The sequence below is a fragment of the Gadus chalcogrammus genome, chromosome 22, assembly GCF_026213295.1.
Source record: "Gadus chalcogrammus isolate NIFS_2021 chromosome 22, NIFS_Gcha_1.0, whole genome shotgun sequence".
Lineage (NCBI taxonomy): Eukaryota > Metazoa > Chordata > Actinopteri > Gadiformes > Gadidae > Gadus > Gadus chalcogrammus.
The window spans coordinates 12,592,753-12,664,841 of NC_079433.1; the positions used below are offsets into that span (position 1 = coordinate 12,592,753).

General features: G+C 43.4%; 2 protein-coding genes across 2 annotated transcripts in view; both read right to left on the reverse strand.

The window, feature by feature from the left end:
• Positions 1–31,215: 31,215 nt before the first annotated feature.
• On the reverse strand, positions 31,216–60,347 carry ptp4a2b (protein tyrosine phosphatase 4A2b). Its single transcript, XM_056582127.1, has 7 exons — positions 60,177–60,347; positions 37,218–37,514; positions 36,788–36,896; positions 36,589–36,681; positions 36,023–36,153; positions 34,171–34,245; positions 31,216–34,000 (listed from the first exon to the last, which is right to left on the reverse strand). Exons 2-7 carry the CDS (start codon positions 37,220–37,222, stop codon positions 33,889–33,891), a joined length of 525 nt encoding a protein of 174 aa, XP_056438102.1. The 5' UTR covers positions 37,223–37,514; positions 60,177–60,347; the 3' UTR covers positions 31,216–33,888.
• Positions 60,348–63,454: 3,107 nt separating this feature from the next.
• col8a2 (collagen, type VIII, alpha 2) overlaps positions 63,455–72,089 on the reverse strand; it is a 41,549-nt gene continuing 32,914 nt past the window's right edge. The window contains exons 2-3 of the mRNA XM_056582982.1: positions 70,400–70,591; positions 63,455–67,198 (exon numbers count right to left, since the gene is read on the reverse strand). Of these exons, the coding sequence (XP_056438957.1) occupies positions 65,295–67,198; positions 70,400–70,550 (2,055 nt within the window). The 5' untranslated portion in view covers positions 70,551–70,591 and the 3' untranslated portion in view covers positions 63,455–65,294. The remainder of the gene's footprint in view (positions 67,199–70,399; positions 70,592–72,089) is intronic.

Here is a 72,089-nt window from a genome sequence, read left to right on the forward strand (position 1 = left end):
GGAGGCAGCAGAGTTGGTGAGCATGTCCAGGTGTTCGTTTAGGGTCCAACACGGTGAGTCTGTAAGCAAACGAGCCCATCAGCACTGAGAAGGTCGTCATCAGAATTGCAAACGAAGCAGGTTGAGAAATGTCCCCCCTGGATTGGAGAGAGATCAAATAGGTGGATGGAGGTCCTGGAGATGTTATTAAGGCCTTGGCCAATGAGCCCCTTCTGTCGTTCTAAGGAAGACAACAGCTCACCAACCCCAGAGCACAATGCAAATCACCAGGCCAAAAAAAAGGATGATTTCCTCAGCAGTTCCTCATCTGACCGAATTCACATGACACCACACGTTCATTTCATGGCCTATTCTTGTCGGGAAAACGCATGTGCGGCAGTCTTCATCGGGTTTGCCTTGCCTTGATATAATTCTGTATTTGCTTACATTTCTCTTTGGTGTGTGTGTATTTGGTAACCTTTGTATAGTATATCATAATTTGAATAATTCGGACGGCAATTTGTCAATCATCCATACACTGACAAAAATAAAAACCCAATTACCATGAGATTGTGGATTGATGGCTCTGGTTTATACTGGTTGCGATATGCAGCGTTTCAAATAAATGGGAAAGGATGAAAACAGCAGTATCAATCAATTTCTCTTTGTTTTTCCACCGGCAATTACTCTAAATAACTTCACCTGCCTGCGCAGATCTGCTGCACTTAGCAAATCAATGTTTTCTATCGACTCTAATCAGCCACAATATAAACCTGCTATTACAAGGGGCCTAGTAATTGTCAATGCCAAGTGTTTACAGGAACACACGTATATTATGTACGCAGAGGCCAACTCATGTATGTCGGTGTGTATACTTGCTGTGTCTGTGCCATAGTATAGTCTGTTGTTGTTGGTATAAGAGCAATTGGCCTACTCCCCTTTCCAGCCAGGTTGATCAGAATTTCCCTCACGTCCCAATCCGTGGCGGGGCTTCGCCTGGCCTTATGCCCAAATAACACGGCGAATTTGCAAAAATACATTATTAATTTCCCGTCAGGGATGGCAGCTGCCGTCTGTGACAAGTACCTCCTCTAGTTCCATTTTTACCCCCCTTATTCATTTCAGTTTTTCATTTCCTGGAGTGCACCTGAGACACAGATACCTCTCCCTCTCTCTCTTCCTCTCTCTCCCCCTCTCTCCCTCTTCTCTCCCCCCCCCCCCCCCTCGCTCTCACCCTCTCCATGCGCTCCCCCGCACTTTCATTCCACACTGTATTCCGCACACACACACGTGTTCGCCACAAACACACATACCGGAGCCCGACTGTATCTGGGAAGCAAGGAGCACCAAAAGGTGAATAAACACACATGCACACACCTAATAAATCAAGAGTTTCCAATGCATTGTATTGTGTGTGACACAAAGTACAATGCATTTATTATTTTGATTTATTAGGCCAAGGCATGCAATAAATAGAAAACTTTGATATTTGTCATTTATTTATCCGTGCCCAGCAGTATTCTTGAAGTGGACACACCGAAGGGGGCATGAAGACACACACAGAAAAACTCACTGATACACACACACACACACACACACACACACACACACACACATCCCCACCCACCCCCACCCACCCACACACCCACACACACACACAAATAAAGCATAGTGCATTCTGAACTTATTAGTCCAGCTGGGCATACGATAAATAAAGAAAACCCTATTATTTGTATTATTATTATTTGTTTCATCATTCGCTGGAGTCGGTAGATAACAGCGAGAGCAAGATACCACGACAGAGTAAGCCAGGGCTTTTCGTGTTCAGGTAGAACACCTATACCCACACCCCGTACAGTAGCTCAGCCCTCCTATACGCCGCTCCGCATCGCAGCCTCTTGGTTATTCATGAGCACGTGTTCAGAGCGCTCTCCTGCTCCATTTAGCTGACTTACGCAAACAGCCGGGGCTCATGAAAAACATCAACATGGATTACATTTCCGACGCATTAATGGGCCACCGACACATGTTGACACGCAATGTTATGATTTTTAAATATTGCGATATTGTCGTCGCCGTCACCGGCGTATGGAATTGGATTTGCACTAGAGAATTAATTGTTTTGTACTGTCAGGCTTTTGTAGTCACCCTAGTTAAACCGTAAGACTTTATCAAAATGCACTATTTTCTCTCCTCCTCCTGATTTTTAGCATCTATTTGAAATGGAGCCCCTTTTAAGATCCAAGAACATAAAATACTTCTATCAGAGATTCAACGTATGGTTGGACTTCTGATGATCTTGCTATAGCCTGCAGAGAGAGAGAGAGAGAGAGAGAGAGAGAGAGAGAGAGAGAGAGAGAGAGAGAGAGAGAGAGAGAGAGAGAACGTAAGACTTTGTATTTTATTTTATGAATTATTGAGGGACTATGCAACAACCTCCCGATGAGTTAAGAGGTCGTCTGCCATGAAAGATTCTTCACAATCTTGGCCTCGATCTGTGGTAGTTCTTTAAATGGTGTGCATAGACAATGATGCTCGCTATGTGCAACATCCAAGGCCAATATCTAAAGCTCAGACTGTATTCAATTTGCCCAAATTACACTTTATATAGGTACTTTTGGTTTTTTACTATTTTGTGCCTGACTAAGTTGCACTCTGGAGGATAGAGAACGTAAATGGGGGTCATTTTGTTGGCGAAAAATTTAAAAAGGTGGCACTGCAGTCTTGGCTCCACAATGAGGTCTGTTTTAAAGAGGTTTCCCCGCTAATACCGCCTAATACCTCACAAAGTGGTGCAGTTGTCGATGCAGCATGAGCCACAGAGCAGCACAACAGGGCTTCTGCTGGTCGGCATTAGAAGGACCTGGAGGGCATACACTGAGCTCTCCCAGGGGGGGGGGGAAACCCCCATGGTGCAGGGGGTCCCGGGCTGGATGGAGGTTTCAAATGCTGGAGATGGAGGGGATATGGTCGCACAATCTGAGAAAAGGAGGAACAGTTTGGCAGTGAAACGATTCAACTTTGTCTCCAATTGCTATCTTTGAATCACATACAAATCCAGCCAGTCCTCTTTCCTAGTCTACAAAGGTATGCACCAATAGTTAATAAGTCGTACAATAGAAACTGTATGATCGTAAGAAACATAAGGGACCACTGTCCATACATCTTCAGAGCTGATTGGATTTTCCTGGAAGTGGCGAGATGAAAGAAAAAGCCGTCAGCTATTTATGCATTATTATTATCTATGCATTATCAGTCAGCCTGACCATGTCTTCAGTAAGGAATTTACACTAATGCCCTCAGGGCGGCGCTATTGTTCAATCAGGACAAGAACAATGAGGTACTCCCACTCTTTATCCCTGCAACCATCAGGTTACTAAATGATGACAAAAGTCAGGAGTAGGTGAGACCACACCAGTGTTGCTGGGTGTTTCCGGGGGCAGGGTGGTGGTTACTGACAGGCTGAAATGAATTGTGAGTTAAATGTGTATAGATATATTAAATGCCTTTGAAATATGTTTTTGTATGCCTTCTTTAGCTATTTATTAAGTAATTTATTATGCGAGACTGGAAACTTTGAACGAAATTGCCCATTTTGGGATAAATAAAGTTTTTCTAAACTAATCTAATCTACATGCGTTTAATGCCAACGTATTAGAGCGGTTATAGGGTCCAACACGACCAAACCAAACCCGTAAGCGTCGAGTCACCTCCTGCCTGTATATCACGCAAAGGAACAATCACCAACACAAGGAACAATCAATAGTTGTCTCGTTAATGACGTGTCTGTGTGAACCATGGGTGTGCGAAACACAGAAACGAAAACACATAAAACAGCATATGGATGATTAGAGGCCGATTCATTCTCCACCTAGTATGGCTAATTAGGCTACGACGACGAGGCAGGCTATTATGGATCCTTTTCTCTCTCGATGTACACGCGCCGAAAAGCAACAAGAGGGGAGGCCGAGCAAGGAATGAGCCTTTTTTCGAGAGGGAGCTGGACGTGGATGTTGTCAGTGAGTTGTGGTCCTCGGAAGAGTGGTTAGTTGGCAGCTGAGAATTTCCACAAGAAAGTTCATATTGATTATATCCACTTAGTTTCCCTCAGATGTGTTTTTTTTTTGCCTTTTTAATAAAGCCGTTCCAAATGAACACATAAATAAACAGTGTATTTTCAGAGTGATCTTTAATGCATTTATATTCATTCGTTATTTCCATCTTGTTCAATTATGATTAAATCTTGCCCCACTGGGCTCGATTGGGGCAAATTACAGAAAGTTTGCGACAAACACACACACACACACACACACACACACACACACACACACACACACACACACACACGCGCGCGCGCACGCACGCACACACACACACACACACACACACACACACACACACACACACACACACACACACACACACACACACACACACACACACACACACACACACACACACACACACACACACACACACACACACACACACACACACACACACAGATTGTCGTTTTGCCTATTAGCATTTTTGTTGGTGTGCTGTGATTATTCTGCAAGTGTAATGCAGCGTGTGGCAGAGTGGGTGTGTGTGTGACGGAGCGAGGAGAGGTGGCGAAGAGGCTCCCAGTGTGCCTGAACACAGAGTTAGAGCAGAACAGAAGAAGCTTGCTTGCGGAGGAGGGTTCAGCCAGGAGCAGAGGAAGACTGGATGATTGGGCATTCAACTTTGGAGCAAAAGCCATTACAAAACCGATGGTAACACTGCTCCATATTGACCCTCCTTTGAGATGCTGGGGATAGAGTTGTTTGTGTTTTAAACTCAGTCAATTCTGCAAATGGTTTGCTCAAACATATGTGATTGGGAGGCAAAGGGGTAGGGGGGGGGGGGGGGGGGGTCGTAGTCTTCCACTTAGAGCTGTTAATTATTGGAGTTTACCGTTATTTTCTTATATTGCTAATTCCATTAACAATCTAATTAAAATAGGTAGAAGATGGCCACATCTTAGACACAACTCTGAGTCAACATCTGGGGTCTCATTTATAACTGCTGCGTACGCACAAAAAGGGGCTGAAAGTGGCGTACGTGACTTTGAACGCCAAGGTTGTGATCTATAAAAAACTAACTTGACGGGAGAATGTGCGCAGCCCTAAGCAAACTCTGACCCATGCGTACGCATGGTTTGGAGGGAAAGGAGAATTGGCGACACAGACGGTGTGGTGGTGAACTGCAGTCAGACTGAAGAAAAGTAGAGTGAGAAGAACGATTATGTTTTATCATCGCCCTTCATAAGTTTAATTTCAACCCGTATACTGCGGTTGAATCTATGTAATCAGAATAATTTAAGTCAACTGCGTTATTACTCAGTTATAACTCCAGAAACATCTCCTTAGAATCAAAATGAAAATTTAAAATGAAAATTCTCTATATCTAATCCCGTCACAGTATGCATACTGTCCATTGACGGCGCGACTGCATGGAATAAAGCATCTGTCCAACATGTGTCAATAACATATATTTTTATGTGACACTGTAAACACATAATCATATTTCAATTGAATCCCAAGTGTGGAAAACCAAGCCACATACTCATCACAATCGTTATATTATTGTCCGTTCCTCTTGATGCTTTTCATGACAAATCAAGCATTAAGAAGGGGTTATTTTCAAGAACATTTTACGTGGGTGATTACAAACTGATTAACCAAGGCGTTCTCGGTAGTCTTATTACCGTAACCCTATAAATACAGCGGTGAGCTCTGTGCGTAATGCTGCACCATGGCACTGCTGGCACTGCTGGAGGAACATGCAAATGGCAAGATTCGGAGGGAGATGGTCTCCAGGGACCATAACGATTTATTGGTACATAAAAATATGTACCTTTATGTCAGACCAATTCTATTTAATTCTGGGACTGTGCGCTCCGTGCCACTGACAGAGTTCACTGCTGCAGCAACATGTTGCCACTCACTCTGCTTTTTGTTCTCAGTGATCCCAAACCCGTGACCGCCGAACAAAACTACTTTTCGGGCCTCCACCTCACCCACAAGTGTCTCCAAATCAACCTCCGCGAAATTTCACTTTTTTGCTTTTCTCAGTCCTTCTGCCATTGTTTCCGACAAGAAATAATACTTGCATCTGAGTCTGTTTTATATGCAGATCGCATTCATGAGGTCGTTTGCATTGCCCATTTATGGTTAAAAAGGGGCGTGCACAGGGCGGAATATGAAGCTGATTCAGCTGCGCACACTTGTAGGCACTCTGTGATTCATAAAGCAAAGATTGCTTAGAGGTGTGCGTACGCAGGGTTTTATAAGTCTGAATATTTTTTGGTGCACGCAAAACTTGGCTATTGGGCGTACGTACACTTTTAGTAACGATCCCACGCACAGTTTTATAAATGAGACCCCTGGGCTTTAGGCCCAATCCCATTTCTACCCCTTACCCCCACAACAAGGGGGAGGGGTAAGGGGAAGGGGTAAGGGCTAGAAATGAGATTGGGCCTTACTGTGCCAGCTTTGATTGAGGTGAAGTCAGGCCTTACCATAAGGTCACCGAAGGATCTTTGTTGGAGAGACGATACAGGACCATAAACTACTCCACTAAACTCTCTAAACTACTGCAATAACCTTGATAGGATGTGTTCTTTAAAAGGTCAAGACATTGAGTTCATCAATATAGTGTTCATAATAAACAACCACTTCCCTGGCCTTGTGAAAACATGTAGCCATTATCAATCACACGTTGAGAATGACATTGTTAATAGCTGTAAAAAAGGGGCAGATTGTATACTTCAGACACAGACTGATTCATAATTCTGGACAAATTAATTCAGCCAAAATCAACCAATTTAACTACTACTGAAGTTCCAAAGAAATGAAAAAAAATTTATCTAACTTTTTAAGCAGAGAGGTTTTGATGCGTGTGAATGCCCAAAATCAAATTAATGACTTTGTGACAACAGTGACTGTGCGCACATCAAGAGATGACAGTTGCCAGTGAAAAAAAATAACTGCTTCTACTTTCTCCAGTTTCTACATTGTTAGTGATCATCACGCTCCCAAAACAACAGAACATAGAGCCGCCATCTATTTAGAAAGTTCTTTACAACTATTTCTTTAAACTCTGATATAGTTTTGTGTGTGCTGCACTTCAGTTGGACATTCCCCAAAATAATAACTACAACTGTTGATGAAATCAAAGAACACCACAACTTCTAAAACACAGAAAACAAAGCAACAAGGGCAGCTGGATTAGTTTAGAAGTGATACGACCTCTAGGTAAACAACAAACAGTTTATTTTGCTCTGCAAAGATTGTGTTCAGGGCTTGCATCTGGATGGGGGAGGGAGTTAATGTTATGAAAATTCACCGTTAAATATTAATGTTTTTTGCGGGCATGGCTTTAAATTTAGCCCGTCCTGGGGACTGGGGACACTGGTGACTCACGCACCCCTCACATTAATGTCCCCGTGTCGGTATCTGCAGTGAACCAGACAATGCCCTCTTGGATGCTTTTTAAGAGGACAAACACACAGAGAGACAGAGATGCAGAGAGGCTCTACACCAGTGGAAATAAAGGACAAAAGAAACATAAATAAACAGCAGCTATGAAAAGAAATTAAACACACAGACACATACGCTCAAGCCAAGCCTTTAGCCAACAACTTTGGTCAGGTGAATTCCGGAAAATCTCTATCCAACATCTGTATTCTGACATATGCGTCTGTATGCAGGTCTGCATAATAAACTTCTGATGACATCAGAATACCTCCGCAGAAAGTGCTGTTATGCCGGAGTTTGTTCGGCAAACTTTCTGCTGATATTTCCGGATATACCGCTTTTCACACGGTATCGCAAGGAGCGTTTGATCCCAAATGTCTACTGCCTACTTGTAGGCCTCCTGCAGTGCCTTATCCCAGACCAACTCTCCCCTGACCTGTATCTGTGCGCACAGGCAATTTAGATAAGACTATCTGAAGAGTGACTGAATAGTTAGCGTTTAGTATAGATGTAGTGTACTGCAGACAGACACAAGGGAAAAAAGAAGAACATGGAGATGAACAGAGCCAAAGCACCCGCTGAACAAAGACCCCAGTGTGAGAGGGAAGGCCGGGCTTACCGTTTGGCAGGGTGCACTCTGCTTGGCTGTTTAAAGATGGGTATCCCGTTTATAAACATGGTTAGTTGAGCTCAAACACAGGGTGCAGAAAAAACACGATTTGATACCATTAACTGTTTGGGCACCATTAGCGACTATCGCATCGACATCAATCTGTAAACAGCTACATTTGCCTTAGTCGAGTTGTTTTTTATGAGCAATGTCCATGTAAGTTCTTGACAATATCAATGTTAATTGTAATGTTGTCTATTGATGAAGACAGCATTTACTAACTCAATGCATTTTATATAGGGCATACAGGAGACATTCAAAATGTATTTCCTATAACTTTTATACAAAGGTAACCACAGTCACATTAAATATTTAGTAAATTCCCCCCTATTTTTGTCACATCCCACCCCTCCTTATTGTATTTATAGATTTTCTGATAACGTTCGGGAATAACAGACATTGACTTCAAACCTTCTCTCGTTGGAGTCAGTAAGATCCATTAATGCACTGTAATAATACTACCAGGAAGAGTTGGCTACGAGGCAACATTTGGCAGGTGAGGTCATTTACCGTACATTTACAGATACAAGATTTCACTAACGGGAAAACATGGCCGGATCCTTATGTTATTACTGCAGATAATGGATACTCATAGCCGTGTCCCAATGGCCAACTTTTGTATGGCCCGTTATAGGACATTACAGCCTCCACCTATCTGAAAGAAAAGCCTGGTGTCCCTACAAATGAAAATCTACCTGCATACAAATCCTTAGAATATGACTCCAACACACCCTTTTAAAGTCTTCAATCCCGTCTGTCTGCTGTTTTCATTAAAGGGAGTCAAACCAATCTTGGTATGGTAATCATTTTCTGTCCCTGGATTTTGCGATTAGCGCTGTTAACGGCACCACAAATCTCTGCCATCGTGTCGGTTGTCTATCCAATGTCAATTCTTTCTGCCTCCTAGTTGTGCGCTCCTACCTGCTGTGTTGTAACCCAGATACATGTCAATACGAGCACTCAGAGTATATCTTTAGTTTCGACAGTTATCGTGGGTTAGAACAGGGACGGGAGGGCCCAGGAATTGGCCAGAACAGAAGCACTTATCTGTTGCGCAGCAGTACTGCAACATCAAGGACAGTCTAGTAGCTCCATGCCGCTAATTACTACTGGCTATTTGTAGGCTGTTTCAATACATATATTAATTTAAACACATACGCACATTGCTGTAATTAATGTATACATTTTTTAAGGTCAAATAATTAAATATAAGATAATACACACAAAGTGTTGAGAGATTATAGTGCAAAACAGACAGTGTGTGTGTGTGTGTGTGTGTGTGTGTGTGTGTGTGTGTGTGTGTGTGTGTGTGTGTGAGTGTGTGTGTGTGTGTTTCAGTGCATAGTTTTGTGTCTTTGTGTGGTTATGTTTGCGTTCGTGTGTGTGTCTTCGCTTTAATGGGTTGTTATGTGTATTAGTGCGTGTGTGTTTGTGTGTGCGTGCGACGGCGTGCGTGTGTGCATGCGTGGGTGGGTGGGTTTGTGCCACGCCATCTCAATCTTAACTGATGCAGATCCTGGCTACTGAGTGCAGATATTTAGGCTTGCTGCGTGGTTGAAGTGCATCCCTCACCAAGCCGCTACTGCACCAGTCCCCATGAATTAATGATGAATGTGAAGGGAGAGAGTGGGAGAGAGGAAGGGGCACCGAACTGCAATATGAGAGAGAGAGATAAAGAGAGACTGTACGACTGAGAAGTAGAGCGAGGCTACAGAGGCATGCAAGCAACACTGAGCAAATCTGCAAAGTTTCACTTATTGTAGAAGTGAAGGGGTTTTTGTTTTGCTTGAAATGAAAGAGGAGTGGCAACATGTGTAACAGTAAATTAGTGACAAGAGTTTATCTTTTATTGATGTGATCCAGCTGCATAATCACAGGAGGGGTTTGATTACCAAGTGGGTTCGGCAAAACCAGAACAGAGATGATTTGCACGTGCGTAGCCAAACACTTCAATCATTATTGTTTTTGGCATCGGGGAGCGATGGCAAAGCATGGTGCATGTGCAAATTCGCGAATGAAGGTGCAAACATACATAATGTGTACACACACACACACACACACACACACACACACACACACACACACACACACACACACACACACACACACACACACACACACACACACACACACACACACACACACACACACACACACACAAAAGTGTTGGGTGGTGGGCATAAGTTTGTGCATGTGCTGGTGTGAAATTGCCAAGAGACCTTGATTTATCTGCTCATCATCAATGGAAGGGTATAATTTCAGACCGTGTAATACAGCAAAGGAAAAAAAAGCACACACACACACACACCACACACACAGAGACAGCTTTTGGGCTGTAAATCAATTCGAAGAGTAATCATAATGAAACAGGGCTCAGCATCTATCTCACAAGGTCTAATTATCCTGCCCACAATTTATTTTCTTGTGAGGTAGAGGGAAAGTTAGGTTACCAAGGAAACACTACAGCTGCTACTGTCAAACTAATGTGTCTACTTATTGTGCTACCTACATTGAAATGGCTTTTGATGCAGTGATAAAGGAAAAGATGAAAGACTGAGCGCACGCACGCACGCGCACACACACACACAAACACACACACAGAAATACAAACAAAGATGCGCGCGCACGCGTGCGTGTGTGTGTGTGCGTGTGCGTTGCAAGCCTTATGTTGCGAGGGAGCCTGTTTGCTTTGCGCTGTTCATCCCACGGGGAATGCTTACAGGGGAAGCTGCTTAGTTTCAAGATAAAGTATTTAATGGCTTCACTGTGCACACACACACTGGAAGGTTCTCCACACGCTGAAGAGTCTCTGAGGCACCTCGGCAGCATCCTAGCACTGTTTCAAAGAGAGAAGCACAACCCATAAACTTGTAAGATGCAAAGGCAAAGACGTCTCTCCTTCGCTTTTTCTTTCGCTTTGGTTGTGTGTATAAATGCACCGCATCCCGTACCGCAGCAGCTAGTCGCAGACTAAAGCAAAAATGGGGGGGAAAGCAAACAATTAAAAAAACATTGGGAGACGCATAGATCATCCAGCGTTGGGGAAAACACAGGAGGTATTTTACTTTGGTGGTGGAGGAAGTGTTCTGAAGCTAGAAACACCTGATGTGGGTTTAGAGAGGGATGGGGGTCTCGATTGACCTGGTTTCTTGTGCTTAATGTAAACATGTGTGGCTAGCACACACACACACACACACACACACACACACACACACACACACACACACACACACACACACACACACACACACACACACACACACACACACACACACACACACACACACACACACACACACACACACACAGTGCGTGCGTTGGCGCAACAGAATCCCTCCCGGGTCTATCGGACCATTCTGGTCTCAGCAGAAGAAATATTTTCCCTTGTCAGTGAATTGGTCATCCTCTCGGTGTGATAACATTATAATACCGGCACCATTGGTAATTCATAGGAGATGCTAAAACAGAACAAATTGGCGGTCTAGCTGTCTAGTGTCTAGAAAAGCAATCAATTGAAGGCAGTGTGCCAGTTGCAATATAGAGTTAATGTAGCGAGGACGATTGAACAAACGTCTGTGTGATCCCCTTGAGTGTACGTCTCTGAACGTGATTATACATCGCCCCCCTCATCCTCTGTTGGCCTAACATGGTTTGTTCAGCTCATTAGTATTCTTGGGCTTCGGTTGTTGGTTTTGACAATTTTTTGCCTTTCTACCATTTTTGTTTTGCCGTCATTATGCTTAATCTCTTTCTGCCCGCCTCTCCCCTGTTATTCTCTCCCACTAAGGCGAAAGAGCGAGACCGAGAGAGAACGAGAGACCTAGACCCAGAGAGACCGAGAGAGAGAGCGAGACCCAGAGAGACCCAGGAAGACCCAGAGAAACCCAGAGAGGCCGAGACCCGAGACCCAGAGAGAAAGAGACTCAGAGTGACCCAGAGAGACCCAGAGAGACCCAGAGAGACCCAGAGAGAACCAGAGAGACCCAGAGAGAACCAGAGAGAACCAGAGCGAACCGTGACCAAGAGAACCAGAGAAACCCAGAGAGGCCGAGACCCGAGACCCAGAGAGAACCAGAGAGACCCAGAGAGAACCAGAGAGACCCAGAGAGAACCAGAGAGACCCAGAGAGAACCAGAGAGACCCAGAGAGACCCAGAGGGACACAGAGGGACACAGAGGGACACAGAGAGAACGAGACAGACCGAGACTCCGAGATAGCAAGATAGCGAGAAAAGAGAAGTGGAGAATTTAACACGCACCATGTGGCATCCATCGTGAAGCTCTCAGCATCTGCGATTGTAATGATGGCAAAGGCGGAGGCTCTTCAGTGAGGAGCTGGGGAGAATGCTTGGGGATGGGGTCAGGGGGGTTGGCAGGTTGACGGTGGGTGGGGAGGGGATGCACACAGCTTCAAGCCGTGGTAAGGGGCTGTCAGAGGAAACAGACGTGACAGCTCCACACTGATTTCACAGTGACCAGCGTAACAAGGTCAACAAGGGGACCCCCACTGTGTGTGTATGTGTGTTGGCATGGACACCAAAAGAAGATATGGCAAGGCATACCATATAAAGCGCGCTCTCTCTCTCTCTCGGTCTCTCTCGGTCTCTTGCTCGTGCTCGGTCTCTCTCGGTCTCTTGCTCGTGCTCTCTCTCTCTCTCTCTCTCTCTCTCTCTCTCTCTCTCTCTCTCTCTCTCCATCATGATTAAAAAAAAAGAGGTGGGGGGAAAAAACATCCCAGGAACATGTTGAAACATCCAGATTTTACAGTGTCAGCAAACACCCCCCCCCCCCCCCCCCCCCCGGATCTGTTCAAAACAGGACTACATTTCCTCCTCACATCCTCTACCACGTAGCCCCGTCAGAATATCCACATGGCAACAAGGGACTGTTTCCTTTAAATGTGCCGTAACTCCTTCAACATCAACATGTTTACTCAGCTATATATACCGCCAGGCGTCGGGAACTTTTGCTTGTTGGAGTTGTGGTCTTGCATCACTTTTTCATGGTTTGATTCATGTGGCATTTTTAAGAAATACTCGCAAGACATCAGGCTAAGGATTAATTTCTCTACAAACGTTAGATTCCTTCCTCGTGTCCCAACCTCCCACACAGCTCCCTGAGACACAAGCCTCTGTCTCTCCTTCTAAATCACGTCGACTTCTTAAATGGATCATTCGTTTTAACCCCCTTCTGCTCCCTCTCTCTCTGAACCCACCTCTCCTTCAGGTCTGAAGGAGGGAATAATAGAGAGATATAGATGAAATCCAATATGTGACAAGAGGTGTTGTTTTGACAGAGACACTGGCGGGGAGATGAAAGACGCGGGCGGGGGCTGATGAATGTATGGCAGGGCAGGAAGATGTCTTCCCTCCATCCCCCGGTTCCACGTTCCACTTCATCTAGGAGCCATGGTAACGTAATCATTGGCAACGTCCCTCAACAAGTGTGTAGGTCCTGTGACACACACCCTTACTCATACACACGCACACGGATGTAGACATCTTTCTCTCTCTCACACACACTCTTTCTCTCGAAAAAATAATACACATATTCAGAGTACATGTGCAGACTCACACACACACACACACACACACACACACACACACACACACACACACACACACACACACACACACACACACACACACACACACACACACACACACACTCTCTCTCTCTCTCTTTCCCACACACACTATCTCTCCCCCCCCCCCCCAAAAACACACACAAAGTGCCTCTTATCTGCAGAAGCCCATGTGCAACATTTGGCATTTTCAGACCGCCAAACACAGAGCACACAGAGAACAGTTAGCACCTCCGCCATGCAGGTCAGAGTGTCTACATTATTCTCACTATAACAGTGGGAAAGAAACATGACCGGGAATCAATTAGGGATTAAGAATACATCCCTAGATTACAGTACATAAATTAAGAAATACATGACAATGGTATAAATACACACGCTTACATCTAAAGGCATAATCATTACAGGTTATCCAACAACTCCCCCCGTCTCCCCCACCATCTTTTTTTGCCTACGCACCCACACACACACAAAAACACATGCTTACACACACGCACGCACGCACGCGCACGCACTCACACACACATTTACTTACACACATGCACTCACACACTCAAAGACATACTCATACACACACATCAAGGCTCACTCACACAATATACACATACTCACACACACACGCACGGGTACACACACACACACACACACACACACACACACACACACACACACACACACACACACACACACACACACACACACACACACACACACACACACACACACACACACACACACACACACACACACACACACGGCTGGTGAAGCAGCCAGGATACAGAGCCCCTGGCTGACCCCCACTCTGCCGCCCTCCCAGCCTTTCATCATCCCCACCAACAGCAACTCCTCCTCATCTTCCTCCTCCTCCCACCACCTCCTCCACCTCCTCCGCCCCGATCGTCTCTCTACCCTCAAGCAGCTGGCTCTCTAGTCCGTCCATCCGTCCGTCCGTACGTCCATGCGGACCCCCAGGGTCACCATACAGCACCCACATCAATTATTCAGCACACAAAAATATATAAATAAACTAAACGAAATAAGGAAAAAAATATATAAATCTTAGATAATGGGCACGATGAATGGAGATGATGAAGAGAGAAACACAGGGGAGAAAAGTGGAAGGGAAGGCAGAGGGGGGGATCCCCAACCAGCAGGTGTAGATCAAGGCTGTAATCTCTTCCGAGTGTAGGTTTGAGAGAGGGAGGGAGGGAGGGAGGGAGGGAGGGAGGGGGGGGGGGAGAGAGAGAAGGAGTATCTGAAGCGGAGTGGCAGGGGATGAAAAAGAAAACAGAGATAGCGAGGAACGGTGGAACACAATCCTTCCCCTACAACCCTCCCAGCAAAGCCTTTTCCTGGCTCTATATCCCACCACGCCCAGATCGAAGAGATGTCCCAGGGAGGATAAAGAAAAGTAATGGCCACCGGAGCCCATCAACAATGGAACCATGGAAACGCCGCGGATTGGAGGAGTGGAGGGCAAAACAAAAAAAGAAAAGTTTGCAGAAGTTCGCTAACGAGCCCCCCCCCCTCCCCCCTCTGCGGCCAGGGAAGGAGGCGTGGCCTTCAATTACCAAACCCCCAAGCCTGCTTTTTTTTATCTTTTCGCAGAACATTTAGCGATGACCTTGACTGTCTCAGGCTTAACTTTAAATGAATAACACGAGGTTAGGGTGAGCAGGAGCGAGCTGCTTTTACTGAGAGTGAAACCGTATTGCACATGACAGGCAATTACTCATGGTGATGTCAGCCTGTCGTGTGTGTGTGTGTGTGTGTGTGTGTGTGTGTGTGTGTGTGTGTGTGTGTGTGTGTGTGTGTGTGTGTGTGTGTGTGTGTGTGTGTGAGAGAGTGTTGGGGGAGACGGGGGGGCGGTTACTCTTGCCGCTATTGTTGTTTGGTTGCGTTCCTCCCGCCCGCCCGCGCGTTTCTTCTTTGATGGACACTTCTTTAGAGCTTCGGAGGGCGACGTTGCTGGCAGTCTGCGGCAGCCGTTCGGACAGAAACTCGATTGGCCCAATGTGGCAACTGAGGATGGAGTAGACAGTGGAGAGAAAGAGAGAACGAGAGAGAACGAGAGAGAACGAGAGAGAGAGAGAGAGAGAGTGGAGAGAGAGAGGGTGGGAGAGAGAGAGGGAAGAGAGAGAGGGTGGGAGACAGGGAGGGTGGGTGAGAGGGAGGGTGGGAGAGCAAGAGAGAGCGAGAGAAAGAGCGAGTGGGACAGAGAGAAGGTGGGAGAGAGACAGAGGATTGTATAGAGAAAAAATGGAGGGAAAAGGCAAAATCAGAAAATCGGGGACACATTGCTGCTTCTCTCAGGCGATCTCATTGAAAACTTTCTGTCTTTATTCTGGTCGTCTGACTGTTTTGGAAGCCATGTTTTATTCATGCCTATGTCTTTTAATTTCTATTTGCATGCAGTGCGCTTTACTCCACGGATAGCACCACCCATCCACCGCTCCATCCCCCTCCTCCTCCTCAGAGACCCTCGGAGACTGTATGATGAAATCTTGAGTGACGGTGAAACACCATCGACTGTCCCCCGGAGCCGTTGGAACGTTTAGAAAGGGGGGAGAGGGACATAGAGATAGAGACTTGGAAATAGAGAGCGAGCTCCAGAGAGAGAAACAGGGGCCACTCGATTTTATAAATATGAATGATAGCTGTTAATGTTCTGACGCAAGAGGGGAAGAAACCATGCGCTCCCTTTGAATACTTCGTCAACATAACAACATCCCGTTTATCCGCTGAACGCCATCGGCTTTTCTTCTTTTAAACGATTTTGGTTTTGTAGTGTTTTTTTGGGTGCAACTTCGTCAAAACTGTGCACTGCCAACGACGGGAAGTGAGTTCTTCTCTTCTGTCTTTCCCCAAAGGCCCCAATTAAAACCTCTTGCGGCAAAGCAGCAGCAATTCATCCCTCGCGTTCCCAATGTTTTTTTCCCAGTGCCACGGCAACAAAATGTCGGGAAAGTGGCCTATTAGAAAATAAGAGACCAATAAGCTGCAAGGAACGGAAGGGGTAGGGGCAGAGGCAGAGGCAGAGGCAGAGGCAGAGAGAGAGAGAGAGAGAGAGAGAGAGAGGCAGAAAGGCAGAGAGAGAGAGCAAGCGAGAGAGAGAGAAAGCCATTAGTCACGCATTAGCGGGAAAATTATGGAATAATTTCAAATGTTACAGAAGTCTGTATCGGGCATTCTGACTCATTGTTGTGCTGATGAACTCCAGGCATTGAGTGCCCTTAGTTACTTCTCTGAAGTCGACTGTTAAAGGGTGTGCAGTCGGCCATGGCGCGGGTGGAAAGTCGATACTGAATGCCACAAGAAAGAGCCTTCGTGAGTCGAGGACTAATCAATTGAATGATAATAGAGAGCCATGGATACCCTGGTGGCCGTTGTTAAAGGTGAACCTGATAGTGAGCTGGCCTGACAATTTTCGCAAATGTGCATGAGTCTGGAACCTCACACTTTGTGTTAGATTTCCAAGTGGAGTTATCAACTGGCGCAGACAAAATGCCTCTGTACACAATTGGATAGACCAACAATCAATCAAAGCGTGACACATCAGCGGCAGCCATCTTTATTGTTTCTGAAAAAGCCTCAACAGCGCTCCCACAGGGCACTCCTCTGTACTGACATTGTATTAAACCCGCCCCATATTAGATACATGGTTGTGATTGGACTGACCCGGGGCGTACCTGCGTGGAACCTGTCTTAACGGAAGGGGGGGACCCAAAGCATATACTTAAGCAAATAAAACATGAGCTCGCCGATTGGTCTGGCTGTGACAGAGAAATCTACAGTGAGAAAATATAATAATAATAATAATAATAAATTTTATTTATAATGCACTTTATATTCAAGAATCTCAAAGTGCTTCAGAGAAAAAAATACCAAAAAAACGATTAAAAAGGGGGAACCTCAAAGAAAGTTTAGCTAAATGCTCTTTTAAAGAGATGGGTTTTGAGGTTCCGTTTAAAAAGAGCTGTAGTCTGTGGAGCCCTCAGGTGGTCAGGGAGGGCGTTCCATAGTCTAGGGGCAGCAGCAGAAAAGGCCCGATCACCCATGGTGCACAGCTTCGTATGTCGGGTTTGGAGGGTGTGAGTGGATCCTGAACGGAGTGTACGTGAGTTTGTCGGGGGGGTGAGGAGTTCCTGAAGGTAGAGGGGGGCAAGTCCGTGAAGGCACTGGTGGGTGAGGAGGGAGACCTTGTACTCAATTCTGAGTGAGACAGGGAGCCAGTGCAGTGATTTCAGGATGGGGGTGATGTGGTCATGCTTGCGCACCCTCATCAGGACCCTGGCAGCACTGTTTTGAATGTATTGGAGCCTCTGGATGCTCTTGCCAGGGATCCCAATGAGGAGTGCATTGCAGTAGTCCAACCTGGAGGAGACAAAGGCATGGACGAGCTTCTCTGCATCAGCCAGGGTGAGTGATTGGCGGAGTTTGGCGATGTTCCTGAGGTGGTATAAAGCTGTCTTACAGAGGTGTTTGATGTGGGTGTCAAAATGAAGTTGTGGGTCCATTTTAACACCGAGGTTGGTGACGGATGTGGAAAGGGGGATGTTTTTGCCAGAGAAGGTGATATTGGTGATGGTGGGGGAGCGGAGCTGATATAGCATCTTTCTGTCCTATGGCCTCTCAAAGCACATCCATAGGCCGACCACGCAAGGCAACAGCCAGCTCGCTCGCGATAAACGCCTCCTTTGTGTCGTTCAGGGGATGATTTCAGCATCATGCACATTGTTTCAGGTAGGATTTCCCTGCCTGTGTTGCCGTATTCTCTCTAAATCACCCTTGTATTCCTTGAGGATAAGACAGACATAATTATCAGACATAATTGGACATTGTTTCCTCTTGACACCGTGCCGTCGGTCACAACGACATGTCATGACCTTCCAATCAGTGCTCAGCCCTCGCCGGGCACAGTCACAAGATAAGAAAAGGATATTAATGGGCCTCACTCCCCGCTCAACTTCAAAGTAAGAGAAAGACACACAAAAGCTTTGACCTGTAAGCATAATGAAGTCTGAACACACAAGGGCCAGTTGTCCAAAACAGCCTCTTCTATAAAACCATTAAAACTAACCGCTACTAGTCTGTTGTGCGCTTTATGCATTGTTTTTAACTGATTTAAAACATTTCTACAAGCACTGCTGACTCAGGAGTGCGGCGAGTCAGGAGTCCAGCCAAACCCACCCCCACACACACTGCTCACAGTGCCTTTCCCCCCGGCAAATGGCGGGTTCTGATTGGACTCATCACCACAACTTCACACATCATCAAGCCCCCGCGCAATCAAAAGGCCGCCGCCAGCGTGTGCGTCAGGTCGGCGGACAATGGAAGCGTACGATTGAGGGAAAGTATTTCGGGTTGGTAGATGGCAAGGACCGTGGCCACTGATTAGTCCTCTTCATCAAGGGTACACGTACACCCTCTCCGATTGATAGATGAAACAGAATTCAGGATTGAAAAACACTGAAGAAAAAAAGTGTAAGATTAAAGAATCTGAAGTTGCATGTTGTATAAATGGAGATAAATATTTATTTAAAATAAATGAATTGCCAATTAATAATGTTTATGCATTATGTATATGCATCTTTTGACCTGGCACGTTTACTGAAGAGTTTTAAAATTCTGTTGGTGTGCACAAGTTGCACACTCACTTAATCACTCACTCCTGCTTATGGAAGGGCAAAGGGGTCACAACTACGCCTCATTGAAGATGCGTATTGATTTAAATCATCGAAAATTAAGTTTAAGAAATGTACTTTCACAATGAGGTGTAGTTGTACCCTTTGGCCTTCCGTTCCTGTTCCATCTCGGTGCTTACTTAAGGAACTGGATATTTTAAGAAAAGTTAAAATAAATAATTAAATTAAATACTTGAGCCAGATTGTAATACCACCAACACATTCAGACTTGAGGACTTAAGTCCTAATCAGATGCATCTTCATGTAATTATTAATCTTCAGACATCTGCTCTCATAAAGGGGTGATATGCTTTTTCGGCTTTTCCCTTTGCTTTGGAGTGTTCTATGCCTTTTTTACGCATGTCTAAGTTCTGCTAAGAAGAAAAAAATCAAATTCCGAGCTGTAATGTTATAGTTAGGTTATAAGGCCGTGTACATCGTCACAGCACATATTCAATACCAGAGAATTACTAAACAATGAACAAATAACATGCTTCAAAATGGATAATTGACTTTTGACATTCTATGATTGTAGGTTATACTTGGCGATCATAAATAAGACTACAATCAAAGTGCTGATGGCAAGCTACAACATCTGCATAACAAGCTGTCTTCAAGGTTGTGTTTCTGAAGTACAGGAAGGTGAAATACTCTACAAAGCAAATTAAAACATATCCCACATACTTTCTTGAGTATGAAGAAAAGCGCTGTAAAAAAAACGAACGATTATTATTATTATTATTATTATTACACAGTCATTTTTCATTACCAAAGGAAACACAAAAATAATTTAGATATAATTATTGCCAAATGCACATATGCCAATGGCATTAAGAAAATTACTACAAAACAAAGTGTCTAATAAACGGCAATGTTTTGCAGACTATTGGGACGCCCTGCTAAGTCTAGTCCCTGATGAGGACCCATCACCATCTGTTTGGAGGCGACCCCCATCCCACCAACCGGTCATCCCAGTATGAGGAACCCCGACGGAGGAAGTTGTTGCCCGCCATGTCTCCCTCTTCAGTCAAGGGGCTGCCTGAACAATACACACCGTCCAGCCGGATCAGGAAACTCCTGGTGTACCCAGAGAACAACACACGACGGGATGTCCCAAGTAGCCCTAGCACCAGCTGAAAAAGCAGAAACATTCATTTGTCATGTCATCATCGGTTATTTGGTTCACATGGTATAATGAAACATTACTGTTTGTTGTACGTACTCTTCTTCTGTCCTTCTCCTAAAAGGTTCATAGTACGCTCTAAAGGATATTATTTACGTTCTGCATGGATTCAAGCAGTTAGGCTCTGGGCCCGGTTGGTACACCATGCGTGTAGCTTCTTCATTCCTCTTACAACCCAAAAAGAAAAATATGTGCTGAACAACAAAAAGTGTTTTCTAATAAAGCAAATAACTCCTGGGCCAACATCGTTGCATAGGGCATATTATATATCCAGGAAGCAAAATGTGTTAGAATACAATGATGTTGGAATAGATCACATCACAAACAGCAGAAAGGGTAAAGTACAGCGAATGTACCCATCACAACAGATTGAAGCAGGATCCCAATGTGAAGCGGAGGCTGCTTTATTTCCAAAAACGAGTGACGTTAGCCTTAATCTTAGCTTCGAAGATACAACAAGAAAATTAGTAATGTAATAAGTAAGACGATTTAGTTATAAAATATAAATTTCTCTCAGTCAACGAACACACGGTTGTTACCTGGTTGTACACAAATGAAAGTTTGAAGTTTACATGGGCGTTATAAGATAGCCACAGAAAAACTATGTACCTTTGTGAAACATCCTTCCCCGCTCTTGGTTGCAACGATGTTTCGATTGCTCCGATTGTTCGGCCTAACTTGATTCTGTATCAGACTCGGGCTCGGAGATACACTGCTGAATCTAAGCCTTTGACTTCGGCAATGTTGACAACTTCTTGGAGGTGTGAATTTACAAACACACAGAAAGTGTTTGACCAATCACAACAGAGTGGGCGTGCTAACCAATCACAGCATATCGGGCTACAAGGGAGGAGGGCCTTAAAGCGACATGAGTCAAAACAGAGCGTTTTTGAAAGATGCTGATATGGGGGTTTGCAGAAATTAACAGTGTTAATAATAAGGGGTATTTTTTACATCAAGGCATGAAACCCAATTCTAGTAGCACCCCCAATTGAAATTATTAACCCCCGAAAAATGATATTATCAACCCTTTAATCTCTAGATTGTACCAACAAAAAAACTCTGCTGGTGTCTTTGTAAATTAGGCCGCATTATACGTTATACGAAAAATAAGAAGCTGCATATTGTATAAGCTACCACCTGTGTAGAGCTCTCTCTCTCTATTCCCCTCTCCCTCTCTCTCTCAAACACCTGACCGGTCAATTGCAGCCGTGCTGGTTAGGTGTGTATACATTCAGGTCGGTTGGAGGCGAACACGCTGGCAGGACATTGATCCAGGCTGTAACACTCGCTCACAGATAAGCGGGACAGCCAGTGCGGCACACCAATAATATCAGCAGGGATATCTCACACTGTCACACGGCAAGTTATGAAAAACAACGTCAGCCTACTGTGCCAGTTGGCTAGGGGTGTGTGTGTGTGTGTGTGTGTGTGTGTGTGTGTGTGTGTGTGTGTGTGTGTGTGTGTGTGTGTGTGTGTGTGTGTGTGTGTGTGTGTGTGTGTGTGTCCGTTTGCATGTGTGTTTGTGTGTGAAGGAACGTGACAGCGGGAATCAGATAGCGCTGAATGCTTCCCGAGTTTGGATTTAGAAGCTGTCTTGATATAAAGAAGGGTGGGGAAGGGAAATGGAGAGATTGTCCCAGATTTAATCAATTTCCAGAGCTGAACGTGGCTTCTGGTGCTAGTGGTGTAGCATAAGGCAGTATTGGAAAACTTTCCCGTGTCCTTGTATCTAGTGCAAGTCTAAACGGATGACTTTACAGATGGCACTGATCTTGTTGAGACCAAGAGAACACAAACGGGGCTAAAGATAGCATTGTGTGTTGCGACCTTGCGGCACACGTTGCGTTGTTTTTCATTTTTTTCCCACCCATTGCAATCTGACGAAAGCATGCAATTAAATATCTTGAAAACATTGTTCCAGTCTTCTAGTGCAGACTGAGCTGAATTCACTCTATTAAATAATTTTATAAAGCTATTCATTCAATACAGATTCCAGTGTCAGAGATTCAATACAAGGAGACCCACAATCTTAACTAAGGGGATGGTTGTGGCTTAGCAGCCCTTTTTTAAATGTCACTTTTGCAGTAACAAGCTACTTTTCCCACCAATTAGCGGGATAGCATGTCCAAATGCTACAACGCTACATTACATTTCACAAAATCAAAGTCTGGCTGTAAAGGGTAGCCCAGTTTAACTAAGGAGTAGCCTGGTAGCTTGGCTTTCTCATCGCCCCTCCTGGCTGTCTCTTACATCTCATGACTTCAGGGTTCTGCCAAAACATCTGCCGCCATTTTTGGAGCATAGGAGTATTGGAACGTTAGCCGTTAACGTTATGTTTCAAGTAAGGTTTATTTTGCACAGTGTATGCCACAGCATCACTCACGCGAGCCGTGGACCAACAACATCTTTAATAGCCTTGGTTAAACCAAATATACATTGATTAAGGAACAGTTCTGCAACTCTTTGGTCATCTCAATAAGGCGAGTATATTTGGGTTACAATATGGAGTATCGCCAACAATAAATTATGTGAAGCATTCTGATGTACAAGCCCTATGCATTATGTTTAACAGTAAAATTTCTTTTTTAAGTAAAATAAAGAAAAAATGACAATGTGTTTGCCAAATCTATTGTCAGGCAGCCTGTCAAATGTGTTTTTTCACTCGACGAGGCCAAAGCTCTCCATGGGAGGCATTCCCGAAGACGTTGGTTGGCTGCTTCGCCCCCTCCACCTCCTCGCACCGTTCCCGGGGCACGGGGGAGGCTTCAGAGGAGAGATCCTGAAATAACACGACCTGAATGCACGCAGCGGCCGTGTGGACGGTGGACACAGTGACGACGGTGAAGGAAACAAGGCTACGGCGTTGCACGCGCACACGCGCACAAACACACACTTGCGCGTCACGCCCCTGAGGGAACCCGACAGCCATTCATCCTCTCTCTTGTCTGAAATCAGGACATTGTCATCATCATCAGGGTGATGGAGGACGGGGTATGAAGTCGTGGGTATAATACAGACCACTGATGGATCTCTAGACGATGAGTTTTTGTACACCTGGCAGATGGGATCTCGTCTTCAAAATCACCATGTAAGGAAGCTGATTGTAGTGTAGTGGGTGTGTCCGTGCGTGTGCGCGCGTGTTGGGCAGACATGCACATGGGCTCAGGCTGAATTGTCTCCTGGGAGGCAGCCTGTGTGTGGCGATAAACATGAGCCATGCACTCCTGCCGTCCCATGCGCGGCGAAAGGCGCTCCAACCTCCCGCTCCAACCTCTCCACCTTTCATGTCATTACCAGCAGTAGCGTGACAGAGGGGTCCTGTCTGTCTCTCTGTCTGTCTGTCTGTGTATATTTGGGGAGAGGGGGGGGGGGGGTATGCTGGCTGGCATGCTAGCACAGTTCATGTTGGATAGAATACCGAACAAAACACAGTGCCTGTTCATCCTCATGTGTATTTACACTGCTCCTCCTGTATGGGTTCTGCTGTAGGAGCAGGGCTAAATTATACATGGATCAGTATAATCCTAAATACAGAGAGCGAGAGGGGGGAAAGAGAGAGCGAGAGGTGGGAAAGAGAGAGAGAGAGAGCCAGAGCGCGAGCGAGAGAGCGCGAGCGAGAGAGCGCGAGCGACCCACTCATTTCTCCCCCTCCCCATCTTGTTTGTCGTTTAACTCACCTATTTAGTCTGGACGTTTTTTGCTCATCCGAATCCCAGCGTTCTCGTATGTAAAGCCTTCGTATGTAAAGCCTTGCTCTGAGCCAATGCTTTGGCCGTCCACAAACAGCCAGAGCCTGTTGGTTCATGAGGCACTGATGACCAAATGGGGGGGAAGAAAATTAGAAAAAATAAAGTGGTTAATAGAAGGTAATATTGCTCCACATATGCATTGACTTAAATACACTTAATAGTAGTCACACCCACACCCCTTAAGCAGCTTATAATACATGATACAGTAAAAATGAACGGAAGTTGACGTTGAGTTAGCATAGGGATTAAAAGAAAAAGAAAATCATTAAAATAATAACCTGACTTTCTTTCTTGAGCTTCTAAGAATGCGTCAGTAAAGCATCAGGAAGATGTTCTACTGTTGAATTCTAACATCAACATAACCTTGCAAATGAAAAAAAACAGCAGAAAAAATAAGTATTTTGGCAGGTTCGCTTGGTTGTCGACTACATCTCAGTTACTTTAAGGGAACCCAACACCGAGCTCGACAGTCAGACTTCAGCTGTCGTCTTTTTGATGTTCAAAGACTGTGTGAAACAGATGTGCGTGTTGTCTGTCACTTAATGAAAACATGGGTGCCTGCGCTTTTATCTTGAAAGAGGATGCCGTCAACGATGATCAGAGTCAGAGCTTCTACCTGCTGCACCCGGGCTTTCCCCCTCATCTCATGCACTCCCCAGCTTGGATTGGATGTTCTACTGCACGCTTTGCTTGCCCATGGTTGACCCATGGCTCCGATGTATGTAGCCTGAGAGGAGAGGCAAGGTTTCATCAACATTGGGTGTCTGTGTATTTATTTGGACTTCACTTTTTTAGTTCTTTATGAGGCTGACGGAACATATAGGAAATTAAATATGGCATTTTGTTTTCAAATTACCATTCTGAGCATTTAATATATAGAAAAATCAAAATATGATATAATTTACTGCTGTTATACTTGCAGCCTAATTTACAAGACACCAGCAGTCCTTTTTTGTTGCTTCAATACAGATATTAAAGGGGGGATATTATGCTTTTTTGGGGGTTAATAATTACTTCTGTAGCCCTAGTGGGTATTCATATACATTATCCTGTGTACTTTTTCATCTGTGACTCATCACTGCCAGCACTGAAGCACCAGCACTGTGCCTTGTCCGTCATTGCCCGGCCAAATAACCTGCTGTGGTGTTCCTGCGGTGAAGAAACCATGGCAACAATCACCTACACACACGGACAAACGGTTGCCAGGGGGACGCATCCCACAGTAGGCCTGTGCTTGGTTGTCAAGCGAGTAAGTGAGAGAGGCAGGAGGGGGGAGTCTTAAAGTGGATACATAGTGTTTTCCACTATTTTCTCCTTGTGTTAAGAGGATTAGCCCAACTGTCAACAAGTTAAAAACTACTTTGATGTATACGACCCCCCCCCTCCCTTGATGGGGAGTGGTCCGATGAGCCCATTTGAGCTCTCCCCCTCGGACCACCAGCAGAACGCTTCCTTTCATCCCCCCGTAATGTGCCGGTGTATGTGTGTGTGTGTGCATCCGTCTCTGCAGCAGCGGCAGCAGTAGCTGTAGCAGCAGCACTGTGTGGCACGTATCCAGGGGCCTTGAATAAATACCACTTTGATCTGCCCACAATGGAGGGAGTAGCTTAGGGATAATGACGAGATCACCTCTCAACCCCCCCACACTCATCCACTCGCTGGAAAAAAAAAATCCCTCTGCCAGCATGAGAGGGGAGAGAGCGAGAGAGAGCACTGGACGCAGCACAGTCCATGGTGAGAACAAAAAGGAGGCCCACGAATCACTTGTTGGGGCAAATGTGGGACTGCAGGATGGTGTAGTTGGTTCAGTGATGGATGTTTGGACCATCGCTGGCGTGGTTTATTCAATGTTGGACAGAGAAATTCACATTAAGCTCCCTTTCTCGTACGCCGCTCACAGACAGCACGGCTGGGAGGGAGGGTGGGTTGTGCGTAGCTAATGCGCCGCGAAGGCAACGCCCTTGGCTGTTTTGATGAATGCTGCGACCCTGGAAGAGGATGCGCAGAGGCTTGACTGCTAGCCATTGGGGAGCGCCCCAGCGCTCGCTGCTCCATAGTTAAAGAGTAGGCGGCCATCTTTACCCGGTACAGCAGGAGCTGTCGGCACCCTGAAGGATTGCACCCAGGATAGTGATACCATGCCTCGGGGGGATTGGGGGGGGGTTTGACAGATGACCGCCGGGAGTGTTCCCATGGTTATAGACAGCGCATCGGCGAGGGGAACGGTTAATGGTTATGGCATATTGTTTGTCTCCTAGAGATCGACTCCTGGTGGAAAGAAACAAAATCGAGCCTGAAACCCTGCTATTAGCAGACGGGTGGTGACGGGTGAGGAGAAGTGGAGAGCCCCCGTTGTTTGTTGTGCACGTCACGCCGGATCGTGTGCCGGTTTAGCAAGCACTGGAAAGAAATGTGAACAAACGTTTGTCTCGTGCCATGTCTTTAATGTGCTTGATTTGCTGCCTATGTTATTGTAGCACGTGTTTGGAAAGTTGCTTTCGTTCTGCTCTGACTTTAATTTTTAAAATGAGAGAATACAGGTCATACTTTTGTTTTTATGTAGCAGCCTCAACTCATACCCGTGGCAAGGCAACACAGAGGAAGAGTTACTGGTTAGTGTGTGTGAGTGACATATATGAGCCAACAGTGGTACTGGCCGGTGAAGATGATAAAATTGAGCTGCTTGAGTACAAAGCCCAAGAAAGAAAGAAAGAAAGGTGCGACTCATTAGACAGACAGACACAGACAGACAGGCACCTACCTGCCTGCTGGGCTTGGGACCCAGGCTGCTTATGAATAGTTGGCCAAAACAGCCAATTAGCCGAGGTTCTCATTAAGTCGGTCACTTACCGCACGACGCCACGAACCGTGCCAGATGGATTGGCCTTTCAGTACTGCTCTGAACCTACTGACACGCGGGCTTATTAAGGTGCATTACGAGTGATGACAGGGCCATGATTCAAACCGAGCACTTCTCTGCTTATGTGGAATTGTTTGCTGATCCATTATTTTGCAATTATCCTTATTCAAATCATAATGATTGTCATGATTATTTTCAGTGCGAAAACAAATTAAGACAGATGGTTTAAGAGGGCAAAACCAAAAAATATAAAAGGACAAAAAACACATTCCCGTGTTGTTCGATTGATTATTTTTTGCTTTGGTGCACTACCCTTTACCTGCTGCGTCGGTATGCTAAGCGGCACAGAGGGGCGGTGTCTGGTTAAGCATTAGGAGTAAATAAAGAGAGTGGGGGGGCTACAGAGCTAATGCTAAGTGAAACCCCAGAGAAAGCAGGCGTGTTGTGATGGTGGCTAACCATAACTTGGCACAAAGGAGAAAACAAAAAAGGCATGCACAGGGATAGGATAAGGTGAGGAAGAGAAGGGAGTAAAGGAAACTGAGGAGTCCCTACAGGAAGATAAGAGAAAGGGACTGAATATGAAGAGCTCCATGTTCCCCATATATATGAAGATGGGGGGGGGTGTTGGTGGCTCTCATCCTTTCCAATCAATGCTGCGCCCTGCACAATCAAGATGCTGAAGAGGGGGTCTGTCTGTCTGTCTGTGTAATAGGAGTTGGGTAGATAACCCCGCTGCTCTGGGGCAGTAGGTTGGCTGCATTAGGTTATGATGTTCTGTTTTCAACCTCAGCGCTTTCCTTAATAATTTGTATTAGTCAGATGAGACGACAAATGATTAATATTCCAATCTATTGTAAAAAGAAAATAAAGTATATACAATCTAGGCAATCAACTAGGCATGTCATTAAACAGCCACATTACCAATAAGGGTGTATTTATATCGAGGTTCGCCCCTTAAATAATGCCAATATATTTGTCCTATAAGTTAGATAAGGCATGATTCAATATTGTCTAGAAACTCCCAAAATAATCTTGCACATTATAAGACCGTGTCAGATCTTTATTCAGCGGATGTGGTTCATAATTACTGAATGGCATTTGGTGCCGAGACCAAAACATACGGCATAGAGTATGACTCACCAGATTTGCGCTGTCCATGGTGGCCAGCGAGAATCCGTCACAAAGCGCCTCTTGTACGCGGGGCCCGCATACGAGTCAATCATATGCTGGTACTGGCCTCTAGTGGTAATGGGGTGTACTGCTCTACTAAATCTAGGCGAAATGGCCTAGATTTTTACAAAAAGTTAGTGTCCCTCGCTGCTTTGGATGCAAGCAGAGAATCCCCAGACTTCATGTGATGAATTTGTCACTAATAATTCCTTCGTGTCCTGACAAAAACAAATGAGGGACACAAATATCTAGTTGGAATTTAAAGCTATAGGCCTTACATTAGAGGATTTACGGTTATTTTTAGGTCTACATGGACTCTTGTTTAACCAAGAATAGTAACAGTATTATTATTAGTATAATTGTTATAAATTGCAATAATATTAAACAGAATCTAAGAGGAGTTCAACTGATGGCATCTATAGATCGCTCCAAATGTAATACCACCCCAGAAACCAACAAGGCACAGACTTCTTAGGCCTCTAGTTGGGAACCGGGTTGTATAAAACAAATGATTGGGGATTCATTGATGACTCAATGAATCAAAGCATTTCTGCCAGCTATGCATCACGAGCAAATTAGTAAAAGCTAGCGGGGACACATATCTCCTCAATCTATTTGATATTGTGAACCCGTTTGAAACTAGGACATCTGTCAAAAAGATAGTGTGGGCATCTAAATTAAGATCTAGAAATAAGTATTATAGAAAGATAGCTTTTATCTTCCTATATCTTAGGAGGTCCATAGCAACGCATAGTAGCATATTTATAGTGTAGCGCCTTAAACACACTGCAACTTTGCAATCCTCAATAAAGCTGATGTATACTTGCATCCACATATTTTTTACATCAACAAAATCATGCATCCATGACACTTTAAAGCCATGTAGAGGCTCCGCATTCTTTCAATCAGAGTTTCTCCTGTTTTTTTTTTCCATCTGCAGAGCATCATCCACAGATGCTTAACCCTGTTTCGGAAATGAAATGGCTTTGCTCCAAAGCACCAGTGAACGATATGCACTAGTGTAGCCTGTGGGGACTCTCTGTGCGGAAATACTCAGTTGCCATTAGACAGAGACAATTGATCAAAACAGACTAATTATCGTGTGTGTTTTACATATATTCATTTCCATATCAAATATTAATGAAAATAAATGTGTTTGTTTTTCAAATGAGCGCGGGGCTATCAAATATTTCAGACACACTTCATTACAGATACAGCGCCAAGAGCGAGCATGCATTTTTAAAACGTGCGTCGCGGTTCGCAGCGGCCCCGTTGCGCTAGCTGCCTGTAATAAGAGCGTGAGCAGGACGGTGAGCCTCTGGTTCAGATCAAGACCTTGTGTTGAAATACATGAGAACCTCCCGCCGGCCTCCTGCGTTTCCTCAGGGCACTGGGCGTGTGGAACACATGCACCCAGCGTCAGTGACAAAGGACTTTAACACGACAGTAGGCCTACGTGTAAACAGCACACTTTCTCATAGCTCTGAATGTAAGAAACAAAACTGGTGTTAACCCAAGGCCTGACCTGAAAATCAGCTCCCAAACAACATCCCAATCACACCCATTATAAAATCCCTGTTTAACATGTTCACTAGTATCACACCAGATGTGACATTGGTAAAGCATTACAAGCCATATCAGAATCTCCCATTCGTGAGTAACAAGAGTCCACTGATGTTTGATTGAACTTCTTCACGTCACAACTTTGAGTCCCTGTGGTTAAGAAGATCCTAGTAGAACAGGTTGAATCGGTCTTAGAGCCTTGGTTATAGTACTTGGTTTATATTTTGTCATTTAGCATACACTTTTACGCAAGTGACGCAAATGGGAAAGGGAATTATGATTCATGATGTGGTTACGGTCAGGTACAGGTTAGGGCATGTTTCTCAAGGATGCCTACAGGAAATGGGGATCAAGTCACCTTTTTGCCTCTGAGTCACACATCCTGGCCACAACACTATCCTGCCCCATGTACCCTTGCCAAAACCCATATATAGTGATGTCATTGATATCCTGACAAAATGGGTGCTTGCCAGCGACGTTGGTGGCTTTATTTCCTCACTTCACTGTATTCATCCATATCAGACAAAAGTCCAAAAGAACTTAAAATAATTATAAAGACATGATTAGCATGACATTTTCATTTACAAATCCGCACATTAAACTCACACAGCACTACATAACCAATGGCCTGTAATAAACGAGGATGGTCATATAGGCTCAATGCATTTGAAACTCAATACATATCACATAATGACATTGTCATTATGATTGAGCTATGGGATGGGTATTTTTTTTTTTTTTACAAAAACCCACAGGTCGCCAATTCTACATCACTGTGGATTGATTTGAATATTCATTGCTGGCTGCCATAAGTAATTTTACTATGATGAAATCTCATCGATGTCAGAAATTGTGGGTAATTGACCGCATCACAGAGGCCGAGAGAGTGAGGGAGAGATTTGCTATGTGCCAGAAGTAGTTTAGGCTTAATGCTTTGAAGGACTCTGGCCTATTCATCACTTGGCTATTGGCTGATAATTAAATAGTTTCTCTGTGTAAATGTCACACAAGAGAACACACACCGGCTTTCCTAATTGTACACATCATAGGCCTATCGTCCAAATTCAATGGTCCATACATTCAATTACTCGCTTCTTACTCAGTTGTTTTGCACCTAAAAAGTATCCGCTCTCATAAGGACATTGGTGCAAAGTTTAGATTTACAACATGCAGTTGCATCCCTATTTGCAACATTTTTATTCCAGAATGATATAAAGACAGCCCCGGGAGACCTTGCCCAGCCACCACTAAAATGTTAAGGCTATTTGAAACCAAAGTATATCAGTTAATACTGTTTTAATTGCTTTAATTTGGTGCAAACATAAATGGTCAGACGGACATTCCAGTGGACATGAAAACGCAAATGTATTCAGCTAAGTATTCTGCTGAGATCGTATTATTTGTGGATACAATTACGAAACCTTTGATGGTTTGGGGCAAGATGTTAATCTTAACTTGTTATCGCGAACTAGAGTATTTTAAGTGCCTTTACTGCCGACGCGCAGCCCCTGTGCTGGGAGCATTGCATAGAATACCGTATACATTTGTTGACAGAAGATTGGACATCGCGGGGCGCCGTAGGAGGCATCTTCTCAATCACATAATTTAGCATCTCGGATGTTGAGTAAGAAACCTAGCAAACAATTCAGAATAAAATTTATTTATTCAATAGCACTATGTTACCTCGACCTCAACATTTACTCATAACTAATGTAGGACATTTAACCTTGTCCTCAGAATTCATGGCGGTATCTTACACAATGACCGGTACAATGAGGCCAAACGTCTCTCCTTCCCATTCCACAAGGCTTTCATATTGCCTTAGTCTAACTGAGCGTCGATATGGATAGCCTACCGAATGGTAAGCAGATCATACATTCACCCATTTGACATAGCTTTGATTCGTGATGGTACCGTCGGTGAGTCATCTTCGCTGGGTTGGATGATCTCCCGTTATTCTCCCACGTGGGATGAGCGCGCAGGTGAGATTAGGGTCCCTCGTAATGTCTGCGTGCTTCGGCGTCATCCGGACTCCGGGGAGGACGCACGATGCAATGCAGACGTGTGACTGACGAGTGGTCGAGGGGGGAGGAAGTACATTCGTTGTACCTATGAATCTCAACATTGATGACAAAACGGCAATTGCCATTACAAAAAATTAACGAAGCATGAACCATCAAGCTGAAATAGTTTTTTTGGATTACTGAAGAAGGTGCTTCGAAAATTAAAAATACTAAGAAAATACGGCAGAGGGCGCCCGATATCCAGATAAAACCAAGGGCCATGGTTCACTATACATCGCAGGTTGTAGATATAGACTACCTGTAGGTAGGCCTATAATGCAAGTCAGTTTTGCGTTTAAAGTAAAAAGCAAAACTAACATTTTCACAATGTTTGTCATAGAAAACTGTGGTGCTCTTAGATGTCATCCATTTCCCAGCAACAGGTATCTATTATAATATGTAACTTTTATCAAAACATTGAAGAATTGTTGGAATTGTAGGACGAGCAGTTGGGTTGGACAGTATAGATAGTAACTATTTTAAAAGTTACTATTATTTAATTTATACAGTCATTAGTAAAATAAAAGTTCATCAATATTAACGTGGCAACTTCGTCTTCGTTTCAGGTTATCCCATCTAAAAACAGGCTTTGGCATGATACACACCCTTTCGAAAACAAACGTACACTCCCAAAATAAACCAATAGATCCAGTAAGGTGGCCAACCGTCAGGTGTGTTATAAAAACAATGTTGGGACATTTTTTTATTTCAATTTATTATCTTTTAAGAACCAATATGAATTGGGGATGTCTTCGAAATGGGTACAAAGATAAAACAAAATGACCATTTTCTTTCTTTACCACCTCTTTCCTTCAGAGTAAGGGTTAACAGTTGGAAGTAGGCTCTCCTCTATTTAATCCTGCAACGACGAGGGAAGTCCTTTTGTAAACCCATTTAACGGAGAAGCAACCCAAGCAGTTGGGGGGGCAAGTGGTGCTGGGCGGGGCAGGGGGGGAGGAGTACCGGTTGTAATGATCGCCACGGTTCTTCATGTGTGTTCAACTGGTTGGTTGTGAGTATGTGTGCATGCATCTAGGACTGCCCGACATCTGGTTGTCTTTTCTGAGGTGGACTGTTTATTGCACTCCCGTGAGATTAAAAAGTGAAAAATAAAACATGGCTCTAGAGGAAAAAGAAATAAAATTAAAAAAATACAATGAATAACAGAGTGTCCTTACCCCAGTCAAACTCTAGTCTGCCATACTAATCAAAGCCAGTGAATAAATACAGTGGACACATTTAAAACTAATACCCCTAAACTGAAACTGAGTGATCGAGTGAGGCCGGGGAGAACGTTACTGCATTGTCAGTTGATATTGTTTTGTGTGCAGAAATAACACAAATACCAAACTGTTATATTTTGTGCTAAATGTTTAAAAATATTTCAAGAAGGTGTATACCCTTGGGCCATTCATCGCAGTTGTTGGGATTGAAAAAAATCATTTTACATGTTCTTACAACACCATTGTAAAAGTTGTGAACGTGAGAGTTATGAAGAAAATTACAATAAACACAAAAATATCAAAAAAATCCCATGATTAAACCTTAAAAAATAATGCAAAAAGATAATCTGAGTGATAGTTTAACAAATTGTAGCCCCTGATTGAGCGCTAGGAACTGGGAGGCGGGCCCATCTGTGTGCTTTGACCTTTGACCTACTCATTCATTGGTTGGTTCGGCTGGTGGATCTCTGCATTTGAATTCGTCAATTCGATGGATCACTCGCTCACTTCCGTGATCAATTAACCATGAGACTCAGTAATAAATCATCACAATAATTACCAATAGAGCTTTCTCTTTAAATTTTATCTCCCCTTTGTTGGAATCGTTTCCCCCACTAGCTGTGCGCATAGTGCTGCGCGCGACAGTAAAGAGCCTACTGCACACAGCAGTTGTGGCCGTTGGCATCCTTGAACCGCAGACGCATCTTGGGCCTGTATTTCTCGAGGTAAAGAAGCTGTTTGGAGTTGAAGGCTCCACGTCTCTTCCTGAGAGGGAGTGAAAGGGAGAGAGTGAGAGAGTGAAAAAGAGAGCGAGTGTGAGAAACGTCAACCGATGGCATCGCCCAGCACAATCAAAAGCACCACCGGTTACACAATTCTGCACACAATCTGCTATTGTCTGAGGTGGCCATTTTGTATGCAGAGACTATACTTACAGCCTTATGAATTGCACGGCATCCTCATACTTCATCCCGCACTCGATTAGGGCTAGGGCCACCAAGACTGGAGCTCTGAAAGAGAGACACACGTAGGTCAAACAGCAGAACTTAAGGAGGGTAGCAGTGGGTGAAGAGAAAAAAATGCGGCAACAGTGAGTGAGAGTGCAAGAGTCGTAGAAGAGTCAAATGCCAGTGTTCACATGGTCGTTATAAGGAGAGAGGGGGCGAGTAAGAGGGGGTGGAGGGTAGGTATATCAACCTGGGAAATGAGCCTGGGAAATCAGCAGGGGTGTGCATCAGTTCACCGCTACCCTGCCGAGCGGCTGAACTCACACCCCGGGCCCCGCTCGCACACATGGGAACGAGCGATAAGTTACAGTAAGAAAACGTTCTCACCAAAATGAGGTGGAGTAGGTAGAAAGAGAGAGAAGAAAGAAGAAGATGGGTCAGGTCTCATCTAAGTGCTGACAGAGCACACATCTTTAAACCAAGCGCATGCATGAGGGTCAGTGCGTGTGAAAGGTGTCTTGCATGGAGTGTAAAAAAAATAATAAGGAAGGCGTGGGAAATATTCGGGAAATTGTGGAAAAACAACAAATGAAAGAAACTGCAGGCACAGCCAACGCTGCTCAAAACCAAAGAGAATGCAGGCTAGTGCAGGGGGAAAGGCGTGCAACAACTCTGCATGTAAAGATAGTTTGTGTTGCATGTTGCGAAAGAGTGTGCATGCGTGTTGAAGAGAACACGCAGCAGCTACAGTTTGACCAGCATTTGGAATTACCCCGTTTATGGAATGTGAGAGTTAGATAGCTTGGAGTGGGGGATGGGCCTTTTGTGAGTCTGTCAGAACAGACAACTCCGTGCACAACACGGCTGCACAATATATTTGGTTGTAAGTAACCGCAAAAAGATTTTTCAGTTTGTGCTGGTATTGTGTATCCTTGGTTACTAATGTTATTCCGAATTGAAAATCAGTTCTCAAGTAGACGAATCTGGATATAATCTTAATGTGCATGATCAATCTTCAAAAGCTTATCTTCTATAGTTTCAAGTTCCAACCAGAATGAAAGCTCACTCTTGCACGTATCAAGAGAAAATGGCTTATGTTTGACAAGGTCTGCTGTAAATGCAGTAGTTTGTGCAACAATTTGGAAAAACTAAAATTGGAACGATAAACAACCCAAATTCCCCCTGGTCACAAGTAAGCAGTAAGTGACACAAGCCTTCAGCACAATTTGCCTTCTGTTCAAATCCAAGAGTAACCGGTCAAACCTTGAAGAAGATGACTAATCCGGCTGTTGACCCAATAGGAAGAAAGAGGCATGCGCACAGTCAGGTGAATTGGAGAAGTCTAATCCCCGGAGAGCAGGAATGAATCACCTGTCCCTAATCAAGGGTGACACACACTCTGCCATTTCCCGTAGACACTAGTCTGAGCTCACAGACAGGGCATCCAAGCCAAGGAGAGTGGAGGTGGTTGTTTGGATTTGGCTAGTGAGCTTGAGGATAAGGATTAAAATATTCGCCTACAGGTGATTATCAAATAAATGGATCGATGCAAAGTATATAGTCCTTGCTGGACTTTGCCTTGGCGGCCATAGTAGCTGGGATTACTCAACTTGAAGGGAACATCATACAGGGAATACTTGAATAATAAAAAAAAATGAATCACCACATTTATGAGCCTCTAGAAAATCACTTGAGTGGAGGAAGATGACTCATTTGGGCCAAAGCCCACGTGCCGTCTGAAGCAAGGTGACCCGACTAAACGAGCACTGAGGAATACATGTCATCGGCTCGCAGAGCGGCACCGACAGGCGAGGACCCCGTGCGTGGGCCCACCACTCACCGTCCAAGCCCGGCCACACAGTGTACAGCGATGCAGCAGCCCGGCTCCTCGCGGAACTTGGTCTTTAGCAGGTTGAGCCAGTCGTCGACAATCTGGGTGGGAGGTGGCGCGCCATCGTCAAAGGGCCAGTCCTGCGTTGGGATGAACGGTGGGACGGTTGAAGTAGGTGGAAGTCACAACATTACCTCAACCGTGACCTGCGAGTGTCTTGTCTTGAGGACTCTCCCTGAGGCAGTCTCTGTTAGTCTGTATTTCGACAACCCGTTTCCTCGCCAGTAAATCGTACTTTTGACAGATTCTTGAAATTACAAGGAATTGAAGAATCCAAAAGGATTTCTCACTGTTTCGTCAGAATGTTTGACGTCTTCTACAAGGTCGGCTAACGAATGTATACTGTAGTATTGCATTTTTATTATTAATACGGTATTTTATCTAGGTACTTCTAATGACGTGATCATTTCACATAAACCCATGTATTGAGGTCTGGGTTGTATGAGCTCATGGGACATTTTGAGGGATCGCTAGTATAGACGGGAAGGACAAAGTGGACACATGTCCGTTCTTACCAGGACCTGGATCCCCTCCTTCTCTACCGGAGCCTTGTCATAGGTGGCGTCGCATACTCTAACCAGAGTGTTCACCTCAAACTTCTTCAGCTCCTGGGAAAGACACGAGGAGAGAGAGAGAGAGACGAGCGGGTCAGTGCAATACTAAATGTGGGACATAACCCACAAATGAGACGGGCAGAGAGGTGCGGGGCCGTACCTCTGTGAACTTGTTGAGAGTGGCGTTGGTGGGGTTGTGGGTGATGAGGAACTTCATGCACTCGTACGTGATCTCAACTGCAGCGGGGCGATTCATGTTGGCGAGACGGCTTAAAAAACAATTACAATACAATGCTCTTTACAAAAACGAAGGTGACTTTTGGCTCAGATGTCAGCAAGGACTTCCTAGTAGGTGTCTGTATTTTTGTTTCTTTTAGAAAAAATTATTAGAAAAAAAAATGAGGAAAATGAGGTGAGGAGGACAACAGGTGCACAACTACAGGATGGTTGATGTACAAAGGCAGTAGAGACAAAATGGATGGCCTAGTCCACAATGGGGTGTTGCTTGTACAAAATGAAAAAAAAAACTTAAATAAAAAATAAATAAAAACAGACGGGGAGACTATCCAGGAGTCATCCAATCAGTTTACCCCATTCAGGAGAGTTGTTTGTGATTGGCTGTTTGAGAAGAAAGCAGAACTCAAAGATTTCTCTTTATGGCGGGGATAGAGCAGTGCAGTCTGGCCAAGGACTACGCGGTATCCCAGTGGGTCTTTGGAAGAGTCAGGGTTTCCCACTGCTGGTATTCAGGGTGGCTTCTGGGTAGCGTAGTCCCTTGGGGGGCGGCCGATTCACTTGTCCACGAAGGAGAGGTGCTGAGCCTGGCAGAATTCTCCGCTGACACTCACAAACGCCATAAAGGTACGGCCCAAATCAACACAGAAACACTGCAAAGAAGGAGAAAGACAGGATTGAGTCAACAAATAACATTTCCAAGCATTTTCATTTGACATTTCTACTTAATTACCGTAAGCTTTTCCTTGAAAAGTGTTAGGCTTTTTTTTTTTTTTTTTTTGCAGTTTATCGGCACCATCCAAATGAACACCGAGACAATTATTAGCTAAATGACTAGGACAAAGTCCAAGTCCTATGTAAACGAAACCAAAAATAAAAGTTTATACAATGGAGCAGTTTAATTAGTTATTAAATAAACCTCATAAAAAGTTGAGGAATTGCCTACATCGAGTTCAAAATAACCACACCTACAGAATAAGCGGTCACACAGACATGCCTCGTCTTAAGCAGATTGAGTTTAGGCGAACTAGTGTTTTATTTTTATTTTTCAAAGCTTAAATCACAGACAGTAATGTCACACGTGACCCCTTAGAGAGCATTCCCTGCCGTGACAACAATCCCCAGGTTACATCACCCCCTCAAAGAACTCCCCCGTCACCAAAAACGGAGACAAGCAAAAACTAAATAAATACAAATCCCTCACAGGACACACAAACAGGCCTCAGAAATCCTGTAATGTCTGGTCTCTAAAGTAGCCGGAGAGCAGTCAGTCAGCCTGTGCCAGGAGGGCCAGTCTAAACGCAGCCGCCGCAAACTGGCTGGAACCATCTCAAGGCAGAGCGGGAGGGAGGGAGAGCAAGCAGACGTACGTGCGTGCGTGTGTGGGTATGTATGCGTGTGTGGGTATGTGTGTGTGGGTGGGTGGGTGGGAGGGAGGGAGGGAGGGAGGCGTGTGATGGGGAGCGGTGAAGAGGATTGGCTCTCACTAGGACAACACATGCAAGGTAGTAGAAGGGAACGGAGGTAAAGGGGAATGAATGAGTGAAGTGAAATGGCTTGGACTTTAGCACAGCGTCACAGCCAGCGGTCACAGGTTGAGGATTACAGGGAGGGCATGGCTTCAAAGCATTTCAAAGTCTCATGGTCCACACTTTCACCTCTTTGAAACGTTCCGAACTGTGCCCCCCCTCCACTCCCCCAGCAATCCCATCTCAGCTACACTCAATCACCATTTTCCCTTAGACTTTACACACGATTCTCTTTCATTTAGTTGCCATAACACCATGAGATTCTTGGACGAGGCTGGATCAAACAGGGCTAGGCTTCTAACACAGCAGCCTTCTTACTTTTACATCACCCCCCTAGTCACTGTGTGCCATGCTCTAGCACAAAACCCTAGCTTTTGTGCAGGGCATCTCCCTTAGTCACCATGATTCCAAATTGGCAAGGTAAAAGCGAATCTCTTCATCCCTTTTCACAATTGTCACTTAAATCTCCTGTGGCTGCCAAAAGAAAACAAGGGTATCATGATAAAGGGAAGCATCAATCCACCCCGCTCTCCCTCTCCACTCAACCCTGCTTTCTTTGCTCTCTCGCTCAGTCTTTCATGGTGGCAGAGCTGCAGCTGTCCATGCCACCCGCTCAAGCGGCTCATGTCTTGAGTGGCGCGAGGAGGTCCCCTTTAATTACCATGTCTGTGATGGCTGGCTGACACACACAAAATAGCTGAAAAATACATTATCTTGGCCTGTGTCAACAGGTGCCAACAGTCACCAGAAGACACCACTAAACAGTGCGGTAACAACAAAAGCACCAGAAGCCAATCCTAGGACGCCTCTCCACAATGACAGCTTGGCCGACCTGATAACAACAAGTCAGCTTTGGTAACCGGGGTGTAGCCGGCCTTCTACAGCCAGTGACAAGTAATAACTAGGATAATGTGTGAGCTAAATGGAGGGGACAAAAACACATTATGGTTACTAATGGTTTCATGAACATGCATCAGTTCACATTTGCGGATGGTAACGGCCCGATGACAGCCCCGTCACCCACCTGTGGATAAGCCGTATTAGCATGACTAACCATGCAGTCAGCACAAAAGCCTTGCTATTACCGCATCAGTCTGAAGGCCTCTTATCTCCTAATGAAAGTGTCTGCTCCGTGGCTCAACCAACCAACGTTTTGGGAAATTTAGACGAGTTGATAGCTTAACAAATGTGTCAAATTACATAAAGGTTGTATGTGCTTGGCTATTCACACTGATCTTCACAGCAGAACGAGTGAGCAGAAATTGTGGCCGGATGAAAAGGGGAACCATGACACAGGCCGGGGCTTGCTATCGGCTCATAGTCGGCTGAACTGTGGTGAATGGCAGCTGGGGCCTGCATCCAACTTCCTTCTTTGCCGTCACAAACGCAAATCATGCAAATTGGCCAACAGACACTGCAGTATCATAACACCAGAATGAAACTGTACGGCAGTACGTGGGGAGACAACAATTTGCTTTGCTGAAGAACATTCAATAACATTGCATGGACTGTCACACAGGAAATGCAACACACAACAGGCCTTGCACTAGTCTGTGGCCTTCAGTGTGGTAACCCGATCATGTGAAGTCTGTGTACAGTACTTTCAGTGTGTTGCGTGTTCAACACAATGTTACCTTGAACCCGAGAACACTACTTTCGATGTACTCAATATAACGTTACTCAATAAAGTGTATCATCCTTCAACATGTTCACGTCCAGCCTAATACAGTCACTAATACACATTAAACTCATGGTAACTTTCCACACCCATGTCATACATCTACTGCTCATCGCATGAGCAGGATGAAAAGCCACGCCACAAACTGACCAGGCACGCACACACACACGCAGACAAGACAGACAGAGACACAGGCCGTTTGAGAAACTCCCTGGGAAACACCACGTACGCCAACACAGGCAAGGATAGTCGACTGGATGTACCCTTGAGATTCTAAGAAACGACAACTTGAGCTGCATAAAGCCGTGTGTGTGTTCTAAACTGGGAGAAAGGTCAATAAGTGAACGCGGAGGCCTCGGCAGCGGCCCGGAGAGTTCCCCTGATGCCCTGCTTCTCGTCACGTGTTCCCCTGGCGAGGAGCTGCAAGAGCAGCGAGTGGAGGGGGTGGGGGCGTGAGAGCGGGCCCCAATCAGCTGGCCTCTCACAGAAGTCACACACACACACACACACACACACATACACACACGCACACGCACCACACGCACACGGGGGCTTCCACATCCAGCGCCTTCATGTATTTACGAACATGGAAGTTAGGATAGCCCGATCTTGAATAATGTCACCCCTTATATGTAATGCCGTTATAAATACTAAAAATCATAGTTTGTAGGGATGCACCGATTGAGAAATTCTTTGCCGATACCAATGTGTAAAATCTGGCCAATAGCAGAAGTTTATTTTTGCTGTTGTCATTTATTCCCTTTTTGTGACAGGGTAACAAAGAGACAATTATAAAAAAGAACAGCTTTGGCTTTCCGACTTTCTACCTTCAGACCATCTATGAATAAGCAGAACTTCACAATACAAAAGGCATAAAACAAGCTTAGATATATCTTTCCTTCACATGACAAAAAAATATTTTGTCATATTTTCAAAATGGAGAAAACAAACATTGCCAATCGGCGAATGCCATCTTGATAAAGATATGCCGCCGATAAAATGTTGCATCCCTTGCAAAGCAACACCTTTATATTTGTTGAGAGATTGTCGAGCACTGAAATGGTAGGGCACGATATTCAAGTGCTTTTGATTGCAGCTTCAAAAAGTGCTGCAGGACTTGGCAACAAGCTCTTGAGCCTACACGTAAACAACATATTTTAACAACATTTAAATCAGAGGTCAGTGGGCTTAGAAGAGGAGAGATGTGAAAGAACAGAGGAACGGAACTAGAGGAGGATAAGTAATCGGGGCATCTCAGAACAAAAAGGACATAGAAATACAAACATGTGATAAGAGTTGAGAATAAGTGGGCAACACACACAGATGAGTCACAGTGAAGGCTTGCCCTTTCAAAGTGATTGCTGCAATCGGGGAGAAGACAAGCCGTCTCAACCCTAAAGAAGAAAACTGCCTATTACAATTTGTTACAAACCGTTCCAAAAGTCCCAAAACTGTTACTATTGCCCATCCAAAACTGAATAGCCTGAACGTTTTTCATGTGGCTTCCACATGAATTCAGCAGCTCAAACTTTGAATTCCATTGCAAACCTCAGAACTCAAAAGTTTGACAATGAGTGACCAAAAATGACAAAACTGTTGACAGAATAACAGCTTAACCAAACCATGTAACTTCCCTTTCATTGCAAGCATGTGCTAATTTTCTTTCAGGTCTGTTGGGCAACCAGGGGTAAAAAATAATAATAATTAAAAGTTAGGTAGAAGCTTAAGCATGTTCTTAGTCCAGGTCTAGAGTGCCATTAATATAAACCCAGGGTTTCTATTAGGGATGTGTATTTCAGGCAAAAATACTATTCGATATCCGATGAGAAGTATTCGAATAATATACGCACGCACGCACACACACACAATGACAAGGGGAGGCTTTTATGATTTGCATGAAATTAATCTGAAAAAATAACTTCACACGGTGTGTCTTTTTACAATTTATTTGTTACCAGCATTCGTAGTGTTCATCAGCAGAGAAATAGTACACCAAAGACGTTGACGTTAGCAACTGAGGATGCTGGGGTTGATAAGTTACCGGACTACTTCCGGAGTGATACGATAGAAAAAAAATAACAAACTTTCCTTGACAGCGGTCATTATATGCTTAGCAACTAGGGATGCAAACAATTAATCGATTATCGATTAATTGTCGATAAGAGATTACTCGATTAAAATAAATTACTTTCAATTAATCGCGTTTTTAACCCGTAATTCCCCACCCGTCCACGTGAGGGCGCGCTTGACGCCAGACCTACTTGACGCACACGCGGGAAGACAAGCGAAGCAGGACAAGACAAACGAAAAGCGGGACCTGAATCCGAATACTCATACTTGACTACTATATAGTATGCATTTTGTAGTACGCCAAAAATATAGCGCGTCCGAATGCTCAGTACGCATTGTGTAGTACGGAAGACGTTTCCGAATGCGTACTACCGCCAAAGTAAACCACGGAGTTCACTACGCTATCCCACAATGCAACCGGAGTCTGGTAACGAACGAAGAAGAGATGGCTGACCCGACACCACCAGAAAGACGTTTTAGAAAGCGGCGAAAAAAAGAGACATTAAAAAGAGTAAAATAGTAAAGTAAGTAATTAAGTAAAAAGAGACATTTTTAATTTAATAGCAACGATGACAAGACGGAAAACAGGTAACTTATCAAGGTCATTTTGCCGGCATCTGAGGGAGATACGTCATCTCCAAACATCCGGTGGAGTTTCGGCGATGTTCGGAAGTGTTCGGAGGCGTTTTACGCATAGCTGTAGACCGTACTACACTGTCAAGTGTAGTACCGTCAAGTAGTAGACACTGAACAGAAATAGTATGCACTAAGTATTCGGATTCAGCGATGAAGAGGACAAAACGGAGTGCAGTATGGAGCCACTTTAAGTTGGTTAATGACGACAAAGACGCCAAATGCACAATATGTGGAAGTATTTTAAAGTACAACAACTAAACGACTTTGTTGAATTACCACCTAAATGTGTCACAATCAGAAGGAAATTCAGCTTCTCAGAAGAATTGCCGCTTATCAATTAATCGATCATCGATCGATAAGATGAAACAACTATCGATTAATGAATTACTCGATAATTTGCATTAGGGCCCGACCGATATTGATTTTTGAGTGCCGATGCCGATTATTTTCAGAGAAAAATTACCATTACGATTTAATCGGTCGATTAAAAAAAAAAGAGAAAAAAAGCATATAAAATGTAGTTTTTGATACCTTAAATATACTTTAAACACTTTTGACGAATATGTGAATTGAATGCAGAACCTTTGAGTGTTTTAGAATACATTTACAGTCAAAAATGAGTAATGTAAAATAAATAACTAACTCCCAATGTGCTGCGCTCGTGAGCAGTGACTAACACGTGCGTGCTGAGCAGTATGGTTTCACCGTTAGAGTCTACAGTATAACAAATGAACATGCTCAAACAACGCGTCTTGTGTACATTGGTGAGGTGAGTGCGCAGCTGCCTGAGCAACGTGCTTTCATTGTTGTACGGTAAAATTCAATCTCCTCTTTTTTACTCCAGCTAAAGTTGTTAGTTAGCAAGGCGAGTAGGAGCGCAATCTGCAGTATACTAAGCGCAATAACATTTAAAAATAAATAAATAAATCTGTTGTAATCTGCGTCTTTTTGGCCGATGCCGATTATTTTCAAAAAGGCTATAATCGGCAGATTAAATCGGCAGGCCGATAAATCGGTCTGGCCCTAATTTGCATCCCTATTAGCAACGGTGAATTATCAAGACATTATTCACAACCGGAAGTTGTGAAGGCCCATGCAAGTGAACGGAACATACAACAGCATGGGGAAAAGCCGTGTAATAAACAACGATAGTCACATTCATTACTATTCGACTATTTGATGACCGTTGCCCATCCCTAGTTTCTATTAACATGACCAGTAGGGGTGTAAATCTCTGGTTTCATCACGATACGATATTATATCGATTCATTGGACAACGATACGATATTTGCCGATATCAAAAGTCTGCCGCGATACGATTTCGATTCAGGGGCATGCGATCGACATGAGACGATATCATATTATGCCCATTTAACACAACCTCTTACAATCACATCAACTCACATCAACTTAATTATAATTTCATCATTTTATTTCTTTGCTCTTCCGGATATTTAAAACAAAAAAATCAATTTTTAATACAAATAGTAAAGTGCCACATAATTGCCTTTAAGTGCCAAAGGTTTTTTATGGCTTAAATTAAAGAGCCTGTAATGATCTTTCATTTTGAACGTAGACCATTCCCAACCTGTGTGGATAGTTTTCTTCTAAAAACAAAACATCCCTCGGAATCATCTTGGCTGTTAAGATAAGCCGTCCGTGTTGCCAGATTGGGCTAATTTTTCAGCCCGATTTGGCTACTTTTAATCACGTTAGGCTGGAAAAACGGGACATATGCCCAATCTGGCAACACAAACCGAAACTAGACATCCTCGCGCTCACACATGTGCTCGCTGTTACCTCGTTTAACCGGTGAATGGATACGAGCGGCTTGGCGCTTTGCGCAGAAATAGTTTCACAAACACCCGCGAAAGGAGATATATAATAATAAAAGGGTGTAATACTGCGATATGCATCGATGTTTGGCCGTTGCATCGATGCAGTTGGATCGTTCGCCAATCAATCGATGTATCGATCTACATCGATGTATCGTTACACCCCTAATGACCAGTGCATGTTAAGATCGGAAATAAACCCAATGTGACCAAAATCATGTGGAACCAGGACACTATGTTGGCTACCACATTAGACAGTTTGCATCCCTTACAAGAGTTTGTATAAGATAATGCCATTCACCGATGGCAGTGGCCGATGTTTACATGCTTAATGCTTCCTCTTGTGCTCGCAATTTCTTTTTCTGCTCGCAAAGGGCACCCTGCCGGGAGGTTTCTATGTGTCTGCCGGCACCAGTAGGGTGTACATAGAGTACATTTGTGCACAGTAATGAGCAGGGGAAATATGGATAGAGTGAACATATGACAAGTATAATCTTTAAAACAATTATTTAACAAAAAATATATTATATCAACAACCACCCTATACAGTAAGCCTCCAACCAATGCAACTTCCCACTCCCTCCCCTCTCCCCATCACTAGTTTGTAGTAGGACCATAAAGAGGCCATGCCTCTATTGAACAAGTTTTGGGGCTCTAGAGTCAATAATGGCTACGCTACTTTAATTGTTCCTAAATCAAAAATCAAAAATAAGAGACATATTTTTCAAAACTGAAGGTTGTAGTTGGACCATAAAGAGGCCATGCCTCTATGGAACGAGTTTTGGGGCTCTAGAGTCAATAATGGCGAATTTTACCATTGTGGTCGTTTTCAGTTTTGCACTTTGCAAACGGTCACTAGGCTCGCGGATTAAAGCCGACAGCTCATAAAAGCCAATACAATTCACCATTCACTAAAGAAAGCTCGTTTGGATGAAAACAATGTAGTAGCTGGTTCTCTAGGTTACTACACTCAATTGAGTGGCAACGATGTTTCACTGATCTAATGAACCACAAACTCAGAATCTGCCAATTTATTTCCAACTTTACGGAAGTTCCTCTCCGTTTAAATATATATGAAAGGTCCGTAGTGCAAAATAATATAACATTAGTTTTTTTAAAGAGATAAGGAGCTCTCCTCTCCGTTTATATGCTTTACTCACAAGTATGTGAATTGACCTGATATGAAGCGCACCGCCGCTGCTAGGTGCATATAGGGGAAACACTGAAAAAGACACACCATGTGAAGTTATTTTTTTGGCCATAGTTTCCATATGCGAAAGACGTGTCTAGTTCACCGTCATGCAGTCCGTGTTCAGTAAAATAAATAGAGATCTGTTTTTCAGCGCATGTAGGCCTATCTGCCTAAGCCCACGTTGAAATAATTTTGATGGCGCAGTTGTTGAAATCAACAGATTGATTTCACACAAATCATAAAAGCCTCTCCCTGTGTCATTGTGTGTGCGTGTATACGGGGTGCGTGTCTGCGTGCGTGCGTGGGGGGTTAGGGTTTGTTTCCCTGGCACAAAAGGTGGAATTAATAACAAAAAAACATCGGTATCGGCTATTGGCCAAATTGTTATGTTAAACTAGGGATGCACCGAAAATTCGGCCACTGAAGATGTTCGGCCGGAAATGGACCAAAACATAATTTTCGGTTTCGGCCGAAGGAGCAACCAGTGTGGAATGAGCCGGGTGCGCCTCATCAAAAGAGATTTAAAAAGAGCCGCACGCAAGTTTGTAAACAACTTAATGACAATACACAGATGAAAAAAGAGCCGAGTGCACCTGTTAACTAAATACCAAGTAGAGAGGAAAAAAATCTGCGCACACTTAATGCAGCAAACATGTCGGCAGTGTGGAAGCATTTTAAAGTTTTGGAAAACGAAGCAAATAAGGCCGTTTGCAGACATTGTTCTGCTGAACTTTCTAGAGGGGGAACATCTGCGAAGACTTTCAGCACATCAAGCTTGATCCATCACCTGAAATCAAAACACCCCGGACAACATGCGTGCCCTGTACTACGAACCTCGATTAGTGGGTTAGCGAGGTATGTTGCGCTCAAAGCCTAGGTTAGCTGCGACACGAAAGTCGATCTCTTTTAGGGTCGCTGTATCACCATGGTGACTTATGCTCTCAACTAAACCTGGTCGGGAACAGGTTTTCAGCCAAGTCTATCGGGTTACATCGGCGTGCGCAGCTTCTTAGCCCATCCTTTGACAATGGCGTCTCCATTACTGGGTGTTCCCGTTAGGGCCCGACCGATATTGATTTTTGAGTGCCGATGCCGATTATTTTCAGAGAAAAATTACGATTACGATTTAATCGGCCGATTAAAAAAATAAATAAAAAAAAAGCATATAAAACGTAGTTTTTGATACCTTAAATATACTTTAAACACTTTTGACGAATATGTGAATTGAATGCAGAACCTTTGAGTGTTTTAGAATACATTTACAGTCAAAAATGAGTGTAATGTAAAATGTAAAATAAATAACTAACTCCCAATGTGCTGCGCTCGTGAGCAGTGACTAACACTTGCGTGCTGAGCAGTATGGTCTCACCGTTAGAGTCTACAGTATAACAAATTAACATGGCCTGGGACCTAAAGAAAAACAGGCACAACATGCTCAAACAACGCGTCTTGTGTAGGAGCGCAATCTGCAGGATACTAAGCGCAATAACATTTAAAAAAAATAAATAATAATAATAATAATAATTCGGTTGTAATCGGCGTCTTTTTGGCCGATGCCGATTATTTTCAAAAAGGCTATAATCGGCTGATTAAATCGGCAGGTCGATAAATCGGTCGGGCCCTAGTTCCCGTAGACCTCGGAGCCCTTAACTTACAGGGGTCTCTCCGACAGAGGCTCTTTTGGAGCCGATCCCTTTGCATTGCCTGAGAATATTCTTGATGAGTGATACAGGTTTTCAGAGGGTATTCGCTATTTAATCGTCCTTGTTGGACCTTATGCAGACAATGGGTACCGTTGTGCATTGTGTCTCCGTGAGAGTGGAGGAAGCGTGTCAGTCTTGAATTTCTGCGTGCGGGGTTCGTCTCCCAAGTGACGGGCATTTATGTGAAATGCGCGTAAATAAAAATATTTTGTTTTACTCAATTATTTAAAGTTATGTTTTTCCTATATTCTTGCTATAAGGTCTTCTGGAATGTTAGAAAACGATCAGCATTAAATAAATCTTTTTAAATTGCAGATTTTTTTTATTGAAAAGCAAAGTTTATAAAGGACATCATTGTTTGATTTTTTTTTTGATTTTTGCAATGGTGAAAAATTAAGCAAAATTAATGAAAAACATCAAAAGCCACATTCAGTATTGGGTTTCGGCTTTCGGCCAACTGTTTCAATATATTTGGTTTTGGCCAAGAATTTTCAATTCGGTGCATCCCTATTTTAAACATCGGTATCGGCCCAGAACTTCACAATCTGTAAATCCCTACTAAATAGCCAACAGATAATAATTAAGTTTGAAAACTGCCATAAAGGGACAGGAAATGAGAAGCCTGTCCACATGTACAAACGCAACACCATTTAAAAGAGAAACAAACAGCAAAGAAACACCAGACACCTTGCCAAAACTCACATCATAAGCAGCACAGAAACAATGTCAAAAACGTGGGTTGCTTTTCCAAGTTAGACTTAAGGATGGATTTCTGAAAAGGGCGATGAAAACCATATGGCACTTTGAATTCCTTTCAGAGATTGGGGACATGCTACTTTTGAAGCTATCGGCAATCTTTTTATTCTTTTTTTGTTTTTCTATGCTGCCTCAGTGACTTGTGAACAACACATGACCGTTTGCGTTTCTAAACAGGGGTAAGTTCATTATTTTGAAAAAGAGTCCCTTATGAAAAGAGCCCTAATAAAAAAACGACATGGGAGCAGAGTAGTTCAGATAAAGCCACTGCATACCTGCGCCAATGCCCAGCTGGTTTCCCACTGTGACGTCAATGCTGTTACAGGGCCGGGTGGTTGGATCTCCTGTAAGAGTGGTCACTGTTCTAAGACACAAAGCAGCGTGGAACCCCCTCCTTTCAATCCTAGACCCTTGACGGTTTCCACACAGGACTCGGGAGCAGCAGCGTCACAGAAGATAGGACAAAGCAGATAGGTTTTGTTGCACACATTCACATGCTCAAAAAGGTTACCGAATGTAACAGGCTAGACACCCAGGAGCTTGCGCGATCACAACAAGCCCCTGACTAATGCTGTCGGCGAACAGCATGTCACACATGCCCTTACAACTTCAGAAGGCCCTGCCGCTTAGCGTTTACTCCTTAGAAAATAAAGCGAGTCCTGGGATACAATCCACAATGCATCCACAAAATGACACTTTCAAGCCAAGGCATGTTCAGACATGACCAGTGTTTAGAACAGTAGGCTGGAGCCCAAACGGGGAGCCGCAAGGCAGATGCCCATTCAGCCAGGCTGTTTCTCATATACACACACACGCCTCGGGATGAATGTGATTCTCTGAGTCAGAGGAGGTGCCTTTACACTTTGTTTACTAAATTCCAAGCAGGCAGGCGATACTGGGAACGGCTCCTGGAACTGCTGAAGGAGTTCTCAGAAGCGTCCTGCTCATTGTGAGACAGTCAGAGAACAGGTGTGACTTCATCCCCTTTTCAAAGAAGGTGGAAAGAATAGATTTGTCAAGCATGCTAGGGAAACCATGTGCATGGCCTGAGAGATAGTCCACTTGAACCAAAGTTACTCTGCTATACATACACACAAAAGAGGGATTGTAATGAGCTCCACTAAAAAAATATAACATGCAGCCCACATAATTGGATGCAATTCACAGAGTTCCCGTCTGTGTTTACCTGCAACACGGTGGAACCGTAGGCAGACTGTCTGACTCAGCCATGTGGTCGTTGCCGTGAAATAATAAAAGCGTTGGTTTCGACGTGTATATTTGTCCAAGTCCTTGAAGACGTACAAAAACAGCCAGTCTGTGTAGGTAGAAGCGCAAAAAAAGCAATAGATCAACTATGGATCTCTCCGCTAGAAATAAGGAGAAGGGAATGGCCAAACTGGACTTTCAGCCTCGAGTTTGAGCAAAATGATCCATTAACAAGCCGCTGGCCATTTGCTTTTACAAGAGAGAATAATTACAAATGCTAATTGAATGAAGTTTATGTAAAGCAATGGGGGCATAACAAAACATTTCATATGGATGAAAAAAAAATATATAAAAAGTATTGGCATGCAAAAAAAACGTATATAGCATGGTCTAATAAGCTGACACACTAGCATCATATTTTAACATACGTTTCTAAAACTGGGATAAACATATGTTTAGTGGTTAAACCAGCCCAATTCTCTAGCTCTCAACTTAGACTTGTAGTTTATACCACAGCAAATATATGCACATCCACATTTACTAAATTCCTGAGGCCTGTCAGTCAGCATTCCACAGCTCCCAATAAACAAGAGTTTTATCGTTAGCAAACGATAGTATTATCATAATGATGGCTTCCCTTGGATCATGGTAAAAAAGTATCCAGCCAATAAACGCATCCTCCTTGTTCCAGCACACATAGCAAAGTTATTATGTGCCAGACATAAAACACCCGATATATGTGTAAGATATATCCAACAAAACAGGATGCGTCATGAGTTTTCCGTGTTTGCAAGTAAAGCCTGTAATGACATGCGTCCTCAACATGCTCAGAAACCGGTTCACCTCCTCACTGTTCTCCAACACAAAACACATACTAAGGGCTACCATGCCTACAGGGGATCATTGGGTTATTTAGGTTTGGCTTTCATCAACACGAAGAGGGCCTGGAGAGGGCGGCGATAAAAACAGCAATCCCTGAGGTGTTTCGCCCAGCAGTTTGACAGCACACGCACATGGCAAAGCCCACTTATCACACCGCTTTGCAGTGCAGTGTGAGCACAGATAAAGAGTGTGACGATCAAATGCCTCGAGCAGCGCTTACAGGAAGGCCAGGGGTGACAAGGGCCAGTCATCTTCTGGAAAGGACTGAGAATTCGGGCTTGTGTTGCTTAAAAGAGAGAACGAGGAGGAAAGCCCATATCTGGAGAAAGGCAAGGCAGATGTCAGAATCGAGAAACTCTGTTCAATGAGTCAAAGTGTTCAAGCCAAACAGGTTAGATATCTCATTGATATTTGATTAGAAAAAAAAAAAGAGTCCTTTAAGTAAATAACAGAGCGAAGAACCCTTAAGACAGTGTTTTTACATAAAAGACTTGGCTATGCAATTATGTTTCAAATTTTGGTTTTGATACCGACCATATAAATAGATTGTGTAATTGTGTTTAGAAACATAACTTTCTTTACAAGACTTTCCACCTAATTATTCAGAAAAAAACTGCACCATATTAACGTCCTTCCAGAATTATCTGAGGGTATGCCAGGGACTTCCCTAGTGACTTTTGTGTCCCCCCCCACCACAAACTAACTATTCTGTGGGAACAAGTAGGTTATAAAAGAATCCTGAAAAAGAAAATGCTCCAGCAGACACCAGACGCCATAACACTAGTGATGGGCAAATGGTTCAAGCCAGATTTAGTTCGAAATGATAAAGAATGTGATTTGATCAAATTAAAAAAAAAAATCATGAATTTGCATATCAAATCCAGCAGAGGCAGGATGACTCAAGATAATTGTTGTGTCACAAGCTATTCCGGAGGAGTTGGATGATTCACATGTTTGAATTACATTCTCACCGGTTGTAATGGATCACTGACTGGAGAGGCAACGCAGCAATCAGCCAATGACCAAAATGTGCCTTTTGCGGACAAAAATAAATAACTAAAAAGATCTGTATAATACAGACTTAGAATGTAATCCGATCGGCATTCTGTCAATAAAGGATCCTATTGCTCATCTCTTTACTCTGTAATGGCATCATTTAGTTCACTCATTTCTCCCTAGTAAATGTCAATGTGAGCCCAAAGGATCGATATCGACAACTGGAGTCTGTCAATTGCCTTTGGGAGAAGGTCATTGAATTCTCAGAGAAGCTAAATATTGTCCTGATTTAGATTCCTTATTTGCATAACCAAGTAAAGCACTGTTGTTCCAATTTGTATTGCCAAGCCACAAACACTACTTCCTTGTCTCAACAAACATCTCCAGATGAACTTAGACCGATGCAGCCACTTATGCCCCCAGAATGCCCCTTCAGTGACCTCTTTGAATCGGATATAGATGAATTTCTTTGCAGTCCCATCTTGATTGGCAGGTGTCCAGTTGTGCTCATCTCACAAAACATATTGGAATGCTTGATGAGTACAAAAGGCCCTACACAGTGACCAAACTCTTATTCCAGGTCGTTCTTCCAACTCCTCAGATGGAGAACACTATACACTTGATTTTAATAATTAGATAGAGTTGAGATCCATAGGGTATCACTCTAATCTTCACCCTAATCAGAACTACAGTTCGGTGATATTTGCCATTTTCATATTGTCCAATCAACGACATTCTATTTTGCCAATAAACGGTCCGATCGCCGGTGGGGTGGGAATAGGTTCTGGAGAGTAATGTTAACTTAAAGCCATACAGTTATGAGGATATGTAGATAAACATTTATAAAAGTAAACATTATATTTAAAATATTTAAGAAATCCAAGTAATATTTCATTGCCAACGGCTCACCATTAAAAGTTTGTATGTGTCTGTGATTTGTGCGACAATTAGGGATGCAAACAATTAATCGATTATCGATTAATTGTCGATAAGAGATTACTCGATTAAAATAAATTACTTGCAATTAATCGCATTTTAACCCGTAATTCCCCAACCGTCCACGTGAGGGCGCACTTGACGCCAGACGTACTTGACGCACACGCGGGAACACAAGCGGGAACACAAGCAAAGCAGTGCCGTGTTCCAATACCCATACTTCCATGAGTATACTTAAAGGAAGTATACTATCCGCACTGGCTACTACGTTAATTTTTCAGATGCGAGTGCTGTTCCAAATCGAGTACTCCGTGGTGCACTAACCGGAAATTACGATCACGACTGCCGCCGTGGCTCCTCCCCCGCAATAAACATCCCGCTTTGAACGGTGAACTATATACGCCTAGCAGCTATAAAAAGCTATAAAAACTATAAAAACTACAAAATGACTATTAATGCAGGCTATGTGGAAAATGCGCCGACTTTGGCTGAGCCTGGCTCCGCCTCTTCTGCTACGTAGCTAAGAAGGCTGCCGTTGAGTACGGGCAGTGTCCTTCGATCCACACTTCACGATTAGCCCGTTTTGAGTACGGCATCCGGGTCCTTGAAGTATACTTCTTTTCGCCGGATCTGAATTGGAGTACTGCGTACTCAAATTTTGGCTAGTAAGTACGGACAGTACGGGTATTGGAACACGGCAGGACAAGACAAACGAAAAGCGGGACACTGACACGATGAAGAGGGCAAAACGGAGTGCAGTATGGAGCCACTTTAAGTTGGTTAATGACGACAAAGACGCCAAATGCACAATATGTGGAAGTATTTTAAAGTACAACAACTAAACGACTTTGTTGAATTACCACCTAAATGTGTCACATTCAGAAGGAAATTCAGCTTCTCAGAAGAATTGCCGCTTATCAATTAATCGATCATCGATCGATAAGATGAAACAACTATCGATTAATGAATTACTCGATAATTTGCATCCCTAGCGACAATATATAGTTACAGTATCCAATCCGTATTATCTTCCGTTTAACATTATTATCTTATCTTAGATATCTGGATCAAAATCATATCCATGACGTTAACTCCTCTTATGGAGCGCAGAGCCAAGTCTTGGTGACCAGGTATATGGTCAACATCGATGTGGATGGTGTGCGTCAGAACCATGGAAGGTCGTGGCTCTTAACAGAGATAATGGGGGAAAATTTGGCTCAAAGAGAATCTCTAATGCACATACGGGCAGATTCTAGAGATCCGATATTAATCTACAAACAGAGCCCACGTAGACTCCATCTAAACGTAGCTCCTGCCCATTTCACCATTAGACGAACATCGAGTGAAAGATAACTCATAAAAACGTTCACAACAACGATTTGACTGCGTTTGTTGCTCGCTATATTCTGAAGTTGTTCCGGTGGGTAAACTGATTATTCGTGGATGACTTTTAAGCAAGTTTGTCTGCAAGACACTGGACATTATCCATGCGCAAATTCAGCGTCTTATAAGTAATATGGTTAGCTGTGCTTGGCTATCTCAGCAATGATATCTGTACAAAAAAGCCATATGAAATATATATGGCAGCGATATCTGCAACCAACAATAATAGATGGCTGACGGCCAGCTCCTGTAGAGACCGTAAACAGAACAATGTCTGCTCCAGTACCTGCTGAGAGGCATCAATCGCGCTGACATTTCAGAGACAGAGATTCTGCCATCTGACAACATCAGGGGAATAACTGTTGCCATACCTACGAACATCTCTGGGGAAGCAACACGTTTTCCTGCAGGGCCTGTGATTGTCCCTTATGAGATGATCAGGGGGGAAAGCCATGGTGCTCGTGTAATAATATTGACAGAGTCAAGCTGAAGAAACACCAGGAGGTGACATTTCAGGAGTCTGGGTTATGAGCTACAACCGCCCATGCACACACATATTATAGCTTGTTTAACTCAAGCATACCCTTCAAGTTTGACATTATGTACTGAAGGAGTTTGTCAGTGCCAGATACATGAATGTTTAACGAACATAAAAGATATTAAAAAATTAAATAAGTTGACCAGCTTAAATTGTCAGTTAAGAGGATGGATGCTGAATAACCTGTGTTTTTAACTTCCTACCTATGGCTACAACTTCTACGGTCTGCTGTTAACAGTTGTGACAATGAGATATCTGATTACTACTAGTTGCTATGGTTCCACCTGACAAGCATTGTAGCAGCATCTAGCAGACACGCCGATCCCAAAGGCACTACAAGTGATGCCGAACTCATGCGCTTGCTATTCAATTGCAGAATGGTGGCATATACCATCAACAAAGTCTGTGCCAAATGGTGACTCATTGACCAATTCACTGTATAAAAATGGGTGCATGGTCTCATGGTTACATATTCTCCAAAACAACTAAGATTGTCTACTACATTCTAAGAATAATGTGTATTCATAGAAGGGATATTTAACTTTGAGGTAGTGACATGACATCCGAGACATGGTAGCTTTGTTAGTAAACAATAAGAAAAACCAGAAGCAGCATAACTTCTAATGGAGCTGAGCGGTTTGGCCTAAAAAAGTAATCAACATTTCTTTAAACAAATGGACCATTTACACTTTTCCTAACCCTAACTGAAAATATCAAACAATGTCATTGCATCTGTTAGAGATTCCATTTCCAGAATTTTGAAGTAAAACCACCTTTTTGAGTAATGAATCCTTAAATGTTGTTTGTTGACAGCTTTTAGGTATATCAGTCGGGCGTGCTTAATGTGATTGGAAGTGGCTGGCTTTTACCCATGTTCTGTTCTTATATGATCGTCAATTTGGTACTCAATTCCATTTCATAACAGTTACTGAAATAAGGCACCAGAGGCAAGGTGCATGTGGACGTGTAGCCCTCTGCACGGGCATTTGTTGAATGCGGCGTCGGAGAGAGGCTTAGGCTTCCCCGACACCTAGTGCAATTTTGTGGTTCAGTCATTTCACACAATGTACTAAAATGCTAATTAATAAATTAAACTGGGGAAAAAAAACACCTTTCCCAATCTTCTAACAGGAACCCCTCAAAGAAGAAGCTTCCAAAACAGACCTGGGAAACATATGGCCACAGGAACGGAACCGGCCCACGGACCGCCGTAATCCGGGCCACAAAGGCCTCAAAGGAAAGCAAAACCAAAATAAATCTATAAAATGCACTACTGTGTCGGATGATGACATTGAGTCTGTACTGCTCAATAACATTTTCCCATTAGGGGATGTTATACTGAAAAGCCAGCGGTAAGACCGGTTACAGCGTATTGAAAAAATCATCAACAACAAAAGACAGTCACAGTGTATATCTTTCCCTGCCTGAAACGGAGCCGGTGGGGCCGACTGCTGCATAATCGCCTCAATAATCCACTGAACGTTTTTTTCCCTTTTTAATTTCTAAAGCGGTGCAATTCGTAAAAAAAAGTGTTATTTTAATAAAGCAAAAAGGAAACTACGATATCTCATAGGATGGCTGCGTGGACGTCAGTGGCTTTCGGATCCACTCATCAGTCCAAGTCAAAACTCGGTTATGGCGGATCTTCAGCGCAGCCTTAAAGTTTCAAAGGACACATGTTCTTCATGGTATGAAAGTACAAATACGTGGTTTGAACACTTGTGCAAAGCTTTGATGAAATGCAGGCCAGGACTACCGCCATTCCCACAAGAGAGAAGTCACACAGAAGCGCTGTTGTGGGTGATGGATTGCCATAAAAAGGAAACAACATTGCTACCTGATCCACCGAGTTTGACTTCTAAAGCAGCGCTTTAATGTAAAGCAGGTGACACACCAGACGAGGCATGGAGGGCCACGCCGGACAGCGTCGCATAGTAGATAGACAACAAGTCGGAGGTTTGATTTTAGGTTTAATTTAATGAGTCCCAATGGATGACGCTGTGATGTGTGCCATGGTGCAAGGTCTGATCGTTCGTGCTAAAAGCCCATCGGGCTTAAACATGAAAGTTGACGGAGCATCGCAGACAACATGACATTTTTTTAACTTATGCCTACCGAGTGCCCATACTGTCCTTTTTGACCAAATGCTCCAACACCGACTAATTTGACATGGTGTCAATTAGTTTGTAGCCGAGTAACTGTTGGTAAAGCAGACTAGCAGTCATCGTGACACTGTAATTTCCTGTAAAGGATTATTAAAGGATCCATCTATCGTTAAGTTGGGTGAGTTCCAAGTTGTGAAATCAAAGGTGTTTTAACCTCCCGTCTTATAAATGTCTTAAATCTTATAATTTATTAAACCATATGATTATTACGACATACTACAGAGCTATGAATATTATTTAGTTCATAATTAATGTTATTTCTAACAAAGCCCATCACTGAAATAAATAATAAATCGTAGTGCATATGTCCCTTTCCCCCCCAAACAATAATTGTTAAAAAGTGTTTTTCCCTTGCTTGCTTGCCACAACATCCAACAAGAATAATATCAAAATGATGGTAGGGACATGAATAAAATGCTAATACTTTGCTTACAACTCTGAGGATTTAAGACTTGCCCCAACTCTGACCACTTTCAAAACAAGACCAGACTTTTGTGTTTGCTTTAGCTTTCTGCTAAATCTTAAATACATTGCAATTTCTAAAATGCTTTTTTTACTTTGCCTTTATTTTCTACGCATACATTTTGATTGTATTACTATACAATGCATTTTTTTGCATTGTAGAGAAATAATAGATACATTTTCTTTAACTTATCCATTATTTTATTGTAAGACAATGTTTCTATTTGAAGCACTTTGAGTCTGCCTCGTATATGAAAAGTGCTAAATAAATAAAGTTGCCTTGCCTACTGGTGACGTATCCAACACAGTAATTCGACAGGTCTACAAAGTTCCTGTAATTTTACATAATTAAGCACTATGGGTTTCAGGTTTCAATTGAATTGTGCAATATGGGGCCCTTTGCTTACTTTTCTATGTCAGTAATGCCCTCTGTGAAAATAAAAATGGCCCACACCTGAACTATAGGAACCATAACCAGCATGTGAAGGCCCAGAAAAGTGGGGACATGTCAAGTTCCAATGGCCATATATCTGACTTTGCCCATCTTGAAATCAATGCACACAATCTATAAACCAGTTTTATATAAAAATTACTGAATATTTATAAATGTATCTTTTAAAAAACAAATTAATTATTTTTTCCTAATTTAGATATAGTCCTCAATGTTTCTGTTTAGCAGTCTTAGGTCGAGCAAAGTTGTTCTCCATTGGCCCCATGAGCAGATACCCAGAGGCACAAAACACATAATGAAAATAGAATGCGTCTTTAGTTGCCGAGAAACAAGCCCTATGGCCTTACCTTTAAAAACACTCAGGGGAACCCCGTGGCTTGCATGGGCTAACTGGCAGAGAACTACAACGGAGCTCACCCCCACCAACCAAACCTCTTTGTAATCATGTTGCCATGAACCAGGCTCATTTTTCACAGTTACCGTAACCAAGGATGAGAACTTGTTCTTTGCTGTTATTTATTGCGTTCATAAAGAGCGAAACTGGTCACTTGTTGAACTTAAAAAGGTAAAATGCCCAGCCAGATTAATTTAGGTCTACTGTTGCAACATTAGGTCTCCTGGTTAAGAGATCAATTCTACTTTATTTTATACAGATTACCACCTTTGGAGGGACCTACAATGACAATGTGCTAACATCGGCAGCATCCCTCCAGCAAGAGGCAAATACTTCTGCTTCAGTGCTGTAGACATTGGTAGTTGTCAATAACAGTTCACTGAGCTGCCTGTTGCTTGTGTTGGTCTTCAGAACTTAACTAGCATGTGCAGAGGACTCTGTACACTTCGCCTAACAGCTTTGTCAAGGGACCCAGAGGCAGGGGAGATAAACAAACCCTGCATGTGCAAGGTGCTTTCCTTACAGTCAAATATGCTGTGGTTTAACCAATGTTTTGGAAAAGGTGACGCTAGCGTTCGTATCTGATGACCAATGACACACAGATATTTTGTGACGTTTAATATTGATTATTTTTCTGGGTGAGTAAAGCAATAATAACAGTCAGACAAAAAAAATATGATTGAGTTTATAACCATAAACAAACAATCAGATGCAAATAATGGCCTTCACCAGATTCACAAAGCATGCATAAGCAACAACTTATTCAAATCGGATACAATTATAGGTTTTTCGTTGCGTCTGTCTTCCCTAGCTAAAGGCTTTAGGCTGTGTTGAGTTAGTTGTGTGGAGACTGGAGAATAGCAATTTCTAAAGTAGGCCCAAAGATTGCGTATTAAACAGCTTCAATGAAGAAGCAGGTCACCGGCATGGATGACCTACTTCCAGATACAAGTTAACCCACACTAAATCGGTTGACTAGGCTGCATTATGCACCTATGAAGATGAATGCAAAAAAGAGTACACAAAAGTTTGAAGCCACTGCTCATTGTATCATGTTTAAAATCATGGAGGATGTTATTTAAGAACGACAACCGCATGCTTATACAGATCCATCAATACTTTAATTGATAGGCCTAGCGCCAAAGCAAATATGTCCAAGGCTCCAAACGTAGCTCATCCGTTGGAATGCAACACTACCTAACCGGTTACTTGTTGTCTCATTCTGATACCACAGTGGGAGTGGCAACCATATAAATTACAAATACCGCTACTATAAAATGATCAAATTGAAACCATCATTGGAGGGTCATTAAACCAAACAGAGGCATGGGAACGCACCGTGGACTCCACAGCCGCAGCTGTTCTGGTCAACTTCCTCCCATAGTGCATTTCCTCAATTTCAATTGAGCCCACAAGACTAAATGCACGGGTATTCTGTTTTTGGAAACCAAGAGACTAAATTACAGAGAAAACTTTGCAGGGTTGACTTTAAGACCGACTGAATCAGTTGGAGAAAGAATATAGCAGATGCCAACAACAAAGGCAATGGCGTTTTCAACATGTTAGCTTCCATTCATCCCATGGTCAGTGGGAACTTCAGAGTGTGTGTTACATACTTGGGTGTACAGGGAGGAAAACGCCGTCTTATCGTGATCGTGACTGTGATATAGCATAATGCTTTGAACTAAATGTGTCAGCCACGCGTTGGGTCAAAGGATTCACACAAAGGGCGGAAGGCGGACAGCTGTCGACAAAACGTTAACACACATATAATCCAACATAATGTGCATCGTATGCATTTCCTCGTAGACATGGATTACATTTGAGTTTCTTCCCACCTAAATGCATTATCAGCCGAATGCATTATACACGGCTGTGCTCTACAACGAGTGAGCCGCTGGGCTAACGCTAGCCAATAGGCTCGGCTAGCTAGGTGTTGCCACTGCTGTTGTCAACGGCGCTTCATCGTTAAGACATCAGTTGTTTTAAAACATTGAATACATTCCAACACGGAACACAGCCCGACACACATGTCCCAAGGTTATAAAGTGGAAATCGATGCATCAATTATACCATGCCGATTAATGCCACTACTATAATTCTTCCAGGAAATGACAGCCCCCTAACGTGGTGAACCGATAGCCCGCTAGCTCCGCTAACAACACTCTTTATTAGGTTCATCGATTGGAGAACCCACACGCATTATGGATAAGAAGCACCCCTACATGAATGTGCCTCTTTAAAATATATATGACAATGCGTCATATGCAGGTTTTTTCCTACATGTGAACATGGCTACGTTAGCATGTTAGCTTGTTGTTAGCCATCTCCTTAGCCTCTATGCGTTGCCTTGTGTTGCGCTTCATTAGTTAGCTGTTAGCTCGTTAACTTTTACATGTCGTATATCTATAGTGGGGCTTTTTTTTTTTTACAGAAGAAACAGTCACCAGTTAACATCACACACAAGTTATATACGTTTGTTTTAGCTTCAGTTTCCACTTACAAAGAGCAGGTTCAACATTGAAATCCCGTGACAATCCCCGGAGAAAGTGGAGTGAGAGAAAATGTGATGCCAGGTCGCCTATTTCTTCTTCAATGTGGCAGAGTTTTCGTCGGCTGTGGGGAAATGTTGTTGGGGAGGCGCCTGCTTTCCAGCGTCACGGTGACGTCGGAAAAATCCATCTCGAACATGGATGATGACCAGATGACATTACACTATCGTGACGACATTTCTAAAAGCCATCATCAACACTTAATAGAGCATATTGTTTATGATCATGCGTTGGGATCATATTGTTTTGCGTTTCGCATTGGTGGTTTCAATGGAGCCAAATGAACCATCCAACCACGTATGACACTGGCACCTATGAGGGTTTGTAATGTCAATTCCGTTTAATTTAGGCCAACATTTGATTTGTACGTTTGTTCTGGAATAACATCTATCTGAATCTGCATCTACAAACGTTTATTTGCAATTTAGGCGGTGTCTACACAATTCTAATTTATGAAGGAAATTACACTTTTTGTGTTGTTGTGGTTGTTACACCCTGACACTTCACAACATCCTTTGCCCACGTTCAAAGCAGAACTTTTGAATTGTGCTTGTCATATTATGCACCTGTCAAGTAAAGTTTATTTGTAGAGCACATTTAAAAACACAGTGAAAGAACAAAACATACCAGATACAATGAATAAGAGAATATATCAGTAAAAACAGGGTAACAACAAGTTTATACACACCAACCCACCCACCCACCCACCCACCCACCCACCCACACACACACACACACACACACACACACACACACACACACACACACACACACACACACACACACACACACACACACACACACACACACACACACACACACACACACACACACACACACCTCTACCCATAAAGTAGATCCAAACGTCAATGAGTAGAAAGTAGTTTAACCTGGATTTACAGGTCTTAATGGATTGGTGGGTCTGACTGAGAAGGGAAGTTGTTATTGGAGGCGGCGGATCTGACGGAAGGGAAGGCGGTTCCATAATCTAGGAACTGCAAATGCAAAGGCACAATCTCCCTTGAGCTTCAACCTAGACTGCGGAATAACCAGGAGGTCTTGGTCAGATGACCTGAGGTCCAGGAGGTCAGACGGGTGCAGAGGAGCTTGTATGAAGGTGAAAAATGCAGGTATGAACCCATCCAACTGATTCTGAAGTGTAGGGGGAGCCAGTGAAAATATTGTGTGGTCCCTGTTCCTGGAACCATTTGGTTAAAGTTATCCAGGCAAGAAAAATTAAAAGCATGGACAACTTTTTCAAGATCACCGAAGGGAAAAATGTATTTATTTTGGAGAGGTTTCGAGAAGAAGCTGACCCTATGATGACCCAGTTTGACATAGGTAGCTTGCTGACCCATGTTTTTGGAATAAAACGATTTCATATTTGCAATTTAATAAAAAAAAAATCATCCATTGAGCAGCATATGACGGTAAGGCAGTTTATTAGATTCCTTAAAGACCTTTCGGGGATTCAACAGAAAATGTTGGCAGAGGACGACAGCAAAGGGCCTTTACTGACAGAGATGTTCTGTTATTCAGATATGAGGTGAGCGAGGCCAAAGCTCTGCTACCAATACTGATACTTGAGACGGTCAATTAGTATGGCATGATCAACAGTGTGGCAGGCAGCAGTTCATATATTAGAAGTAGACACAGTGTCATCAGTAGCAAGGATCAGTTCTCAATCATGTCGATCAAGATCACGGCGGTCTCTGTACTCTACTTTCTGTAGAATCTTATTGTGACTCAGAAATGACATAAGCTGTGACTAAACAACCTCTTTGATGACAGTTTACAATAATGTTTTTTGAGATATGGGTGGGAAACTGTTTAGTGGGAAGGGATCTAGGTTGGGTTTTTTAGCGAGGGACTGGATAATTACGTGTCTTAAACATGATTAAACAGTACCGCTAAAGTTTAGTCACACTACTAAATAATTGTTGTCTTCCAAAGAGGGTGCTACTGCTTGGCAGATATACCCTACCATGTCATCATATTCAATATTATTTATGGGTTTATTCTTTTTGCCTCAGAAACACCTTTCGGCCTCCACCATAAACCGGCATGTGTTCAGACAGAGTATATTCTGAATTCCAGTTATCAGCCCAAACACTGCTCATAAAATATGTTGAAATAACCGAGACTAACAATGTATGAGTTTCATGCTCAAGGGTGTACAAATATTTATAACTGTGCTAAGCTTGTATCACATAAAAAGGTATGGTACATTCACAGTGGTCTAAAATGTCTAGGCATTCAAATCTTTCAGAGATGAATTCCAAGACGTCTCTGAAAGTCAATTTTGAAGACATCAGTTAAATTTTGTATGGGCTTGCCACAGACAAAATTAATCTATTAGTTACTAACACAGGATTTACCTCCCCTTCATTCATAGCATGATATAAAAACAAATGTGGGACAGATGTACAAGGAAGTATTTATTGATGTGGTATCAATACAATCAAGTACTGTAGATTCTGTATACGCTGACAAAACATTTTTCAATCAAAAAGAGTGCATTTTAAACCCAAAATCTATTGCATAGAGCATACGCAATAGCAATGTATAAGACATAAAAAAATCTATACGTTTATACATTGTACATTACACAAAATGATAGGAAAGTTCCAAAGTCCTTCACAAACAACGCTACGATGCTTAATACATGTCGTAAATGCTCTTTACTCATCATTGCTATCGAATACCATACGTTCTAGGCTCCGGTGGTCAGTTTTGGCATTCCTATTAAATTATCATAAATGTATAAATACATCTTCATTAATTTCATGTGCAAATGGGAATTCATTGACACTTAATTCAGCTAAAGCAAACAAATATCCCTTAAGAGCCTAAACAAGGCCTTGTTTACTTTCTCTGTTTTCCTTAATCCATACAATATAAAACAAAAGCATGTTGTGATGGAAACAAAACATACAACTTACTGACACTTGTTGATACAATCTGTACTCACGACAAACTGAATGCAAGTGACATTGTCTATTCAAACATAAAGGAAATTGAATAATAGTAAGATTTCACTCAAATGAAGTCCAAACATTTAAAAGAGGGGAAAACAATACATAGTACAACATGAACCTTTACTGTCAACAAGACTCAGAGCAATATTGATAAATATCTGATCATGTGTGTGTGTGTGTGTGTGTGTGTGTGTGTGTGTGTGTGTGTGTGTGTGTGTGTGTGTGTGTGTGTGTGTGTGTGTGTGTGTGTGTGTGTGTGTGTGTGTGCATGTTAGGAGACAGATATGGCAGGACTAAACCCATTGTTTGCTTTGTACGCCAGTGTGTGTGTGTGTGTGTGTGTGTGTGTGAGAGCGTTAAATAATCTTGTGGACTGTGATTGAATTTAAAGAATAGTGTGTAGTTCCCATTCAGGTATAAGTGTCAATCAATCAATATTCTTCATAGAGTACACTGATATTTCACCTTTGAAGTTATCCTTAATTAAATGCATATTGCTATTTTAAAGTAGCATCTATCATCATGACCATCACCTTCACCGTGATTCATAGCAGACCATGGTCAAGTTCGAGAATTTATATCCAGGTTGCTTTGTATAACAAAGATTATTGTGGAAAGATATTACACCTTTTTGAAGATCATCACAGTTAACTTAAACAAAAAGCAGAACATGTTAAGACTATAGGTCTGGTGGAGCATTGACTAAATGTTAAGCACTTGGGACATCTCTTGAGTTTAGAATGATAATCCTTGATGGTGAGCACCCACACACACAGACACAGAGTGTGAACCTCAAACCGGTAGAATTGCACAAAGACATAATGTATGCCTCTGTCTCACTACCTCACATGAATTTAGCATCACTAGCTCCCTTCATGTAGGTTGCATTAATATATGTGCACCTCAAAGTATGTCCCATCAAGCTGAAAAAAACTTCCTCTCCATGTCTGTAGGGAATTTGTTACAATGGCTATTTAGAAGGAATGAGATCAGGGTGACCAGAACCCTCACCCCCCCCCCCCCACTGATTGATCGGAAAGAGTGCCTTTTTGGGAAGGGCAGCATGACACTGAAACCTCAATGGCTCTTTTCAAATTAAAAAACAGTGATGTCATGGTTACGGCTGAAGGTGACGCTAGGTGACAGCATATGCTGGGTTTTGGTGATGAGGGAATTGGAATAATTACTGAATTACTCATCACTGAATGAGCATGAGGAAATAAATGGTAAAGCTTTTAAAAAACTGCCATTTGATTGTAGTTGTACTAACAGAAAAATAGTTGGAAAAGAAACACATTTTATACTAATGGTGGTAACCGATATTTGACAAAGGAAAGCAGGCCTGAATGTAACACACACATCCAACATACACCAAGGTGACATCAGGTACTTCTTTAAAAAATAAAGAGAAGTTCCTTCTGTCAATTCCACAAAGAATAATCACAAAAATGAATAGTAATTTAATATTGACATTAACTTATGCGTTATGTGTGAATTTCATATATGTTTACTGCTTTCTGTGTTGTATATGTTCACTGCTGTGTAATATCTGCCATTAACTGAATTTTATGTTTGAAGTGACTGCATGCAGCAGAGTTTTTCCGGCCCAAAAGTTCTGTTAATGTAATCCTCTTGGTGTCAGAGCATATGGGCGTGATGTGCAGTCACATGGGTAGGCCTGTTGCTTACAAGTTGCAAAGTAAGCTACTTACTTAAAATTCGGAATCAGATGAACAACAAAAACACATTAATGCTGATAAGAACAAATAAATTCAATAAATTTATAACACAATAATTATATGAGCTAAAAAACAGCAACAACATAAAAAAAACTAAAACAATTCAAGGCAACACAGAACACAGCATGAATATCTTTCGCCTGCCTTTTATCTCTCTCCGTTGTGTTTGTCACAAAGTTTCTTTATTTTTTATTTTGTTAACGTTGTTGTGGGTAATGCCAATGTACATAATGGCATACCAATGTAAAATGTACTCTTGTTGTTTTGTTTGACCCTGACTCTTGGTTTATTTTAGATGTGGGGCTCTTCTTCTGAGATACCAATTCATGGGCCTATCATTGGAAAAAATAAGTTATGTTGGACAGAGTAGGAATCCTGAGAAAGAGGAGTGGATGTACTCTGTGGAGTACAGGCCGTTGGCCTGATCCGAGGGCATTTGGACCCATACCTGGTCCCCCTCCTTCAGCTCTAGCACCGCACTACCAGAGGCCTGGTCCATGTAGCCCTTCTTGTATTCGTCATAGGTGTAGGTGGCTGGCACATTGTTCTTGTACAGTGCCACCCAAAGGCTGGTTCCCTTTACATGCATGTGGTAGGCAAAGTAGAAGACACCAGACATCGGGGCGGTGAACATGCCGGTGGCAGTGTTGTATGCGTTTTGCCCATTGTACAGGGTCCTGTCAAACTTGATTGGCATTCCGGAAGGAGGGAAAGGTGTTGACAGTATAGCGGTGAAGGCAGGTGCCACAGAGGCAGAGAGCGCACCAAAGCTATACACAGGCTTCCTTTTGTCCCCTGGTACCTCGCCACCTTCAATCTCTGTATCGGATGGTCCTGCCACAACCGTTTGGCCGTTTCCTGGTGGACCAGGTGGCCCTGGGGGACCAGCAACACCCGGATGGCCGTTAAGTCCACTGTTCCCTGGTTTCCCTGGAGGACCTTGGGGACCTGAAGTTCCCTTCTCTCCCACTTTACCAAACCCTGGAACTCCTGGCATCCCAGAATCACCTTTAATTCCTGGGACACCCTGAGGTCCCATCGGACCTAATGGCCCCTGCAGACCAGGAATACCGGACTGACCCCTAGATCCTGGGGCCCCCATGAACCCTGTCTCACCTTTACTTCCTGGTGCACCTGTAAGACCTGGATTTCCAGGTAAGCCAATATGTCCTGCCTCGCCTTTAGGTCCTGGTTTACCAATTGCTCCATTAGGACCAGGAAGTCCTTTTTCCCCTGGAACGCCATATTTTCCCGGGAGTCCATTGGGTCCTTGATCGCCTCTTAGGCCAGGTAGGCCCGGAGGCCCCTGGGGGCCAACTTCTCCTTTAAGTCCAGGCATACCATGTTTTCCTGGCAGCCCCATGGGGCCCTGAAGTCCTGGAGGTCCTGGTTGTCCATCATTACCTGAGTTCCCCGGTTGACCCTCCATTCCTGCTTCTCCTTTGTCCCCATGATTCCCGGGCAACCCACTATGCCCTTTGTCTCCCTTTGGCCCAGATGGTCCAGGCTTACCGTAGCCAGGGGCCCCAGAAAATCCAGGAGAACCTCTTAGCCCTGGTTCCCCCTTTGACCCAACTGGACCTTGGACTCCAGGTAACCCATCTAAACCAGGCTTCCCCAGCCCCGTAGGCCCTGGTTGACCCTGCAATCCCGGAGTACCGGCCTCTCCTGGCTCTCCTTGGTTCCCTAGAATTCCTAGTTCACCTTTAGGGCCTGGCTGACCTGGCAACCCATTTGGTCCTGGTTTTCCCATGCCTGGTACACCGGGAGGTCCTGCGCTTCCCTTAAGTCCCGGAGGGCCCCTTATACCGGGAAGTCCTGGCTTCCCAATTCCATTCTCCCCCTTGAGTCCACGCTCGCCTGGATTGCCAGGGCCTCCCTTTAGCCCTGGCTCCCCACGCGTACCAGGGGGTCCTCTGATGCCAGAAGGCCCTGGTTTCCCATTTAGAGACAGACCAGCTGGGCCAGGAAAGCCAGGCTGCCCAGGTAGACCTCTGGATCCTGGTTCACCACGAGGGCCAACCTCACCATTGAGACCTGGCATCCCCTTCTGACCAACCTTCCCTGGGAGGCCTGAAAGTCCGGGCTTGCCATTTCCTGGAAATCCTGGTGGACCCTGTGGACCAACAGGCCCGTTGAGACCGGGTTTACCCAGTCCTGGTTTTCCTGGAAGTCCTGATTGTCCTGGAGGTCCTCTTGGTCCAGGCTTCCCTTGAGGGCCTGGTTCCCCCTTCACTTCCATCATTGGCGGCATATCTACAAGGACAGAGGATGGCTTTGGTCATTAAGTCTACAATTAAGTAGCATAGCATTTAAAAAAATAAGATTGAAGAAATCCCCTAAATATTATATATATTTATTATATTTAGATAAAAAATGCCTCCATCTTAATAAAATAGAATTATCTATATAAGATTTTCTACATGAATGAACAGTTTCGATTGGATTTAATTATTTTAAGCAAATACTCAATGTAATAATGATATAATAATGATGAGTAAAAGAGTTAAGTAATTTAGTTACTCACACAATGAGCAACATGAAACCATAGAATTATATGGTAACTTATAATAAATGATATGGTGTCATTTATTTGAGTGTTTTGATTAATCCTAGATTAAAAACAGTCCAAAACGGGTTACTTCTCTTCCTTTTCTCTTTTCGAGCCTGCTATAATATATGAAACAATCGAAGCTTTATACTGCCCCCTGCAGGAAAATAATATGATGTGCCTGTATGACAAAAAAGTGTAAATAAAACATATTTGAGAAAGGAGGATCCATTGATATGCAAACAAATTACAAGCTAACTTTGAGTCAAAGCAGCAGTTGGAGGCAATGTCTAACATAACATGTATATCCAGATATTGATGCAAAGAACTCATAGGATGCATTTGGAGCTTATACATAAAATATTCACACATAAGATTCTATGTTCTTCATCTTAAATTCACTCACACAAAGCTAGCATAACCTTAATTGTAAGGGGTGAATTATTCAACAATGTGACAGCAGAGAGATGTAGACAGGGATGTGCCAGGGGTGTACAATGGATGTGTTTGAAGAGCATTTTTAATTGCCATCTCTCACTGGATTACGCCTTATCAAGCTTTTTGCAAGACTTTTGGTGTTTTCAATCAGTTCACTTCTGTGTGCGATATCAACATCTCTCCATCTTAAGCGTAAGTGTCCAACTGAGCCGACATCTCTCCTATTCAATATCTCTGGCACCATCTACAAAGCTGTTCCACTAGAGCTCAATCCAGACTCAATAAAGCAAGAGGAAGCAACAACAGGGAAGACAAATTTAGTCAAGATCCTGTGCTGTGTTTAGATTCTACACAAAAAGAATCTCTGAATTATTGACGTGCCCATTGACTGAGTCGGGAACTGGTCCTAGGAATTTGTTCTGCTCCAGTATATTGTTATAGTGTTTATGGTCAATTGTTATGGGTATACTTAGGTGATATTTATAATGCATCTATAGAGAATATCAGAATTTAAATCTAGGAAAGGGATTGGGGACCATTGATTTACAGTGGATTTGCTAGGGTCTTTTGAGTACAGTGACAACCAATGACACAGACAGTTAAATGATAATACTAAAGGTTTAGGACATGCTATAAGCATCTCCTTCTCAAAAATACATAACCGAACACAACCAAACATGTGAGGTTTCATTTGCATCCCTGTCTGAGCAATTATTGCCGTATATTTCATTTCTTCCAGGTCTAAATGAACCAACACGCTGAAGCTCTTTTAAATCAAGATGAGTAGGTGTGCGACTTAATGTGATATGACCAGAGCCATCTGTTTCAGCAGTGCTCTTCTGCTGAAGACACGGTAATGGTGTATGCCAACCAGTTTATATATCTGGTGGCGGAGAAAATCAAAAACAAAAGCAATTCCTCAACAATCTTCATTTGACAGAGCATGCTACCTTCGTAATGAAAGTTATGATGTAAAAGCTGCAAATACGAATGGAACAGATGAACATCATGAAGATAGATACAAATAGATTTACCCTTCTGTTATATTGCTATAGCATATATTTTTAATAAAATATGCAGTGTGAATAATGGCAATAGTTCCAATATGCACTTCTAACCACTTGGTGGTAGCAAAAGCATCAAGTTCACTGCAGCGAAAGAAAATAAGTATTTCTTCAAAGTGGAATCTGGGGGATTTGAGTCGAGTTTGGACCTGGCTCTTCTTTACCACAACATTCTGGATAACAGCGATGGCTATCTGTGATGCATGCATGTGAATATAAATATTACTTTTATTCTGCCTTTGTATCTCAAGAAAGCATCTTCCCTTAACATTTTATATTTCATAAAATGTCAACCTTATTGTCAATCAGATATTTATCTTCTGTATGCATTCCTCCTAGCAATTCTTTTCTCACTCATTTCTCAGAATTAGTAAACAACGCAGATGGCAACACTATTCACATGGGAAGATCAACTAGCCGGTAGCACTAGTGCTACCGGCTAGTAGCACTAGTGTAGCACTAGTCTCTCTCTCTCTCTCTCTCTCTCTCTCTCTCTCTCTCTCTCTCTCTCTCTCTCTCTCTCTCTCTCTCTCTCTCTCTCTCTCTCTCTCTCTCTCTCTCTCTCTCTCTCTCTCTCTCTCTCTCTCTCTCTCTCTCTCTCTCTCTCTCTCTCTCACTAATCCACAATCAACTTTTTCTCAAATTTGGAAGATCCTGTAATGCACATTGGATGCATGGTGTGTCTTCTTCATGCATGGTGGGGGGGGGTTGATCTTTGCAATTTCCTCAGAACTGCTACTCATATCCTGGTTGTCGTGCGCCTGCAGATCGACTCAAAGAAATACAAAAAAATAAGGAAAAACACATTGCTTTGTGATATCACGTATAACCCTCTCACTAATGCTCACTCTGTTTACTTTGGATCTTAGATATTGGATTCAGCTCAAGCCTACGTGAACTCCTTCAGCAGCGCACTCAACTCTGATCCCATTTATCTGTCGGTATCTGAGCTCTCAGAAACCCACAGATCACATCGGTTTTGTTTTGTTGTTTTCTTCCGAAAACTTAGGCCCTCCTCTGGTCTGGCCATCTGCACCCAGATGGAACCCCGTGTCGGTGTTGTCTTGACGGTTATGAGACAATGGAAGCTGGCTTATGGATGGGACGGGATGTTGCACAAATGCCAGCCTGATTAACTATAGGATGAGCATTTCAACTGGACCGTCAACAGCCAACGCTTGCTGTGGATCCCGTGAGCCACTTGTTGATAGTTTGTTACATGGATGAGTTGGACATGTTTTTATTGTGATCTGACTTGTGGTTCTGATATTTGCTAAGATGCACAAACATACAGTGACACACACACACACACACACACACACACACACACACACACACACACACACACACACACACACACACACACACACACACACACACACACACACACACACACCAACTCACCAACATAATGCCCTTTGCCCTCTCGGAAGGGGGGTCCGATGGGCCCTTTCATCATGGGCTGCATGTACTTCATCTGTGGCATTGGGGGGTAGCCACCACCCAGCGCACGCTCCCCCAGCAGCAGCAGCAGACAGACAGGAGCAAACATCATGGTCACAGGCCTCCCAGGGTCCACGAGTCACACACAAAGAACTGGGGACAAGCAGAGGCAAATAGAAAATGGGATCAACTCGATGCAATCGGGCACTTAGTGGTCCTCAGTTGGCAACCGTAATGTCTGTGTGTGTATGTATGTAAAGTTATGTACTGTATGAATATATGTGCGTTTGTAGGTTATTTTTGTGTATATACAGCATATGTATAATCATATGCATGTGCGCGTGTGTGTAGGTGTGTGTGTATGTGTGTGTCTATTATGAAAACTACTGTTGAAAGATACCGAATGACAGCAACTGGAATTTGAACGTCAATAGATTAAGCTTTGGTTTACCATGCTTAGATGGGTTAAAATGCTTAGATAGGTTACCATGCTTAGATGGGTTACCCTGCTTAGATTAATTACAATGCTTAGATTGATTACAATGCTTAGATTGATTACAATGCTTAGATTGATTACCACGCTTAGATGGGTTACCATGCTTAGATGGGTTACCATGCTTAGATGGGTTACCATGCAGAGAGGTTCAAACCAGGACTTGAACCAGGATACCAGGAAGAAGGTTGTACATTAGCTGGAAATTTGTCACTGAGTCACTGTTAGCCAGCGCAGAGAGTCAAGTGAGGTGTAGCATAGCTCAGCACCCGGATGTGCTTCTAGAAGGTGTGTCTGATTGGCAGCATGTGCCCCGGGACCAGGGCCAGTCAGCTCCGAGTGGGTTGCTCGGCTCGGCCAACATGGTTATTTGGTGTGTTATTATGTAATTTTGTAGCCAAATTCTTGTTTTATTGCCATTATATTCAATATTGTGAGGAGCCTTTGTGTTTGTGCGTGCGTTTACCATGGGGAGGTGTGTGTGTGTGTGTGTGTGTGTGTGTGTGTGTGTGTGTGTGTGTGTGTGTGTGTGTGTGTGTGTGTGTGTGTGTGTGTGTGTGTGTAGGTGTGTGTGTGTGTGTGTGTGTTTACCATGGGTATGTTTGTGTGTGTGTGTGTGTGTGTTTGTTTGCGCCTACTGATGTTTCTGTGTCTATGTAAGCCCCAAGCATACATAGGGAGAGACAGACACTGTGACAAACACTATGATTGACAATAAAAGAGGGAAAAGAGGAAGTTGCTCTACCAAGGAAGAATATATACTGACTGCAGATAGAGGGCGCCATTGGCAGCTCTGCATTGTCAGTTTTTTATTTGGCCGCCGAACTGGCTGGCTGGAAGCACCACTGAGTCTCGGGGTCCGCGTTTATGGAGGGGTACATTATATGCCATTTGATTTCGTGCCTGCCATCTTTCAAGCCGTCAAACACTGCCGAGACACCCGAACAAGGAGGAGACGCGAGAGTGATGTTTGAGCGTGAGCCCGCCTCAAACACCAGCGTGAATTCTGTTTATTGAATGTCTTTGTTGAAAAGCTTGCAGACACTGGTTAGCAAATATCACATAACCCTGTCTCGCTGGATACCGCAAACACGCACACGCATAGACGCACAGAGTCAGGGACACACACACACATAAACAATTACACACGCACACGCA

What these genes read in the sequence shown, in the direction of transcription:
- ptp4a2b (XM_056582127.1), bottom strand. An exon ending in AGGAGGGGATCCAGGTCCTG is followed by an intron (nt 36,154 to 36,588) that starts GTAAGAACGGAC and finishes ATCCCAACGCAG; the next exon opens with GACTGGCCCTTTGACGATGG. An exon ending in TGTGTGGCCGGGCTTGGACG is followed by an intron (nt 34,246 to 36,022) that starts GTGAGTGGTGGG and finishes TCTCTCTTTCAG; the next exon opens with AGCTCCAGTCTTGGTGGCCC.